This window comes from Schistocerca americana, chromosome 1 (genome assembly GCF_021461395.2).
Source record: "Schistocerca americana isolate TAMUIC-IGC-003095 chromosome 1, iqSchAmer2.1, whole genome shotgun sequence".
Classification (NCBI taxonomy): Eukaryota; Metazoa; Arthropoda; class Insecta; order Orthoptera; family Acrididae; genus Schistocerca; species Schistocerca americana.
Window position 1 is genome coordinate 189,776,630 of NC_060119.1, and position 72,089 is coordinate 189,848,718.

General features: G+C 41.7%; 1 protein-coding gene and 1 long non-coding RNA gene across 2 annotated transcripts; one reads left to right on the forward strand and one right to left on the reverse strand.

The window, feature by feature from the left end:
- Positions 1–1,801: 1,801 nt before the first annotated feature.
- Positions 1,802–6,827, reverse strand: LOC124594542. Its single transcript, XR_006978151.1, has 3 exons — positions 6,697–6,827; positions 6,474–6,569; positions 1,802–2,329 (listed from the first exon to the last, which is right to left on the reverse strand). It is a non-coding gene; the product is annotated as an uncharacterized LOC124594542 (long non-coding RNA).
- An 857-nt stretch (positions 6,828–7,684) lies between these two features.
- LOC124581909 (sesquipedalian-1-like) lies at positions 7,685–42,701 on the forward strand. The gene is made up of 3 exons (XM_047131312.1): positions 7,685–8,112; positions 9,192–9,380; positions 41,463–42,701. The coding sequence occupies exons 1-3, from the start codon at positions 7,908–7,910 to the stop codon at positions 41,849–41,851; spliced, it is 783 nt and encodes a 260-aa protein (XP_046987268.1). The 5' UTR covers positions 7,685–7,907; the 3' UTR covers positions 41,852–42,701.
- The last annotated feature ends 29,388 nt before the right edge of the window (positions 42,702–72,089 follow it).

Below are 72,089 nucleotides of genomic sequence, written 5' to 3' on the forward strand. Positions count from 1 at the left end.
GAAAGCAACTAAACAACTAAGCAAAAGTTCTTAATGACCATCCTCTACTGTTCAGAGCAACTGGAGCAAGGCAAATATTCATTGTACTCGGAATGCTCGATGCTCAGCAAATAGTGCATATTTGGTACAATGTGCTCACTATTATGTGAATATTCACTGAATGTCACAATGAGGACCTCGCTTACTCAATGCTCATTTCTCAGTATTTTGCAAATGCCACACATGTGGTGCTGCCTTTAGGAAACTGAAGGATAGTGTGAATAAAGAGCTCATGCTTATGTTATACAACACCTTGTTTCATACACAGTTTCGTTATGAAACACTTCTTTGGGGAAACTCACCTGTGGCAGGAGAGGTTTCTCTGGCAGGGGAAACCTAGTAGATTTATTTCTGGCCTGAACAACTAAACTTCTTGCAGACAGTACTTTATTGAGCAAAAAATATTTACATCAGGTTACCTTCCATTAGGAATATGGGTGCACTTGGCAACTGTGATATGATTTACAAATAATATAACACAGCAATCAGTCGTCCTTTTTTGCAGGTTTTATTTGGCAAATCTAGATTTTGGATGGTGCCTAGCCATTATCAATGCACTATTTCATAGTATCAATGCATGTCAATTCCCTGTTGTTCGGGCATCTGGGTAATTAATGGCTAAACACTAGCTGAAATCCAGATTTGCCAAGTAAAACCTGCAAAAAAGGATGAGTGATTGCTGTGCTCTATCATTTTTAAATTTGAAAAATACTTACAGTCCTCAGTCTACAAATACTCAGTTATGCATGCCAAACAGAAAGTCAACATATATGAACATATCTTATGTGCAGTTACATGGTACCAGAAACAGGAACTTAGTGAACAATCTTTGCACTCGTTTAAGTAAAGTCCAAAATAATATATTTCAACAATATACCATATGACATAATGGTACTGCATGAAAAGTAAAAACAGTACGAGACATGGTTGAAAGAAAAACAATTCTATAACACAAATGAATTTATATGTCATGAAAAAAAGATGATATTTATTATAAATGTGACTGTGAACAAACAAAGTCATAGATTATACCATAAATCTAATTTGTGGTATGTGTAATACATGTAGCAAAACTAATTATGTATCAATGAAAATAACCAATTTTTGACAAGGTAATGTTATTGGATAGATAAAAAATGTATTCACAAAGTGGCAGCAGGAGCACACACACACATAAAACATTTTTCTTCTCATCCCATCCAGTAATTCACCCTGACAGGGGTTCTGGGCAACTTTTGCGAACTCTAAACCTTTCCCTAAACTTTTCCAGTTCTTTCCCTTCAGCCCTCTTCCTTTCTTTTCAACTCTTCTGCCAGAAGAAGGAGCCACTGGCTCCAAAAGCTTGAATACGTAAAACCTTTCTTTTATATGTGTAGTCTCCTGCTGTCACTTGGTGAGTAGATTTCCATCCTATTACATTAAAACTAATTATGTGGTAAATACAAAATAAGATGTATCTACATAATTATATTTGTATATTGTAACCATCTGCATAATTATTTTATAATCATATGAATATAATAGAAAGAAACATTCCACATGGGAAAAATATATTTAAAAAAGAGATGCTGTGACTTACCAAACGGGAAAGCGCTGGTAGATAGACACAATAAAAAACACACAAACACACACACAAATATCAAGCTTTCGCAACCCACGGTTGCTACATCAGGAAAGATGGAAGGAGAGGGAAAGACGAAAGGATGTGGGTTTTAAGGGAGAGGGTAAGGAGTCATTCCAATCCCGGGAGCGGAAAGACTTATCTTAGGGGGAAAAAGGGACAGGTATACAATCGCGCGCACACACACACATATCCATCCGCACATATACAGACACAAGCAGACATATCACTTACCAAAGGGGAAAGCGCTGGTAGGCACAATAAAAAACACACACACAAATGTCTGCTTGTCTTTTCTTTGTGGGTTCACTTCCTTTCTTTTGCAGACTTCTTTCTTTCCTGAAATTGTACCTTTTGTGTTGCTCCTCTGAAAAGTATTCTGTTATCTATAAAGCCCATGTTTTTCACATCTCTGTCAATTTCAGTTAAGCATGTGGGTTGAATCTGTAGTTGTTTAGTAAGTTGAAAATCTGCTTGGTTAGTTTGTTACTACCTATTTTGTATATATGTCTATAAAACTGTAGTCTTCTTTTCCTTATTGCAACAGTTAGCTTCTCAATTTTCAAATAGAGCTCGATTATAGGTCCCATCATATTCATTAAAATTCTTTTTATGTCTTCCCAACTTTTCAAGATCCCCAAATCCAGTCACTGCTCATGAGTACACATTCTGGGGGTTAACAAATTTTCTGATTCAGATAAATTTGAGAGTGTGAAATTAATAGCATCTGATGTAAAACAATTATGCTTATCAACAAGTTTATACAACCACAAAAAAATGGTTCAAATGGCTCTGAGCACTATGGGACTCAACTGCTGAGGTCATTAGTCCCCTAGAACTTAGAACTAGTTAAACCTAACTAACCTAAGGACATCACAAACATCCATGCCCGAGGCAGGATTCGAACCTGCGACCGTAGCGGTCTTGCGGTTCCAGACTGCAGCGCCTTTAACCGCACGGCCACTTCGGCCGGCTTATACAACCACAACCACAGCCAATAATAATAACAACAGTAATAATATTAGTAATTTTAATAATAAGATGCATAACTTACCTGACAAAAGAAAGAATTGTTTTGTGGATTTTTGTTGCTTTGTTCATAGTTAAGTACAGTTTAGGGTAATAGCAAAATAATGTGTAAGCTGTCGCAACTCTCAGTTTCGTATTGTTGTGTAAATGGGAGTTTTCATGCTTTTCCATATTTTCGGACAAATGTACAAGATCCCTAACGAATGTATTGATTTGCGAATTTACTTCCGGGCTGAAAATCAGACATTCTTATACTGCACCTACACGACAACTTGTAGTAACTGCACACTTCCTTGTTAGATGTTCGCTTGTAGTCACGCTTGATTTCGTCAGTCTGTCAATCAAAGGAACTGTTCTTGGAGGCCCTAGTTCCTTCACGGCTAACTTTTCCTGGTAATTTCCCAGAATAAGATTTTCACTCTGCAGCAGAGTGTGTGCTGATATGAAACATATTACAGCTGTGTGCCAGACCTAGACTCGAATTCGGGACCTTTGCCTTTCATGGGCAAGTGCTTTACTGACTGAGCCACCCTAGCACAACTCACGACCTTCCTCAGAGCATTACTATTCTGTTAGCTTTTAAAATGGATTCATTGAAGTTCATGTTTAGACTGCAAACGAAAGCAGATTACTGCACAGTAAACAATGAACTCCAAATACAAACTGCCATTTGTTGAAATGATTAAACTCAAGGAGTAATGTCTACCAACATTGTCACTTGAGTAGAACACGAATGAGGTGCGGAGATCCATAAGGGCCTAAAGCACACTGCCGTCAATCCCACATTTAAGAGAGTATCAGAGAAAACAGTGATACAGATTTTCGTATGTACAGTGTGGGCCTACAGCACACATAAACTTTACTGACCATATAGATCAACTGATTTCAGAAGCATGAATAAATGCTACAGTCTCGCAATGGATGGTGATGTGCTTTAGGCCCTTACGATTCTCAGCACATCATATGTATCACTGTATGGTAAAATTCATAACTTAACATACTATAAATCATCCAGAACCCCAAAAAATAGGTTTATTTTCAGTACAACTTTAACATATACTGATGTCCAATTTGATTTTACTACATAGTGAGCGAATTAACAAATCTGAAATGTGAAACTTCCTGGCAGATTAAAACTGTGTAACTGACCGAGACTCAAACTCGGGACCTTTGCCTTTCGCGGGCAAGTGCTCTACCAACTGAGCTACCAAAGCACGACTCACGCCCGGTACTCACAGCTTTACTTCTGCTTGCCCGCGAAAGGCAAAGGTCCCGAGTTTGAGTCTCGGTCGGTCACACAGTTTTAATCTGCCAGGAAGTTTCATATCAGCGCACACTCCGCTGCAGAGTGAAAATCTCATTCTGGAAATCTGAAATGTGCTATCATCCAACAGGATTGCTGAGCAAATGGGGGTAAAAGTCTGCTGCAGTGTGCTACCACCTGATGGCCCTGATGTAAACTTCTAGTTGTGTGCACATCATGATCCGTGCACATTGTTTGTCAAATCTGTATGTATTTGGCAAATAAGGTAATTACATCATGCAAGTTGCGCATGCGCAAAAGCTCCTTAAACTGTGTCCTCGCCACCTTGATGCCAAATTTCATGGAGTACGAAAGAGCAGCAGTGTGGTAGAGTTAAGTGCTGTATCTTTCAGACTGCAGCATCTGTGTTATGTTACACAGCATTCAAAGAAAAATAACCAATAAATCCACAAGCTGTCAAAAGTTAGCGTGTTTCCGTGCTCTTACACAGCAACTGCCACTGCCCCAATCTTTTTAGTTCAAATGTGTCTGCTGCATGTAGTGTTTCTGGCCTTACCACCCTTTAATAGTGACTTAGTTTCAAGTTTCAGTACAAAGACTTTTTGTTGTATGTTTTTTGTCATATGTAGTGCCCTTTCCATTTTATGTATCATACCCTTAATTTCTATGTCTGTCTCTTCTTTTGTATTGCTTGTTACCCACTCTCATATACATTTAAGACAGTTTGCTTCAGCTACTGTATTGTTATGAATTTCAAATTTTTTTCTTTTTTGGGGGGGTGGGGGGAGGGAGACACACAACACACATCATTGATATTTGTCGTGAAGTGTGTCTTTTCAAATGATATTTATAGTCCTGTTTTATCTGCTTGGGTTCTGTAGTTTTGTTATTTGTTCTTTGGCACTATTGTATCCAGTGAATCACTCTATAGTTATTCATTTGGGTTGAACACCATTAGTATGGGTAGATTTCCTCCATTCTCTTACTACTTTCTCTAATATGCAGTTGAGAAGTAGAGGTGGTTGGCTATCTCCCTATCTTACTCCTGATTTCATATTAATATGTGCTAGTCCCTTTCCTTTGCTCATCATCATACTCTTTGTTTCTGTTCTATTGATTCTCATCCCATATTTCACACAAGCATCATTTAGACCTTTCAGCATTTTTTGTACTGTCCATTCACTGTCTGCTACTAATATCACGTCATCAGCAAATCGTATACACTCTATCCTCTTTCCAGCAATACACACTCCTCTTTTTCCATCTAGGCCTTTTGCAATAATTTCTTCCATGTACAAGTTAAACAATAAAGGCAAGGGTCAACAACCCTGTCTAATGTCACTTCCAAATTTGCATCCTTTTGACATTTCATTTCTAATTCTTATTCTACTTTCTGTTGTCTATACAGGTTCTGTAGCAGTTGTGTCTCCTTCCAATTTACTCACTTCCTCTTCAAAATATCCACAAGCTTGTTCCATTACACTCTGAACAATGCTTTTTCGAAATCAAAAAACAGCAAAAATCTTTCTCCCTTTCTCAATACATCTTTCCCCTATAATTCTTAAGAGATCTTGTCCCTTGTGTTTCTTAAAGTTCCTTTCATTATTTCTGTTGTTTTTTGTTATTGATTCCAAATTATAATATTGGTTAGTCCTAGACAGAATAAAGTATGCAGATGTGAAGCCACTATTCAAGAGTGGGGATAAAACTGTCTAACTACCACCCAATTTCCCTTCTAACAAGTTTCTCCAAAGTTCTTGAAAACTCATTTATAAGAAAATTGTTGAGCACCTGAACATCCACAAGTGTCTTCGCCAATGTCAATTCGGATTCCAATCAGGCCTGTCAACTGATGATGCTATATTTGCATTTACCAATAATGTTTTAGAAGCACTGAACAATAGATTAGCTTCAGTTGGCATATTTTGTGATTTAACCAAGACCTTCAACTATGTGAACCTTGAAATCCTCCTATCAAAAGCTGTCTAAGTGGCACAATGGGAATGTAACTTCGATCATACCTAACTGATCGAAAGCAGGGGGTATTGCTTAATCATAGAGTTGGCACAATAGCCTCGTCTGGTTGGGGAACAGTAAGTACAGTAGTGCCACAAGGTTCTGTGCTGGGCTCCTTCCTCTTTCTTATTTTTATTAATGACCTTCTACACTGTACAAAAGCTACTGTCAAGTTAACTCTCTTTGCAGATGATACATCTCTTTTAGTAGAAAAAACACCTGACAGTGATATTGCAACATCCGCTGTGTGTTCAATTATCTCTTTAAATGGTTCACCTGCAATGGCCTGATTTTAAATTTAAAAAAAAGTACATTCATTTCCATGGGTCTGATTTAAGTCTACGCTGTGATGATCAAGATACACATCAAGTATATTCTTCCAAATTTTTAGGCCTCCACGCCGACAATAAATTAAATTGGTTGTGCCACACTCTGGACTTGAGAAAAAGACTTAGTTTATCAATTTATGCTCTACGTATTGTAGCAGTAACTGCAAATACTGACTCTGTTAAGGCTGTTTATTTTGGCTATTTTCATTCATTGTCGTCATATGGCATGTTTTGGGGTAATCAACCAATGGCAAATAAAGTATTTGTCACTCTGAAAAGAGAAATACGAATTGAAAATGGAGTGAGTAGGAATTATTCATACAGAAATCTTTTTAAAACACACAAAAGATTAACAGTGATTTCACAAAGTATCCTTACGTCCTAAGTTAAGAACCTACCCACGCACAAAACCAACAGTGACTACCATGATTGTTGCAAAGGACCAAAACACGACTTGCATGTGGATGGAAAAAAAATTATCTTCCGAAACACTCTTTTTACTCTCTTGATGCTTTCTTTGACATAACACTTCTATTTATTGAAAGCCAGATACGGCATATGTACTTGTAATTTTAGCTGTTACCACATTGTTTTATACCTCTGTTTTACTTTGGAAAGTGCCTATGCTTGTAATTGTTAACATATTTTGTTCCTTTACAGATATTGCGATCGATATCTATTAGCGTATAAGTAGGCTACTCTTCTCATGTATAACTGTGACTCGTTTCACATCCACACAACTGTTTTGTATATTGGATATACGGAGCACGAATAAATAAATTAGTAAAAAAAAGTCTATCAATTGACTCATAGGCATTTTTAAAACCTACAAAAGCTATTACATATTTCAAGTTCCTGATTCTACTAATTTCTATTGCATTCTTTACATTTAATACTTGCTCCGCATAACTCGTTCTCGTCCTAAGTCCCCCAACAGTTGTTTAAATAAATCAACTGAATCCCCCTCGATTACGTCAACTATAAAATTTCCTACGTCAAAATTGTCCCGCTCCCATCCGTTAAATGTCTGTGTCAATGTCACAATCTGAAATGCGTTGTGGAATACGGAATCAAACCACCAGAAGTGAATGTTTTGGGGTAGCTAACATGGCGGATCTTCACTTTGGGTCGGCTTCAAGTTTGTGACGTCATAAAAACAACTCTTCTAATTTCTACCTCCAACTGTTAAATCCATGGAGGTAAGAATTCTTATCTCCATGGTTAAATCAACCGAGAAACTTATTCTAACATCCTTGGAATCAACGACGAAGGTTTCTTGGAGGTGGCAACCTTCGAATAATGGTCGAAGGTGGCAACGCGATCTTAACTGAGACACTTCAGCGATTGGCCATCCTGTAAATTTGAAATGCTTTGCTGATCAGTATCTCTGGTGCACAAGTGGTCATTGGTAGGATACTGTCAAATTTGAAAGTTGAACTTCAGTAGTTTGAAGTAACTTCGAGATGAACTGCTTACTGAGTTGTTTAAGTCACTTTCTGTGAAATGGGCAATTCAGTCAGTGCATTAATTCAAGTGGTGTATACATTAATGTATTAATCATCGTGACATACGAAGTCACAAGTAAGACGACACACCTCCTTTTTCCACAATGAAGATAAACGAGAAGAATTTGGCCGCATTTGCTTCCTCTGCAACACCAGTGGATAGGGAAGGCTGGCTTGTGAAAAGGGGTGAAGTAAACAAAGGTTACCAAAAACGCTGGTTCGTTCTTAAAGGAAATTTATTGTTCTACTTCGAAAAACGCGGTGATAAAGAACCAGTTGGCGTGATTATTTTGGAGGGCTGTACCATAGGTATGCTCTTCCTGTTTACACACTAAGAAAAAATAAAGAGGTTGGATTTTGGCCTCCCTCTCCACCCCCCCCCCCCCCCGCCCACACACACCACTCACATTATTACCCAGTGTAAAATAATTAGGTATCTCACGTTCAATGTTTCCAAAAGAACTTCATTTCCAATAAAATAGCTAAAGTACAGTACATTGTGTGTAGTCAAACTAGTACAACAAAGAGAGAGATCTTGCTGTTTCAAGTTTACATTCTGCTTAATCACAGAGTTCTACAAGCTGATAAAAAGTTATTCAATCTCACCATTGTTTATAGACCTGATTGGAATAAAAATGAATTTTTATTTTCCACGAAAGGCTAAATTAGGAAGTTGTACTTACAGGTACTGTGTTATGAATAATCTGTACCAAAGTATGTACATATTGAAAAAATAATCATATATAATTATGAATTACAGTTAAATGTTTGTGTACACTGATTCCCTTATGAAAATAAAAAAAAAAGGTCAAGTGAGAAGGACATCTGGTACCTCACTTTTTTGGATAATTGCACCATGAAAATGGCCTACTCTGCCAAATCAGCCATTGCAGTTGTGACCTCAGCTACATTTATTTATGTATATTATGTTTAAAATTAAAATGTGTTGCATGGAGACCATTCAGATTTGGCATGGCTTGGAAATATGGAGAAGTCCATGTAATAAAGAATTGTGTAATCATATTTTTTTCGAAGTGTCCGAGATGTGCCAAAATTTCCTCCATAATTTGAGAATACTGATTTTTCCTCTACATTACAAAGCATGTATATTGGCTGGAAACCGGCTAACTTTATTACATAATAATTTGCATGAAAATAAATGCTGAGACTGTATAGTTTTGTTACATGATACAATACAAGACAAGAGATAATCTGCTGTTTGCCTTATTTATTGTAGTGTCTTCGGGGGGGGGGGGGGGAATTTTATCAGTGGATCACTGGAAGAGATCCTATAATTAGTTGCCTAGATAACGCACTTAAACAATGTAGTTTTCATGCGAAACAGATAAATTCTTTCGTAGTGTACCTGACTCTCGCGTTATTTTCAGAGTTGGCTGAAGATGAAGATCAGTTTGGTTTCAAAATTGTGTTCCATGGTCCTGGAAATCGTAGTTATGTTCTTGGCGCAGAGTCTCAAGAGAGCATGGAGCAGTGGATGAAAGCACTGGCTTGTGCAAGCTATGATTACATGAAACTCATGGTTGCAGAATTACAAAGGCAACTGGATGAAATGGAAGGTAATAACTTACATGTACCACATGTCAACCTTATATTGGAGTGTGGTAGGTAGTAACTTACACATACCACATGTAATTCTTATGTAGGCGTGAGATTTGGAGCTGTATCTTCTCCATTTCATGTTTTTGGCTTTAAGCTCAATCCATCTCATCAAGATCTCACCACTCATTTTTATTTCTTTTTTTGCCTCAACATCCAGGTTATTGATATGCTAAAACCGCTTCAAATAGTTGTATTTGTTATACAGCATTTGCTCTATTACGTGTTTGACTTCAAGCAATGACCTTTAAAATAATATCAGTTTTGTCATCATGATTTTTGTATTCCTTCTTGTTACATTTATGAGGGGTCTTCAGTAAGTAATGCAGCACAATTTTTTTTCCTGAAAGCATGTTGGTTTTATTCAGGATTCCAGTACACCACATTATTCACCATTCCTTAGGCTATAAAAACCTATTTTTCTACATAATCTCCATTCAATATGATGGTCTTACGCCACCTTGCTGGAAGGGTCTGTATGCCCATATGGTACCATTCTACTGGTTGACTTCAGAGCTAATGTCTTGCTGCATCAATAACTTCCCCATCATCCATGTACTCTTCCCACAGAGTGCATCCTTCATTGGGCCAAACAGATGGAACTCTGAAGTTGCAAGATCCGTGCTGTGGGGTGGATGAGAAACAACAGTCGAGACAAGTTTTGTGAACTCTTCTTAGGTGTGCAGACTTGTGTGAGGCCTTGCATTGTCATTTAGAAGGAGAAGTTTGTTTGCATTTTTATGTGACAAACAAGATGAAGTGTTTTCTTCTATTACTTGATGGTAGCACAATACACTTTAGAGTTGATTGTTGCACCAGGAGAGAAAACATCAAAAGGAATTCTTTCAGGGTCCCAGAAGACCGTAGCCATGACTTTACTGGATGAGGGTGCAGCTTTGGATTTTTTCTTCATAGAGGAACATGGATTGTCATTTTGTTTCTGGTTCAAACTGATGAGCCTGTTTCATTGCCTCTGACATAATTTGACAAAAAATTGTCATTATCAGCCTCATAACATGCAAGCCATTTTTCACAGGTCTTTCATTACTCCTTATCATCTTCTATTTGATAGCGTAGAAACCAGCAGGCACACACCTTCGATTATCCCAACTGGTGGGCAAATGTATCATCACTATCAACAGAGACGCCCAGTTGTGCAGTGAGGTGTGTTATTGTGATTTGTCGAACACTTTGAATGAGGGTGTCTGCATGTTCCAATATTGGAGGAGTAACAGCTGTGTGCAGTCAGCTGGTACGCACCAAGATCAGACTGGTTCGTGCAACCTTTTTGCTGTGATGACAGACATCCCCCCAGGGACTCTCAACTGTTTTGTGAGTATGTGCTTGGCACACATGTGGCCCTGCCTTAGAGTACTCCTTCATTTTCTGTGCTACATGTCTATCCTCCTCCTATTCTTTCTCTCCTCCCTTTGGGACCAGGTCTTGTGTACAATCGGGCAACCAAAACGTGTGAAAGTATGAGAAGACTTAGGTGCATTTCATTTTTGTCTCTCTCTCCTTTCTTGTTCAGACTTCTCGTGTCCTTGCTCCGCTTTGGCATTTTGTCTTTCGTCTTTGCTGTTCATGCCTGAAGGCTTGCTCACACATTTGATGTGTAAAGGGCGACTGGATACTGTGTAAGACCCAGCATCCAGGTCGACAGGTAGAGTTCGCGTGTACCCTCTGGTAAAGCCAAGGCCCGGGGAGTGGTGACTGCCTGATATGTTATCTTCCCAATTGCCAACTGGTCCCTCTGTCTGGAGTTTGGGAGGTGTGGCATGAGGTGTAAACAATGAAATAAGGGAGCCCACAGAAGGAAGGAGCACGGTATCAGAGCTGCTGGCAATCATTAGCGGGATTCACTTGCAGTGAGTGCTCAACTCCATCAATGCAACATTTGTCTAATAAATGTAAATGGAATGAGATCAAAGACAAAACAAATCTTCCAGTTGCGCCCCACTATCTTGTGGTTTCATTCACAGGAGGAGGTCAAAACTTCTCTGCAGAGTACCTGTTAGTCATTCAGAAAGGTGTGGATACAATTGCATATGCTCTAAAAGTCCTGCCCTCGCTTACGCAATGGAATTTGCTTCTAGAGACAGGCAGTGCGCCTTTCAAGACCAAAAACTGCTAACTGCTTATAGTTTTGCACCTCCACAGATACCGCATTCATGTAGAGACTCATTGAACACTGAATCCTTCACGTGGTGTCATAAACTTGGTTGCTTGATGGTATGACTGAGGGAGATATACAACATTATCTCTCTGATCAATGCGTACCCACAGTACATCAGGTTATGAAGAGGGCTGATGCAGATTAGTGCCCATCCGCACCTTTTTGTTAATATTTGATCGAATGGAGCTCTCATCAAAAAACATGGCAGGCTACGAAGTCGTCAACTTCAGACCCTACATGCCAAACACATTGCACTGCTACCAATGTCAGTGTTACAACCATACTCAGAAGTCCTGTGAAAATGCTGCTGAAAGTTTAACTTGTAGCAAGTATGATTGTAATAGCAGCTGTAAGCCTGACCTATGTGATCTGACCCCACGAATATTGCATTGGAGAAGAACCATATTAGAAGATACAAGATATCTATCTTCTACGGGGCAATTGGTTCAGTGGCTACCGAGTGCCAGATTTTGGATGGGTTACAAGGTTCTGAGGCTGGAGGTTCCTGTTCCATTATTTCTTCAGAGGTACCATTATCCTTCATGGGTCAGTCATATGACTCCTGGGTGGAGAAGCAGCTGGTGATCTGCACTGGTGAAATGGAGGTCGGCTGGACAGAGGTGTCACTGTTGTAGAGACACTCTTCGTTAGAGAAGGGGAAGAACATTTGTCTTTTACTTCTTAGAACATTTGCATTTGTCAGATGTGGACCAAGATATTTGCTGACTTTAGGTGCACAAAAATCATCACAGGAGTATTCCTTTCTAAATTTCCATTCTTCTGGTTGCATCACAAGTGAACTCACCATTGTGGGCGAAGGTTTTGTGGTGTGTTGAGCAACTATTGTGTGCGGAGATGAGGACGTCACTTCAGCACTAGGTGATTTCACAACCACAGCACTGAACTGGAGGTTGTAGGTCTGCGTGGCCATATCTTTTGTGGGTCGTGACATAGCAACAACAGTACTGTAACTGCCCGATAATGTATACAAGGCTTTTGGATAGCTAATATTTTGCTAGCAAAATTTCTTTTCTTTCACCCAGAGCTCCTCAACAGCTCACTAACCGAGGTATGCAGGGCATTTGTAAGATGAGGCGGCATGTTTGCCAGTGCAATTGATGCAGTGTGGAGGAGGAGGTGGGAAATTTCCTCATGAACATCCTTGCTACAAGTTAAACTTTCAGCAACATTTTCACAGGACTCCTGAGTATGGTTATAACACTGACATTGGTAGCAACGCAATGTGTTTGGCATGTAGGGTCTGAAGTTGAAGAAAGAAAATCACACCTTCAAGATGGCTTTGACGTCTTACAGTTTACTCCTGTAACTCCAATTCACAGGGAAGTCATGACACTCATTTGGGATGACGTCCATAACTAAACCATTTCATTGAACACACAGCTATAAGCTGTTGCTGTCCGTCTTTCATTTCCCAGTTATACCTTTTCATTTAGTAATATCTACATATCCCGTCATCTGATCTCAACAGGGCAGATGTACTGCAGCATTCTGCTCAGCTCCTTCAATCCTTTTTGCTACTCCGCAACTTCAGCGACCATCATCCCATTTGTGGCTCTCTGAGAACCTGCCCAAGAGCTCTCTCCTGGTAGATATTATCAACCGGCTTATCTCATTTCTCTCAACACTGGTGAACACACATTTCTTTTAAATTCCACACACACTGTCTTACATATGGATCTCTCGTTCTGTAAGGCACAGCTTGCCCACCATCTAGTGTGGTCAGTCCTTTCACTCACCTACTCAAGCGACCACTTGCCTTCCATAATTCTACTGCTAACTCATGTCCCTTCTGTGTGCAAGAGCAGCCTCCTGAAGCTGACTGGAGGCTCTGCTCTTCACTGGCACCTTCAGCAAACATATCCACAGCAGTGATGATCAGGTAGACCACCTTATGAATGTTGTCCTTACCACCACAGAATGTTTCATCCCCTGAATCTCTTCCCTACTGCGACATGTCCCAGTCCCCTGATGGACTGAGGAATGCTGCGACGCAGTTCACGTGTGGAGATGTGCTCTCTGTGTATTTGAATGCAATCCCACAAAGGAGAACTGTACTCATTATAAACAGTTGCGTGCAAAGTGTCGTTGCGTTATCAGCGATAACAAAAAGCTAGTTGGATCTCTTTTACTAATTCTTTTAACTGTTTTACTCCATCTTCTGTTGTTTCGGGTAACCTACATCGGGTTTCTGGAATCAAGGTACATCTCCTGATTCATGGTTTGACTGTAGCAAACGATGTCATTGTGGACCCTGTTGATACTTCCAACACCTTGGGTAGATATTTGGAGAGACCTCGAGCTCCCCTGGTTACCATCCTGTCTTCCTACCTCGTAAATGAGTGGAGGAAGCTTGGGAGATATATTTCCCCTCTCAGAATCATGAATTCTGCAATACCATTGTTACTATTAGGGAGCTTGAACATGCTCTCACCTCATCATGATCCTGTGCTCCAGGCCTTTACAATATTCACATTCAGATGTTGCAGCACCTGTCTCTTGATGGCAAGCACTTTCTCCTTCATACTGTTAATCACATCTGGATGGACGGCTCATTTCCCAGATGTTGGCTTGAAGTAACTCTGTTCCCCGTACTCAAGTCTGCTAAGGACAAACATTCTCTGTCCAGCTGCCACCCAATTTCCCTCACCAGGAGCATCTGCAATGTGATGAAACACATGACCAGTGGTCAGATGGTATTTTGTCTTGAGTCCTGGAATTTGCTAATGAATGCACAATGTGTAGTGCACAGTGCAACTGCTGTGCAGTTGATAATCTCATCACCTTGTCAACCCATGTTATGAACAATTTTGTGTGGAAATGCCAGGCAGCAGCTGTGTTTTTTGATTTTGAAGAAGGCTTAAAATAACTGCTGGAGGACGGGCATCCTTTGTACAGTCACACATGGGGCTTCCAAGGCTGTCTGCCCTATTTTATTCGGGAGTTTTTGGAAGACCGGGTTTTCAAGGTTCATGTGGGTTCAGCTTTATTGAACACTTTTGTTCAGGAGGACTGGGCGCCTCAGGGCTCTGCTCAGGTGCCTTTGCTCATGGAGCATCAACAACGGCTTCCACTTTTTGGGATTACAGAAATGTCCAATTCCACCCGTCTGCCTTGACCCATGACATCATCAATGTGGTGAAAATAGCTATTCAAAGCTTCTCCATTATGGCGGCTATGACATCACTACATGCATGCAGCAACAGACACAAAAATACATATAAATAAGACAATAACATCTCACTCCAAAAAAACAATCACACTAAAGGGACAACTGTGGGGAAATTGGGGGTTTTAGGGTGAGGACAAGATAAATATAATAGTGGGGAAATTGGGGGTTTTAGGGTGAGAACAAGAAAAATATAATAGTAAAAATACACACACACACACACACACACCACGATCCCGAAACACAAAATGATGAACAAAAACAAAAAAATAACAAATTTACAACATTCCGCTGCAGGAATCAGACACTTCCCTTGACCTGTACATGTCAATCACAGGTGACGATATCAAAACACCAATACCTACAACTAGAACTATGAAAATTGGAATCTGGCATTTACCGTGACACATATAGATTAACCACAGATAACAATACCAAAACACCACCTGCAACTATGAAAATGCGAATCGGCCATTTCCAGTGACATAGATCAACCACAACCATTGATACCCAAAAAACAAACACCTATAACTACAAAAAATAAAACCAAAACCATAACCTCAAAAATCCACAAATCAAACATCCCTACATAAATTAAAACACGTTCAATACACGATAAATACACAAAACACCACAACTCGAGACGAATAGACCACAAAAAAAAAAAAAAAAAAAAAAAAAAAAAAAAAAAAAAAAAAAAAAAAAAAAAAATGGCTACCATCAGCAAATTCTGGCACTGCAAACTAGACCACCCAGCCTAACCTCAAGCTGCCCCCTCCCGCCACACACACACACACACACACACACACACACACACACACACACACTAAACGTCTTACCACACTACAAACAACAAACCAATAATACCTAATGGAAACAGCAAACACATAAACAAAACAAAAAAATTGATAACTCATTGAAAAAACTTCCAAACCTTATGTTTCAAGTTACAAACACTGCCACCACCGACTTCACACATCCAAGACCAAGGCTCAAATAAACCCAATACAACTCATTATACTCAGCACATACACACACATACCACCAGAGGGCACCATGAAACACAAGACGACATCTAAAAACACAACCAACTCATAAACACTGTGACTTAATGACGTCACACACCACAACACCCTTATGTCATGGGTCAAAGCAGACTGGTGGAATCTGACACTTCCATTGACCCCACTTTTTCAGCAAAAAAACTGTCTGAATTTATGGTGGATCGGAAGATCCTCCTCCATTAGTACCAGTCCCTTGTCTATTCAAAAATGGACTCTGGATGTCTTGTTCACTTATCTCCACAACTGTCTGTTTTATACCATCTCAACACAATCTACCATCAAGGTGTACGTTTGGCCACTGGAGCTTTCTACACTAGCCCAGTTATGGGTATCTGTGAAGTTGTTGCCAAACTATTGCTGTCATAGCGTTATGATTATCTACTCAGCAGATACATGTCCTCTGTGCCCAACCATCCATCCTATCCATCTTTTTTTTGAGAACTCCCTTGACTGCTAACATGGGGTAAACACAACTTCTTTGTTGCCTCCCAGAGTTGGTTTCTGTATACTGAATCAAAAGCTTAACCTTAAATTACGTATCACATTCCCAATGAGTGAGAGCCCTTCACTGTCCTGGCTTCGTGCAGAGATCCGCATTCATCTTGGACTAATTCACTTCACAAAGCCATTACCCTAGATTCGACATATCCCTGTAAGTTTCTCAAACTTTGCGCGCAGCTTGGAGACAGCACCTTCATCAATATTGATGGGTCTAAGATGGCTCGAGTTACAAACACTGCCACCAACGACTTCACACATCCAAGACCAAGGCTCAAATAAACCCAATACAACACATTATACTCAGCACATACACACACATACCGCCAGAGGGCACCACGAAACACAGGACAACATCTACAAACACAACCAACTCATAAACACCATGCCGTAATGACGTCACACACCACAACACCCTTGGTGTCGGATGCGCTTTTGTCATTGGCAACAAACATTTTAGATACTGGCTTCTAGAACAGTGCTTAATTTTTTTTTTAACTGCAGAGCTTTCCACCCTTTATCAGGTCACCAAGTACATCCAATGACAAAGGCTTTGCAGTTGTGTATTATGCTCTGATTCACTTAGTGACCTCCAGAGCCTCTGTGAGCTTTACACATACTGCTCTCCGGTTCAATGAATCCAAGAATGCCTCCATTTGCTCACTGATGATGGGACCAATGTGATGTTCATGTGGGTCCTGCTCATGTCAGAATGTCGGGGGATGAAACTGCTGCTGCCAAGGCTGCAGTCTGACTACCTAGGTCTCTTAGCTGTTCTGTCCCTTCAGATGATCTCTGTGTTGCTGCATGTATGAACATTGTGTCACTCTGGTATAAACACTGATCTTCACTATCTAGGAGCAAAATCTGGGAAATTAAACACCTCCCAATGGGTTGGACAACTTCCTCTTGCCCCTCTCATTGCAAGGAGATACTTTCAGCTAGGCTGTGTATTGGACACTGTCATTTCAGTCATTGTTATTTATTCCCCCCTGCGGGTTCGGGGATCAGAATAGGCCCGCGGTATTCCTGCCTGTCGTAAGAGGCGACTAAAAGGAGTCTCAAATGTTTCTGCCTTATGTGATGGTCCCCTCTCGGGTTTGACCTCCATCTTTCTAAATTATTCCGAAGAGCGAGCCAATTGGGGAAGGGCGCCTTACATGGTGCACTGTATCCGTCGTGCATTGAGACCTTTAGCCAACTTTTTCGTCGTTGCAATGGTGTCCCGCTCGTTTTCCGTCTCTTGGGCGGGGATACGTCACTGGGTGCGATTACCACGCTGCACTCTGCAGTGTTGCTTTTAATTGCGACAACGACCTTGGACGTTTTTGCACCTAAGATCCAGCACGGTAGCCAGTCCATTGTGGTGGGGCCGCCATGTACCCTATTGGTTGTAGCCCCCTGACAACACAGGGATCGCTCTACCGATGCCTGCGCCGTTAACCCCCCACGTATGCCAAGGAGTAGATGCCCGTCTCCCTGGGGCATCAGGACTCCCGGCAATGGACATCCTGCCAGGTAGCTATTGCTGCGGCTGGGTGGCGCCCGTGGGGAGGGCCCTTGGTCGAAGTAGGTGACATCAGGGCGGATGACCCGCAATGAAGCGTGGTACATCATCTCTCGCTGGCGGCCAGCCGCCAGCAGTCTCTAAGCGTTCTCGGGCTCAATTTAATGCTCAAAAGTACGATCCGAAAACGTTCCCCTCTCTAGCCACGCCGTGGGAGGTGCGTAAGTCTCAGGATGGAGGTAATAGTTATTCGCCCCGATTCTTAGTCTGCACGAGAGCTGATGGGGAGTCTTTTCTATCCACAAAGCCTCAGTTCCTCGTCGAGCATTTAGAGGACAAGTTTGGGGAGGTGGAGGGCTTGTCCAAAATGCGCTCTGGGTCAGTACTGATACAAACGGCATCCTCCGCCCAGTCACGCAGGTTACTTGCTTGTGACAAGTTGGGGGATGTTCACGTTACCATTACACCACATAAGAGTTTAAATATGGTCCAGGGAGTTATTTTCCATAGGGACCTACTTTTGCAGTCTGACGACGAGCTGCGCGCCAACTTAGAGCGTAGAGGTGTTCATTTCGTCCGGCGCGTTCATCGGTGTCCGAAGGACAATCAGGCTGCTACCGGTGCCTTCATCTTGGCCTTCGAGGGTGATACATTACCGGAGAAGGTAAAGATGATGGTGTACCGTTGTGACGTCAAGCCCTACATCCCTCCCCCGATGCGGTGCTTTAAGTGCTGGAAGTTCGGGCATATGTCCTCTCGCTGTACTTCTAGCCTCACATGTCGAGATTGTGGACGCCCATCTCATCCCGATACTCCATGTGCCCCGCCTCCCATCTGTGTCAACTGCGGAGAGCATCATCCCCTTGCTCGCCTGACTGCAAAGTCTTTCAGAAAGAGCGCAAAATCATGGAACATAAGACCCTGGACCGGCTGACCTATACTGAGGCCAAAAGGAAATATGACAGACTCCATCCCGTGAGAATGACATCTTCTTATGCAGCTGCTACAACAACTGTGCTAGCCCCATCAGTTTCGAGACTTCCAGCCAGCTCGATAAGCAGTAAGACTCCTCCTGCCCCCTTGCCCGTGGGGGGGCTCTACCCAACCGGTTGCTCCTGCACCACCTACCTCAGGAGCAACCTCCTCCCACCCGTCGGGGACGTCCGTCCCCGCTTCTCAGCCGGAGAAGCGTCTAACTTCTTCGGCTACTCTCGCCCGTAAGAGTTCCCTTGGGACCCTCCCTTCCCATGGTTCCACCAGCGGGAAGGATGACGGCCGCCAGTGGCATAAGTCCTCACCAGCGGCCGGGCGTAGGGCTTCACGATCCTCCTCTGTCCCGGAGACTGAATCGGTGAAGCCTTCCCAGCCGGTGAAACCCAAGGTTCAGCGAGAGAAGTCCAAGAGAAAGACCTCTAAGGTCAAAGAACTTGCGGTGGCACCAACCCCACCGCACCTTTCGCGCTCTGCGTCTGAGGATGAAGTCGAGATTCTGGCATCCGCTGAGGACCTTGATCTCGCTGGTCCCTCAGACGCCATGGATGCCTCTCGTACGGGTACTGAATCGGTGGCAGTGAGTGAACAAGCGGCGTAAATTGCCTTCTCAGTCCTTTCACGCCTTTCTCAGCCATGGACAGTATCATCCTCCAGTGGAACTGCGGCGGTTTTTTCCACCATCTAGCTGAGCTCCAACAACGTATCAGCCTTCGCCCTTTCTTCTGCATTGCTCTTCAGGAAACTTGGTTTCCAGCAATGCGAACCCCCGCCCTCCGTGGCTATCGGGGTTATTATAAGAACCGGGCAGCATATGAAAGGGTGTCGGGTGGCGTCTGCCTCTATGTCCTTCACACTCTGCACAGCGAGTCTGTCCCTCTCCACACACCTTTAGAGGCTGTCGCTGTTCGGGTGTGGACGCCACAGGCTGTTACCGTCTGCAGTCTTTACCTTCCACCGGATGGTGATGTCTCGCAGCATGTCCTGGCTGCGCTGATAGCCCAATTGCCGCCACCTTTCTTGCTATTGGGGGACTTCAACGCCCATAACCCTCTGTGGGGTGGGTCAGTGGCAACAGGTCGAGGCGCCACCGTTGAGCATTTATTGTCGCAGCTCGATCTCTCGATTTTAAATGATGGTGCCTTCACACACTTCAGTGAGGCGCATGGCACATACTCTGCCATTGACCTTTCAATCTGTAGCCCTAGCCTCTTACCGTCTGTCCAATGGAGTGTGCATGACGACCTGTGTGGTAGTGACCACTTTCCGATCTTTCTGTCACTACCACAGCGTCACTCTTCTGGGCGCCCTAGCAGATGGGCTATGAATAAGGCTGACTGGGACTTGTTCTCCTCCACTGCCGCTCTTGAGCCTCTCTCTAATGACGACATTGATGTGGTGGTTCAATCGGTCACCACCGGCATCGTTACTGCCGCCGAATCTGCCATTCCCCGCTCCTCTGGGTCCCCTCGGCGGCGGACTGTGCCTTGGTGGTCGCCTGAGATCGCTGCAGCGATTACAGATCGCCGGCGGGCGCTACAGCGTCACAAGCGACATCCCTGCATTGAACACCTGATCACCTTCAAACGGCTGCGTGCGCGGGCCCGCAGCCTTATCCGCCAAAGCAAGCAGGAGTGCTGGGAGTGGTACGTGTCCACCATTGGCCTCCATGTCACTCCATCGCAGGTCTGGGCCAAGATTCGACGCATCTACGGCTATCAGCCACCTGTCAGCGTCCCTGCGCTCTCACTGAATGGAGCAGTTTGTACTGACTCCGATGTCATTGCAAACCACTTAGCAGAGCATTTTGCTATGAGTTCCGCTTCTGTGTATTACCCCCAGGCCTTCCGCTCCATTAAAGAGTGGATGGAACGTCGGAGCCTTTGTTTCGCACCAACCAACCAGAATCGTACAATGTTCCATTCAGTGAGTGGGAATTCTGCAGTGCCCTTGCCGCTTGTCCTGATACTGCTCCTGGACCAGATAGCATCCACTGCCAGATGCTGAAACACCTCTCAGTGGACTGCCAGCGACAGCTCCTCGACCTTTACAACCTTATTTGGGTCGAGGGTGAGTTTCCGTCGCAGTGGCGGGCAAGTATCGTTATCCCCATTCTGAAACCAGGCAAGAACCCTTTGGAGGTGGACAGCTACCGCCCCATTAGCCTCACCAACGTTCTTTGCAAGCTTCTCGAACGGATGGTGAGCCGGCGCTTGACTTGGGTACTGGAGTCTCGGGGCCTTCTGGCTCCGTCTCAGGGTGGGTTCCGTAAAGGCCACTCCGCCGCCGACAATCTGGTGAGCCTGGAGTCGGCCATCCGTACTGCCTTTGCCCGCCGTCAGCACCTGGTCGCTGTCTTTTTCGACATGCGGAAGGCATACGATACGACATGGCGTGATCACATCCTTTCTACGCTTCATGGATGGGGTCTTCGGGGCCCTCTGCCGATCTTTATCAGAAATTTTCTGTCGTGTCGTACCTTCCGCGTGCAAGTCGCAGCCTCATATAGTTTCACCCACGTCCAGGAGAACGGTGTGCCACAGGGTTCTGTTTTAAGTGTCTGCTTGTTTTTAATAGCCATTAACGGGCTCGCTGCGGCCGTGGGAAATTCTGTCTCTGCTTCCCTGTATGCTGACGACTTCTGCCTTTATTACAGCTCTACTGGCATTGCAGCTGTTGAACGTCAGCTACAGGGTGCTATCCGCAAGGCGCAGTCTTGGGCTGTAGCTCATGGGTTCCAGTTTTCGGCAGCCAAGACCTGCGTAATGCATTTCTGCCGGGGACGCACTGTCCACCCGGAGCCACGGCTTTATCTTGCCGGTGAACTTCTTTCAGTGGTGGAATCACACAGGTTTTTGGGGGTGGTTTTCGATGCCCGGTTGACTTGGCTGCCTCATATCCGGCAGCTTAAACAGGCGTGTTGGCGGCATCTAAACGCTCGGAGATGCTTGAGCCACACCCGCTGGGGCGCTGACCGATTTACCCTGTTGCGGCTCTACCAGGCGTTAATCCAATCCCGTCTGGATTATGGGAGCCTGGCTTATGGCTCAGCATCCCCCTCTGCGTTGCGGGTGTTGGACCCAATACTACACAGCGGGATCCGACTTGCCACTGGTGCCTTCCGCACCAGCCCTGTGGACAGCATCCTTGTTGAGGCAGGTGTCCCTCCACTGCGGGTACGACGCCAACAATTACTGGCTGCTTATGCTGCCCATGTTTTTAGCTTGCCCGGGCATCCAAATTACCGTGTCCTGTTCCCGCAGTCGGTCGTCCATCTGCCGGACCGTCGGCCCCGGTCGGGTTGTCCGATCGCCGTACGCGTCAAGGAGCTTCTCTGCAGGCTTGGGTTTTTCCCTGTTCCACCTCCTTTCCAGGCGCCTCTGCGTACACCCCCGTGATGTGTTCCTCGCCCTTGCCTTCGGCTCGACTTGGCACAGGGCTCGAAGGACTCGGTCCCTCCAGAGGCCTTCCGCCGCCACTTTTATTCCATCCTGGCCACTTATCAGGGCTCTGGAATTGTTTACACCGACGGTTTGATGGTTGCTGATCGTGTCGGGTATGCGCTAACTCTAGGGGACCATTCCGAACAATGGTCCTTGGCGGCTGGCTGCAGCGTTTACACTGCTGAGCTAGTCGCCATCTTTTGAGCCGTAGAGTATATCCGCTCCTGCTCAGGTGAGTCCTTCGTGATCTGTAGCGATTCCCTGAGCGGTTTACGAGCTCTCAACCAGTGTTTTCCTTGTTCTCGTCTGGTGATGGCTATCCATGAGTCCCTGCATACTCTTGCGCGTTGCGGCCGCTCTGTGGTCTTCGTGTGGACCCCTGGTCATGTCGGTATCCCGGGCAATGAACATGTTGACCGCCTGGCGAAAGAGGCCACGTGTAAACCATCTCTGGATGTTGGCCTCCCAGAGACTGATTTGCGGGCAGTCCTCTGCCGAAAAGTTTTTGCACTTTGGGACGCTGAATGGCGCGATCGGATCACACCCAATAAATTCCGTGCCATTAAGGGGACGACGACTGTGTGGCGGTCATCCATGCGAGCCAACCGCAGGGACTCAGTCGTCCTTTGTCGGCTCCGCATTGGCCACTCCCGGCTAACACACAGTTATTTACTGCGCCGGGAGGACCCTCCTGTATGTCGCTGCGGGGCAGCGTTGACAGTGGCCCACATTCTGTTGGCCTGCCCCCTTTTAGCTGTGGTCGGGCAGACATTTGCGCTACCTGATACGCTCCCTGCCGTTTTGTCTGATGACCCTGTTATGGCTGCCTTAGTTTTACGTTTTATTAGGGCAGGGAGTTTTTATTCTTTAATCTGAGTGTTTCTGTTTTATTTTATTGTTTTGTGTTGATTCTGGCCTTTGGCCTACAGTTTTAAACTAAGTTTTTAATGTGTTTTCGGTGGTTAGCTTTTCCATTTTTTTTGTTCCTATGGTCGGCCAACCAACGTCACACTCCGTGTGATTTTATTTCGTTTTGTCTGGTCCTTGTCTATGTTTCTTTTGTTCTGTGTCGTCTGTCTCCTATTCTGTTGAACATTTTTTATTCTCTGTGGGTATTTTTAGTATTTTGGAAAAAGGGACCGATGACCTCTGCAGTTTGGTCCCTTTAATCCTTAAACCAACCAACCAACCAATTGTTATTTATTAAGTGGAGACTCCATACCACTCTGTGCTTATTGCAATCAGTCATTGATAGTGCACCATTTTCTAACCCAGTGCCTATTTTATAACCTTTTATGTTTTAATGTATATTTGCCATCTGAGTTATCTGATATTTTAACAGATACAGCACGAGGTGTAGATCGCGTTTTATGAGGGTTGTCCATAAAATAAGGTTTCAAGGGCCTGCAGTTGTGAGGGACACTGTTATGCAGTATCTGGCCATCCTGTCATGTAGCTTGGTTCCCACTTTCCCACCCCGGCAAGCTGTCTGTGACACTCAGTCTTGGCTTGGCAGTCAATAAAGATCTAGCTCCCACTTGCTTTTCATGTCGGGTGTGAATTAATGCTACTGTGAAAAGTTGAAGGACCTTCACCGTGCGATCCAAAACAAGAGTCGAGGCATGCTCATGAAGGCAGTGCATTTCCATCCGGACAACACTTGTCTGCACATTGCCCACGTCACAATCAATCTCATCAACAAATTTGGATGGGATACTGTAACACACCTGTCCTACAGCTCAGACATAGCCCCTAGTGACTTCCGTCTCTTCCCTGAAATAAGGAAACACCTGAGTGGATGCATTTCACAAACAGAGAAGAGCTGAAATTAGATGTTTTAAGCTTATGCCTGCATCATAGAACCCTACCACCATTTCATGAAGGTAGCTTAAAACCTACCTTTGTGGAATGGCAGGAGAGTTCTGCAATGCAGGCATACATACAATGGTACACCGCATCCAAAGATGCATTGATCTCGACGGCAATTATGTCAAAAAATAAGTAAAAGTCTAAGCTTTCCACACATGTATTATTCAGTGCCAATAAACATGCTTTTCATTGCGAAAAATAATTGGGAACATTATTTTACAGACAATTCTCATAATTTTTATTCACAGTAGTAATATGGTGAAGGAAATTTAATTTTCAGCCTTTTGAGCAACCTCTTCAGTGTGGAAGTGATTGTTTTTTAGCTGTCCTAAACTGTAGGCTCTGAATATTATTGACTTCAGATTCATTCGGTAATTGGCCATTTTAAATTATGACGTGGGCTCTTATGTCCTCAGCTGTTTTGCACCCCGAAGAAGCAGCAGCAGCAGCAGCATGATGACAGGCACCTCACCCAAAAACTTGCCATGCTTTTGTTCACTGCCAGGTCTCCTCAGACAATCTGCAAGCACCTGCTAATATCTGCGAAGCTCTGGTTTTCTGCCAAAAGAAACTCAATGACACCTCTCTGCTTGGAACACACCTCCGTTTCACATGTCATTTTGAAGGCTATGTATAGTGCTGCTACCTATTGGAACTTCATGAAACTGTAGGGGAAGCAGGAATACTCCATTATGTCCTGAACAAATTCCACATTTTTTCAACCGAAATAAGCCAAAAAAATAATGTGTTGCATTACTTACTGATGTGCCTTGTAGCACCTCAAAATTCTGCATATGACTTGCTAATTTTACATTGAAAGCAATTCTCAGAGACAGTTTCCACTTCTAAGGCACTCATCTATTCCAAGTTTTAACAACTTATAATTGAAAAGAATGGTGGAATGTCCCCGTTGTCTGCTCTGCAAGATACTTATATGTTGTCAGCCAAGAATTATATTGGTGTTTTTCTCAGTCAAACATTTTGTTGTTATTATTATTATTATTATTATTATTATTATTGATGATGATTATTCAAAATAGGCTTGAGTACAAATCAGTGAACAGCTGTTTCTTGACATTCTTTTCTTGTCAGTGGCCACAGCATTCGGTTGGCTTAATGAAGTTAGACATAAAAGAATGCTAGCAAACTAAAAGCTTGAAATTTCTTACTTGCAAATGGACACACAGTGACAGTTACACTTTAGGATGATTTGGGGGTAATTGGAGGGTCAAATGCCACAGTGGTGCACTCGGTCAAGTAAATGCAACGCTGAGGGCACCACCGAACCATAAACCAGACTCCCATAGTCAAGGCGGGATTGAACAAGGGCTCTGTATAGCTGCAGCAGCGTAGGGCTATCTGCACCCCAGTTGGTGTTGTCCAGGCAACGGAGGGCATTGAGGTGCTGCCAGCACTTCCGCTTAAGCTAATGAAGGTGAGGAAGCCAAGTCAATTGGACGTCGAAAACCAGTGCTAAAAATCGATACATCTCCACTACAGTGAGGGGATTGTCAGTAAGGTAAAGTTCTGGTTCCGGATGAACGGTACGACGCCAACTAAAGTGCAGAACACACGACTATGTGGTCGAAAACTCCAAGCCGTGGGCTACATCCCATGACTGCGCCTTGTGGATGGCTCCATGTAGGCGCCGCTCAGCAACACCAGTACTGGTGGAGCAACACGAAATGCAGAAGTCGTCTGCATACAGAGAGGGTCAGACGGACGGCCCTACAGCTGCTGCTAGACCATTAATGGCCACTAAAAATAGAGATACATGCAATACAGAGCCCTGCGGGACCTCATTCTCCTGGATAGGAGGGAAACTATGAGAGGCACCAACTTGGACATGGAAAGTAAAAAGTGACCGGAAATTCTGGATAAAAATCAGGAGCAGGCTTAGAATACCCCACTCCTATAATGTGCCAAGGATATGATGTCGGCAGGTGGTGTCATATGCTTTTCGTAAATCAAAAAAGACGGCAACAAGGTGTTGGCGTCAGAAAAAGGCTGTTTGGATGCCAGACTCGAGGGACACAGGTTATCAGGGTGTACGATTGTGGTTTGCGTCCGGTCTCTTCGGCTCATATATGTATACCCCCGTGGTGTACCTTCAGCTGGATTTGGCACAAGGCCCGAAAGACTCATACACTCCTGAGGCCCTCCGCCAATGCTTTCTTTCCATCCTTGCCGCATTTCACGGCTCTGACATACTCTATACCGACGGCTTGATGGTTGCTGGTCGAGTTGGTTATGCTTTTACTCTTGGGGATCGATCTGAACAATGCTCATTGCTGGATGGCTGCAGTGTTTTCACTGCAGAGCTGGTAGCCATCTCTCGCGCTCTAGAGTATATCCCCGCTCCTGCTCAGGTGAGTCCTTTGTCATCTGTAGTGACTCTCTGAGCAGTTTATCAGCTATTGACCAGTGTTTTCCTCACTCTCGTCTGGTGATGGCTACCCAGGAGTCCATCCATACACTTGCCTGTTGCGGCCGCTCTGTGGTTTTTGTGTGAACCCTAGGTCATGTTGGCATCCTGGGTAATGAACATGTTGACAGACTGGCCAAACAGGCTATCAGTGTTCGGAATATGATCTCCAGTCAGTCTCACGGCAGAAAGTCCTGGGTACCTAGGGTGATGAATGGCACACCCCACCTTCACCCAACAAACTTCGGGTCATCAAGGAGACTATAGGTGTGTGGCACTCCTCCATGCGAGCCTCTCTCAAGGACTCAGTTATTCTCTGCCAGCTTCGCATTGGCCACACCTGGCTGATGCACAGCCATTTATTGCGCCGTGAGAACCCACCTTTGTGTCGCTGTGGATCAGTGTTGACAGTGGTCCACATCTTGTTGGACTGTCCGCTTGTAGCTGCGCTCAGGCAGACGTTTGTGCTGCCTAGTACACTTCCGCACTTTTAACAGATGACGCTGCAATGGCAGGCTTAGTTTTAGGTTTTATTCGGGCAGGGGGCTTTTATCGTTCAATCTGAGGGTTTGTGTCTTTTGTTTGTTGACTCTGGCCTTTGGCTTACAGTTTACGATTGGGGATTTTAGTGTCTCTCTTGGTGGCTGGCTTTTCCATTTTTGTTTCCAAGGTCTTTGTCTTTGTCTTTCTTGTTCTGTGTCATCCCTTGTCCTCTCCGTTGCTTGTTTTTATTCCTTGTGGATGTTTCACGGTCGTGGAAAAAGGGACCGATGACCTTTGAAGTCTGGTCCCTTCAACTCCACAAACCAACCATCCTAAAGGAAGGAAAACTAGATAGGCTAAATCTTTACAGAGAATGCAGAACGAATGCAAAGAGAACAGTTGTGATGAATGCACAAAGGTATCCTGACAGACATTGTCCAACAAGTGACAGTTTAGCTAATGTGCAAATAATTCCTTTCCCTCACTTGGTGTTGTTACTTATGTCAACCTGGTTATCCACATTGTTCTCTGTATTCCTGTGGTTTTGTCCTCCTCACCCTTTTTTTTTTTTCTCCAGCTTGGCATTTTTGTGCCCTCTTTGGATTTTGACCACGACTTCTAAATTTTCTCCCTGTAATTTAAGCGATTTGGGGAAGAATTCCTTCCTAGCGTCATTGGTTGGATTCCTCTCCCCCCTTCCTTCCCCACCATAGCCTCTCTGCCCCACGAGGTCATCAGCACTTGTAGTCAGTCCGTGTGGTAGGGCTGTTATTATTCATATGGCTGAGCCCCCTGACAACACAGGGATCACACTTCTGATAATGAGCTGTTGCCTCCCCATATATGCGTAGGAGTGGTTGTTTGTCATTCTGGAGTAACGGCCACCGTGCCAGACGGCCCTTGCTGTGGCTGGGTGGTGCCCTTGGGATATCCCCTGATCTCAGTGGGTCATATCAGGGCAGATGCTTGGCATGTGCAAAGTATCAGGCTCCAAAAATCTGGCCGTTCTTCTACAGCCATCTCTTCAGTTGGTAAGGGATCACTGAATACTGCTTCTTGCGAGCTTATGGCCTTCCCGTTCGTGGCTACACTCTGGGAAGAGGGCCAAGCTCGCCATCTTGGAGTGAAATATTTTCCCCGCTACCTGGTCTGTACTAGGATGGACAGGAACACATCCACTGCCACAAAGCCATTATTTTATGTGGAAAATATCAAAGACAAGTTGGGTGAAGAGGAGTCTCTCAGCAAGATGTGGTCAGGTTCCCTGTTGATCAAAACTACTACTGCCACCCAGTCAGCAGCTCTTCATGCTTGTGATCATTTTGGCAATATCTTAGTGTCCATTACACCTCACCAGTCTTTGAACGTGGTTCAGGGAGTCATTTTTCATACAGACCTCATCCTTCAAACTGATGAAAAACTTGGGACCAATGACCTCGCTGTTTGGTCCCCTGCCCCAAATTAACCAACCAACTTGATGCAGAACTCCGGGCTAATGTGGAATGATGGTGCATTTCCCATTTTGTTCAGCGTTTGCAGAAAGGTCTTTAGGGCAATCGCACTGATACCGGTGCCTTTATTCTGGCTTTTGAGGGAGATAGCCTCTTAGAAGGTCAAGGTTATGAGTTATTGGTGTGACATGAAGCTGTACATCCACCACCCATGATGTGCTTTTGGTGCTTGAGTTTCAGGCACATGTAATTCTGATGTATGGTGGGCCCTCCATGTGGTGACTGTGGACACCTACTCCATGAGGGGAGCCCTTGTGTTCTGTCACTCCTACGTGTTAATTGTCACTCACCAGATTGCTTATGAGAAAGAAAGTAAAATAAAATGAGAATAGGCCCCTGATAAGAAATTTGACTGACCTCATGCTCTGTCAGTAACTTCTACTTTTGTCTCTGTTATGTCCATTCCCCCTCCTCCCTCTTCCTTAACACAGTACCATCCCCTTCTCCTCTCCTTCTCTCCTGCAGTTTTCACACCCTCCCCTCTGGGTGCTGCTCCCCTACCAGCCGAAGAAGTACCCCCTTCTTTGGTGCCTGCCGGTGGTGAGGCTCCCTCTCAGGATCCCTCCCCCTGGCATCTCTCAGGCTGGAGGCCTGCTATCACAGCTCAGTCACAGGGCAGTCTGTGTGCCCGAGGTTACGTGCCCTCTTTTGGTTCTGGATCTTATAGAAACCTGCTCACCCTCTGTGTCCTGCCCTCTTCAACCTATGAAAGAGGAGGAGGAGAAGGAGAAGAAGTCAGAGGATAAGCGCCCCCCACAGTGCCCCGGAGATCCATCTCCCCCCTTGCAACGTGTGTAGGACCTCTTATTTATGGATGTCATCCTGTCCTTATTTGTGACGGATGATGACCTGACAGCGTGATTGGCTCCAGCCCATTTGCCTTCCATTTGGATACCTAGTCTGTGCTTACTCAGTGGAAGTGTACCACTGTCACCTCCTTATTGCCTTTTACTCAGCAGCTTGTGGCGTTCTCCAGCAATCTCATTTTACTGATACTCGCTCACCACCTCTTGTGGGTTCTATGCTTTCTGTCAGAACCGCATTAACCTCCTGAGGGCTTCTGGTGCTGCCTGCACATTAGTCTTTGCGGATATTGTTAGTACATGGATCCCACTTTGTATCCCATTGGAAACCGTTGCCATCCAGGTTCACTTGGATTCTGTGGTCATAATTTGCAGTCTCTATCTTCCTCCTGACAGGACACACACATCTGCTGCCCTAACTGCTCTCTTTCAACAACTCTCCCTCTCTTTCTCCTTCTTGGCAAATTTAATGCCCATTACCCTCTGTGGGGCAGTGCTTTTTCATCTAGTCAGGGGCTCCTCATTGACCAATCTCTTATTTCTTGCAGACCAAGACCTGTGCCTTCTTAATGATGGTTTCCCCTACTCATTTTTGTGCCACATATGGCACTTTCTGTGCGTTGGACCTTTTGTTCTTTTCTTTCCCACTTCTTCCTTTCTTACACTGGTCATCACACAATGAACTTTTCCATGACTCTCACGTTCCCTTCCCACCTCCTGATTACCAGGTTACGCTGCTGGTCTTTCCATCGGCTGATTGGCTTATAAATATCTCCCTGGTCATGTTTCCACCTTCTTTGTGAGGTTGTATTGATGCAGTCATCAGTGATCTGTCCGATACAGTAGTCCGCACTGCTGGCATTGCCATTCCCCATTTGACAGGCCATGTTCACCATCAGCCAGTTGCATAGTGGAGGACGGCCATTGCCACCATTATCTGTAATCGTTGTCACACAGCCATTGCCACAATTATCTGTGGTCATCATCACACCTTGCAACAATTGGAAACTGTGGTTTGGCAAGCCTTTTCTCAGTGCCGCCATCTTGTCATAGTTTTCTACAGTCTTCGTAAGGCCTGCGACACAGCTTGGCGCCATGTCATCCCTCCGTATGCTCCACAAGTGGGGTCTTCGAGGCCCTCTGCTGATTTTTATTAGCTAGTTTCTGTCCCATCAGTCAGTCGGGGTCCAGATTGGCACTGTTCTCACTTCTCTGTGGACCCAGGAGAATGGCATTCCATAGGGGTCCATATTAAGTGTCCTTTTTCTCATCATTGTTAATGGCTTCTGCCAAGGAATTGTTCACCTCTGCTCTGTATGTGGATGACTTCTATGTTTGTGTTAGTTCCCACTCAGTGGCCTCTGCAGGACCACGGCTCCAGCGTGCCATCCGGTGTGCTTCCACGTGGACACTCTCGCACATTTTCAGTTCCCTCCCCTTAAGTCAAGGATGTTGCATCTCTGTCGCCGTACTACGGTCCATCCCGATCTGGAGCTCTACTTCGACGTCCAATGCCTGTCCTTAGCTTACTTGGTTGCCCCCTATCCATCATCTGAAGGTTGGCTGTTTTCGTAAACTGAATGTTCTTCACATCCTTGTCCACACCTCCTGTGGCTCAGATCCTCCAACCCTTCTCCATCTTTATCGGGCATTAGTTCTGTCTCATACGGACTATGTTTGTCAAGTTTATAGATCAGCTATTCTTTCCACACTGCTCCCCTGGGGGGCCCAGTTCACCATCATGGTATCTGTTTAGCCACCAGTGCCTTTCACACTAGTCCAGTCAATGATGGTCTTCTTGTTGACACTGGGATCCCTCCCCTTTCAACTCGTTGGTTCCGGCTCCTATTTCCTATGCCATCACTATCCTTCAATTGCTTCAATTGGAAACTGCAGTTTGGCAGTTTCACCTGCTTACCCCTCCTATTCCTTCTGTGGCTTTGGGTGTCACCAGCCCTCTGCCCACCCTTGGGTGGGTTTACCGGTTGGGCTCTGCCTTGCTTCTCTCTGCCATGACTTCTATCATCCCTCCTTGTCCTCTTCCTCACATTCTCTCACAACGCCCCCCCTCTCCCCCTCTCCCCCTCCCCTCCTCCCCCCCTCCCCCCTGGCTAGTTCCTTGACCCCAGATGGATGGATTTCTTTAGGGCCAGAAGCCTCCATTGCTCTAGTGGTGTCCCATCGTTTGTTCCAAATACTCTTACGGGAGTTTCAGGATGCCATTATTTTTACACGGATGGCCTAAATCCACCACTCATATGGGATGTGCCTTCTCATCTACTGTTGGTATGGAACACCGTCTCTTGCTTGCCGTGTGTGGGGCTGTACTGTCGAATTGATGGCTATCTATCGGCTCCTCTGCTTCATTAAACGGTCCTCACTCACCAAAGTTTTGTGATGTATGGACTCAACAAGTGGCCTCCAGGTTATCGCCTTGAGTTTTTCCCACCAACCCTTTGTTTCTGCCATCCATGACCTTGTTGCTGATCTTGGTTGTGCTGCTTGGTTGATTGATTTGCTTTGGATTCCTGGTCATCTAGGTATCCTGAGTAATGAACTTGCTTATCCTCTGGAATGGAGGGGGGGCACCTACTCCCTGTTCTCCATGTCCCCTCTGGGCGCAGATTTGCGGCTTTACATTAAATTCCTTTATGCTCAATTGTAGGCCAACTGTTGAGAGGCTACTTCCCTGTCTAATAAACTTTGCACAATTGAGGAGACTCCCACCACAAGGCATTCTTGCACCTGCCTCTCCCGGTGGGAATCTACCATCCTCGTACTGGCCGTACTATTTTGACCTGTGTGTTTTTATTCGACAGTGAGCATGCAAACACGCTATCATTTGTCACTTCACCAGAGGAGTGGCACAAGTGGTGTGGAATTCTGGTGCTCGGTTTTGATGCAACATGAGGACAATAAGTTTTTACCTTCAAAGAATTCTACTTCCCAATGAAGCTACTTTTGCAAGTCATGGAAAGCTAAATGTAAGAAACACAGGGTGAAAAGAAATAACAGGCCAATTGTTTATTACAGACAAACTATAAAAGATAAACACATTGCGCATGTTACTGGGTAGAGGAAGGTTCAAAGTTCTGATAGAGCTGTGCTGTTATTTGTTTGTAGCAACATGGTGACCACATCACAAGAGAAACTGTTTTGTGTGTTGGAATTTGCACGAAGTCAGTCGTTCAAGTGCAGCATGCATTCTGCCATCGATTCAGCAAGAAGCTGCCTCTGCACAAGCAGATTTATGACGCATAGAAAAATCCGTGGAATTTGGTGGCATATGCAAAGGGAAGAGCACTGGTCAGCCACACGTCTGATGAAAATCTTGAGTGTATCTGAGATGCATTCACACAGAGCCTTCAGAAGTCCACAAGACAGACATGCCATGAACTTAAACTCCCTGAAATGTGTGATGTGTTCTTAAACAACACCTGCATATGAAGTCTCACAAGAAGTTGCAGTTACTGCAGCAGTTGCATCCCAGCAACATGACAGAAGATATGAATTTTGCATTTCAGTTCTCCAAGATATGGCAGAGAACACTTTTTCCGAATGACTCATGTATCAGGTAAAGTAAACCACCATAACGTAAGAATTTGGGGGTCACAAAACCCTGGCATTGCTGTCGAACATGAGAGACTAACTGAAACAGAAGATGTTTTGTGCTGTGGACCTATCTTTTTTGCAGAGGTATGTGATACCTGGAGATGCTGCAAAATTGGTTGTTTCCTCAATTTCACAAAGATTTGATTTCATTCATATTCATGATGGCACCTAGCCTCTGTTTCACCTTGGAGGGCAGCATTATGTTAAGAAGTCCATCTCACAATATTGGATTGGAAGAGGTGGGCAACAAGATCTTGTTAGTTGTTTTTGGCCTCCCAGATTACCAGACCTTACACCTTGTGATTTTTTCTGTGACAGTACATAAAAGACACAGTTTTTGTGCCACATATGGCAGCTGCCCTTCAAGATCTGTGCAACTGAATTGCTGAAGCTGCTGTTTCAATAAAAAGGGACCTGTTGATTCATACGTGACATTAAATGCATTATTGTCTTGGTATTTCTCAAGCAATACATGTTGCTCATGTTGAGTGTACGCTATAGTGTCTGTGTGAACGTAAAACTTCAAAACTTCCTCTATCCAGTAACATGCAAATTTGTTTCTATCCTTCGCAATTTGTCTGTAAGAAACAACTTAAATCTTTTCTTTTTTCTTTAGTTGCCCTGCACATATTATTGGGCAACTGATAACCCACACAGGCTGAGGCAGACAAAACTTCGGAGGCAGTGGTGTGTGATTGTTTGGTGCTGGGTTATAGGAGATTACATAATTGGTCCTTGGATCATTGAAAAAACTTCATCTACGTCTTCATTGATACTTTGCAAATCATGTTTAATTACCTGGCACAGGGTCCATCGAACTACCTTCACAATTCCCTGTTATTCCAATCTCATATAGCGCGCGGAAAGAACGAACACCTGTACCTTCCTGTACAAGCTCTGATTTCCCTTATTTCATCATAGTGATTATTTCTTCCTATGCAGGTCGGTCTCAATATTTTCACATTGGGAGGAGAAAGTTGGTGACTGGAACTTCGTGAGAAGATTCCTCCGCAATGAAAAACACCTTTCTTTTAATGATGTCCATCCCAAATCCTGTATCATTTCTGCGACACTCTCTCACCTATTTTGTGATAATACAAAACATGCTGCCCTTCTTTTTCAATGTACTCCATCAATCCTATGTGATAAGGATCCCACACCGTGGAGCAGTATTCTAAAAGAGGACGGAAAAGAGTAGTGTAGGCAGTCTCCTTAGTAGATCTGTTACATTTTCTAAGTATCCTACCAATAAAATGCAGCCTTTGGTTAGCCTTCCCCACAACATTTTTTGTGTGTTCCTTCCAATAGAAGTGGTTTGTAATTGTAATTCCTAGGTATTTACTTGAATTTGCGGCCTTTAGATTTGACTGATTTATTGTGTAACCAAAGTTGAACGGATTCCTTTTAGCACTTTTTGTTATTTGGGGTCAATTGCCAATTTTCGTACCATAGAGATATTTATTCTAAATCATTTTACAATTTGTTTTGATCTTCTAATGACTAGTTGATAAATGGCCGCGTCATTTGCAAACAACCTAAGACGGTTGCTCAAATTGTCTCCCATGTAGTTTACATAGATAAGGAACAGCAAAGGGCCTATAACACTACCTTGGGGAATGCCAGAAATCACTTCTGTTTTGATGACTTCCTGTCAGCTACTATGAACTCTGACCTCACTGACAGGAAATCACGAATACAGTCTCATAACTGAGATGATATTCCATAAGCACATAATTTCACTACAAGCCACCTGTGTAGTACGTGTCAAAAGCCTTCCGAAAGTCCAGAAAAACAGAGTCTGTTTGAAATCACTTGTCAATGGCACTCAACACTTCGTGTGAGTAAAGAGCTAGTTGTGTTTCGCAAGAACGATGTTTTCTAAATCTGTGTTGAGTGTGTCAGTAGACCATTTTCTCAGAGGTAATTCATAATGTTCGAACACAGTATATGTTTCAAAATTGTGCTGCATTTCAACGTTAATGATTGGGCCTGTAATTTAGTGGATTACACATACTACCTTTCTTGAATATTAGTGTGACCTGTGCAACTTTCCAGTCTATGGGTACGGATCTTTCGTCGAGCGAATGGTTGTATGTGATTGTTAAGTGTGGAGCTATTGCATCAGCATACTCTGAGTGGAACCTAACTGGTATACCATCTGGATCGGAAGACTTAAGTGATTTAAGTTGCTTCATTACTCTGAGCATATCTATTTCTACATTACTCCTGTTTGTAAATGTTCTTGATTCGCATTCTGGAATATTTACTTCGTCTTCTTTTGTGAAGGCATTTCGGAAGGCTGTGTTTAGTAACTCTGCTTTGGCAGCACAGTCTTTGATAGTATCTCCATTGCTGTAATGCAGAGAAGGCATTGACTGTGTCTTGCCGCTAGCATACGTCACCTACAACTAGAATCTCTTTGGATTTTCTGCCAGGTTTTGAGACAAAGTTTCATTGTGGAAACTATTATAAGCACCTTGCATTGAAGTCCGCACCAATTTTCGAGCTTCTGTAAAAGATTGCCAATCTTGGAGATTTTGCATCTGTTTACATTTGACATGTTGTTGATACTATTTCTTTGAATTCAAGCCACATCTGGTCTACACTTACAGTGTTAATTTGGAAAGAGTGGAGATTGTCTCTTAGGAAGGCATCAAGTGAATTTTTATCTGTTTTTTTGAATAGGTATATTTTTCATTTAATTTTGTAGGGTTTGGGGATTGCAGTATTCAATCTCGCTACAACAACCCTGTGTTCACTAATCCCAGTATTCGTTTTGATGATCTTTATTAACTCAGGATTATTTGTTGCTAAGAGGTCAAGTGTGTTTTCACAACCATTTACTATTCGCATGGACTCATGAACTAACTGCTCGAAATAATTTTCAGAGAATACATTTAGCACAATTCTGGATGATGTTTTACGTGTACCTCTGATATTAAACATGTATTTTAGCCAACATATCGAGGGTGAGTTGAAGTCACCACCAACTATAATTGTAGGAGTTAGGTACATGCTTGAAATCAAACTCAAGTTTTCTTTGAACCTTTCAGCAATTGTATTGAAGTTCTACCAGCCTCTTAGAGGAAGTACCACTTAAAATGCATTGATATGTGGTACCAGTACAATGAGTTCCCAGCTCACAATTTGCTTGTGGCTAGGACAGTGCCTCTACAGCTCTTTCCTGGTTACAGGATAGAACATAAAAGCATTATCAGTTAGTGTGTACTTTCTCTTGGTTGGATACCAATGGTTGTGTGCAACGATATCGAAGGAATATCTGCAGTCTATCCAGAAGTCCATGCTTCAATGCCTCCAAATATCTATTGCAATAGATGGTAGGCATTTCAAATGCTTGATGACATAAATAAATTCTCAGGAAAAGTTTATGACCACATTCATTTGTGATTTCCTTTTTGTTGCCATTGTTGATGTAATTTTGCAATGTAAGTATGTATCTTCACATTAAACTGATGGCATGAAGTTAATGTTTAACAATCTTCATACCTTAATTTTCTGTTTTACAGGTCCATTCAGTTTTTAATGTGCACCTCTCTTGCAAGTCACTGGCAGTAACAAAGAAAGTCATTCATTAACTGGTGAATCATCCTAAGATGCTATACCCTTTGCCATCCAGGTGGTGTGTCTCTCCAATCTCATGTGATCAGATTTCGGAGGGTGGAATGTTACTGAAATTCTCTCTTTTTAGAAGTAGTATAGTTACAGTAAAAGTTATGAAAAAGTGCAGTTGATGCTAATGTGTTTGGCTATGAAAGAGGACTACATGTCATTTGGTTCAGATTTTTTTTCACAATTCATTTGGAAGAAAACTGAATGATAATATCTTAAATGTTACAGGAAATATTTGAGGTGGAAAGGTTAGCTCTGTTACTCTACGTATCAAATTTCTCAGCCAACTCCCAGAGAATAAATCAAACAATGAAAAATTCAGGATGGAATAATCACAGTATTATGAAAAGGATAGTTACTACTCACCATATAGTGGACGTGCACACACGTGACCACAGGCTCTGGCTGCCAAGACCAGAGTGGTCGATCTGTCTACTCTGATGAATGCCTGTTTGGCTGAAAGCTTTGTTTGACATTCTTTTTGTTATGCCTATTTGTGACTCACATCTCCACTATATGGTGAATAGAAACTATTCCTTTTGTGATATTCTCAGAGAATAAAGGAGGTTAAAAATTAAGTTTGTTGTGTGGGGGCTTATGCACATGGATGGGTTTGTGACTTGACCATTAACATTCTAGCCAAGCAGACTGTACCAGCTATCAACAACAAATCTGAAATGGTGCAGATGTGCACAAGTAGAACTGACAAATCGCAGGAGGTTGACCTCTGGGAAGACATAAAGGAAAAAAAACCATTCATTAACAAGAGAAAAAAAATAGAAATATTGATTTTCTGAATGTAGGGAAACAGTTAGAAGAAACAGGATTCCCACAATTTACAACTCACATAGCCGAAGTTTGCATACCTGTGTTCAGTTGTAATGCTAACTGAAACACTGACAGGGGTGAGAGAGCACTTGAATTTTATAGTGTGTAAATTAGTAAGTTAAGGTTGTCAGAGTTTGTTACTGTCACTGTGAGCTGTGGTGCACGCAACATGGTGGTGTGGTTTGTGTTGGTGGCCAGCAAGCTATAGGTTGCCAATTCAAACCCAGCCACCAGCAATTATTTTTTATTTAATATTTATCATTTCTGGGAGGTTCCTGAAATCTCTTACATTTGTGTAATCTAGAATATTTGTTTGTATAAATAGTAGCACTCTTCATCAAAAAGTTTAATTGTGCTCTGGCAGTACATCGGTGTTTGTAAAAAGCTTGCTTTCAGTGCTGTGTGTTGTATTTCATTGATGACGCTTTTTTCGGATTTGGGCTTGAATGTGGTTATGATGTGATGCCTTATAGTTCTTAAATAAATAGCACAACGTTTATTCATGTCAAATTTTTGAACGAATGCAGTTTCTTGACTGTTACGTTAAAGCATTGTACTGATTAAAACAAATTAGTATTATTATATGAAAACATTTTATATACAGGATGGACATAAGTGTCCAGGAACACTTTCAATTATTTATTGCACAAGAACTAAACATTCCACAGACGTCGTACATATTGCATTTTGAAGAGAAACGCTGAAAGTTTTTTTTTACATACATTCTATATGCAAACCGTGAGTGATCCAGCAGATGTCAATACGGTAATCGAATTCTTGCCACACCCACCCCAGCATGGTATTGTTGACTATGGCAGTCACTTCCCGTATTCTCTCCTGGAGCTCTGCTACCTCACATGGTAGAGGAGGTAAATATGCCAGATCTTTAATGTGTCGCGACAAACAAAAGTCACACAGAGTGAGAGCTGGTGATCGGGGAGGCCATTTCATGAAACAGCTGTCCCCTACTGTAGCACAGCCTATCCATCGATGCGACAGCTCTGTATTCAGGTACCTACAAAAATGGAGTGGAGCCCCATCCTGCTGAAAGATGAACGGAGAGTCTGATTGCATTTGAGGCATCAGCCATTGCTGCAACATGTCCAATTAGTAATATCCAGTGACAGTGCACTCAACGAAGAAGAATGGCCCGTACAGTTTTCGATGTGACAAGGCACAAAAAAATTTACTTTTGGGGAATCACGCTCAAATTCAATGCATTCGTGTGGGTGCTTTGTACCCCAGATTCAACAATTATACCTGTTCACTTTGTCATTAGTGTGAAAGTGGCTTCGTTGCTAGAAGTTAAGTCATCAACAATGCCATCCCATCCTCATTCAATTGTTGCAACTGCGAACAAAACTCAAAATGCTTGTCTTTGTCGTCATCATTGAGCTTCTGCACTAGCTCCAATTTGAATGGTTTCATAGACAGCTTCTGTCGGAGGACTTTCCACACTGTCATTGGAGCCATTTCGCATTTACGGGATGCATGATGCACCAATTTCTTTGGACTTCTTATGAATGTCTCTCGTATGCTCTCCACAGTCACTTCACTCGCACTGGGACGTCCACTTTTCTTTGCCGGGCATAAGCAAACCATCATAACAAACTTGTTGTGCCAGTGGTAAATGGCCTTCGTTGTTGGTGGCTTCTTACCATACTTGGTTCTAAACATCCGTTGAACAGCTGTAACACACTTGTTTCTGTCGAACTCCAACACAAAAAGCTCGCTCCGCACCTGAACTCACCATGTTTGCAACTAGCATTGACTATCAGCAAATTACCAAACTACGCTGTGGTGGTATACGTGAAAAAAACTTTCAGGGTTTCTTTTCAGAATGACATATGTATCTCTGTACAATGCTTGGTTCTTGTGCAATAAATAATTGATAGTGTTCCCGGCCTTTATGCACATCCTGTATTTTATTATTGCTGTTATAATTAAAGTTATAGGCATGTTAATGGTATGTGTGATCATGTGCTTGAGGAGGGGGCACAAAACAGTTACTAACTGTGACACCCCCTCATCCTCCAGATCCAAACCCTGGACCTGCTGCTAGACTGCCAGGGTGTAAGCTAATTTACGTGACTGAGGAGACAGCCCTACTATGTTAAACATGAGCTAAGACAACAGACACTACGCTTAGAACCAGTTGAGGCACTGGGAACTGTGAGTGCCTAAAGAACACCGTCATCAGTTTTGAGGTAGTTGCATGTATGCATGCTCCTGGTATCTATTGAACAAGCTTATCTATACTGCAGACCCACATTGTATATTTGAACATTCACAAAAAGTGTTTCACTAATTTGTCTGATATTCACTTCCGTATGGGCCCACAGCTCAATTCTGTTGCTGTGCACTGCTCAGTTGTTCCCTATTGTCCCCAAAATAATTTATTATGTACATCAGATATGTAATAGTACTTTGTACTCGGAAGTAGATTGGCAATACTATAACATACTGTTCACTGGAGTCTTGAGAGGTCACTATTTTCTGCAGGCTACATTGAGGGAAAGCACAATGTCTCATTCCCCTACACTTTGTAGATTTTTGGCAAAATCTAATGGCCAAATATGTATATGGAAGTAAAATATCAATCTTGAAACACATATACTACATTTCATGCCTGGAGTGTGGACAGTTTTATCTGAGCCTCAAGTCACAAAAGTTGCATAATGAAAATGATGATAGTGAGTACCATGAAGTTTTGGAATGGTCCATGATTTTGTCCTTCATGTTCTGATACTAGTTTCACATTAATTACAGACTTTACTACTGCAAAAAATGTGCTGTTGTCGGCAGGCTATAGATGAAAATTTTCTGAATTAACATTAATACTAATAATCATTCTGAATATTTATTAAAATTTCATAATATAAAGTGAGTAAATGGGTAAATTATTTTTCTTAAGAAATATGGTATGTTGAAACTTTAAAAAATAAGTGAAACCTACGAGACTTATAGTTTGCTTATAAGTTTGGTAAGTGTGGTCATTTATTTGAACAATGTAGGAAAAAAGACGACTTGCTACTTACCATAAAGAAGATACGTTAAGTTGCAGACAAACACAATTAAAAGACACTTACTTAAAGCTTTTGGCCACACCTTCATCAGCAAAAGAGAAACACACACCATTCATAGACAAAAGAAAGCACAGCTTATGCACTCATGACTGCCAGCTCCAGCAAGGCCCAGGATCCTGGAGCTGGCCAGCATGTGTGCGTGAGGTGTGCTTGCTTTTGTGTATGCACAGTGTGTGTTTCTCTCTTGCTGATGAAGGCTGCAGCCAAAAGCTTTATGTAAGTGTCTTTTAATTGCGCTGTCTGCAACTTGGCGCGTCTTCACAGTAAGAAGCAATCTGTCATTTTCTACCTGGAATTTCCATTGTTTCTTTTATTTGGAGTTGGTCATTAAAAAAATGTGCACAGATTATATTAATTCCCACAGCATCATTACTTCGTAAAAAGTAATATTCCTGTAGGGTCAAGAATTTTGTAAATATAACTTACGTTGATTGCATAAATAATTTTGCTCTCATACTGACAGTTACTGGATGTCACTCCAATCTGCAGTTTTTGGCCAAGTATGCATGATGCATCGAGGGAAAGCCTGATATAGCGTATTGCACAGAGCTGTATTATTGTGCATTGTTTGCTGTATTGTGGAGCATTCGCTAAAGTGGTTTGAGAAACTGTAGTAGTGTGTTCAATTTGAAAGAGAGGTTTTTGGTATTTGATGTCTAATTACTGGACAAACAGAGATATGTTTTGTTAGTTTTGAAACTTATAAAGTGATTCCTTATAGATAGAACACGACAGTGAAAAAGTTATGTTAATGCATGAAACGACTGTGCAAGATACGGAGGTATAGAGGAGATCAAAGTCAGCCTCGTTGTTCACTACCCAAACTAAGTATTCAGCACCCAGATGCTATTCATTCAATCTGGAAATGGAGCTAGAAATATTTTAAATATATTTTTGTTGGTTACTAATGATTATATTACTTCTTTCCAGAGTGTGAAGTCTTAAGTAAAAATGCAAGTAAGAAAACTACACCTGAGAGCCGTGAACACAAGCCATCGGATTCTCCTTTACCACCACCACGACAGCGACACAATCCCTTCAACAGAATACAACCAGCTACAAGTTTGGATGGCCAGAACGGCTCTGGTTTTCCGCACCATTTCCGTTCTCATAGTATCCGGTCAGCACCAGGCAGATCTGATGGTACCTACAGATCCTATGAGAATGTTCCCCGAACTAAAGTGACTTTCAGAGATTTACATACTGCTTATGGTCGCAGAGTTCTGACTGATTTCAATGCATGGCGACACTCAAAGAGATTAGAGCAGGAGAAGAAGCAGGTGGCAGAGTCATCACAAGACTTACTCATTACACTGTAAGTCATTCATAAACCACAAAATCACTGTGGAGATATTAATCATATTGTTGATATTGCTATAATAATAGATATTCTGTGCTTATTACATTCAAAATGCATTGCTGCAGTACGTGGTGTGTACTTTATCTTATTTATTATTAAGGTCTCGAAAACTTGAGCAGTAAATAAACATAAACAAGTCATACTTATCAGTTGATGAATTAGGACCAAGTGAACAGATTAAAAAAATATATCTTCTGTTAAAGATAATGAACATTTGGTAACTAAAAACTGAGTTTGAAGTGAAAAAATCCACCATTCACGGGATGAAAATAGTATCACTTGATTCTTTGTCTTCAGAAGCTAATGTTATTTTGCATGTCTCATGACCACAAGAATATTATAGCTCTCTAGGAGTATATTATTTTCCCTTCATTACTGCTGTATTATTTACTGCTAATTTAGAAATGTAGGGGCAAAAGATGTATAATTGATGAGTAATGTCTATTTTGATTCTTGTAGCGTTTATAATGTGCACATGTGTAACACTGTTATTGTACAACATCTCAGTGACCTGATTATTTAACATGTATTTTCTTCATATTATTTATAAGGCTATGTAAGGTATAGTTGATTATAATAGAGAAGCATTAAATACATATATTTTCTTAGTGGTTTTGATGTACAGTGGCAATGACTGTTATGCAAGCTATCTTATAAAAGTCTTCCAATAGAAATTGCCTCTTGTTATTGTACATAAAAGTAAACATCCTGTGTTTTGTTTCTGTAATATTTATGCTGTGTAGAATTATTATTACATTATACAATCTGTAACTGAAAGGACATAACGTAAAATAAACTCATTGATACAATGTCCTTATATTTATCGTGCATCACACTACACTTTTAATGCACAGTGGAACGTTGCTTGGACAACCATAAGAGAAAGAAAATTGCCCTAGAAATTTTCACGTTTTTTATTATCGCATATACGAAAAGATCCGCGAAATATCTGTTATTAATGCTGTGCTTTGCTTTTCTTTATCATCATTACCTTTTAGCGGAATAAAATGTATATATGGAAGCTTTATTGTTCTGTATCTGGCCTACAATTTAAGGAACGATTTTTCATAACTGCAACTCATGCTAAGAATCAATATATCTTCCCTACTTCATAGTGATTAAAAGTTGAAATTACTTTGTTATGAACACTGATGTTACAGTTCGTGTGATCGTTCAAAAACACAAGTTCGCAGTGGATTTTATTTCTCGTTAAAATGCTATTTCATACCACGACTAGCCCAAGAACATGAGACTCTCATTAAAAAATACGTTGTCACTATAAAGTTTGCCAGATCAGAACGGAGCACAGCAAGATTCCTATCAGATTCTGAAGGTACATTAAATTATTTGCACTGTAAATTATATCCTATCAGCAGCCCGCGTCAATCTGCAACACATCATAAAATCTGCTGATCTTCACTGCCAGTCTGGGAGCTAAAAGAAATAATATTATTTTACTATTATTTTACCGCTTCCTTGCGGTATGCTCGACTATATTGTAAGTCGTTTAAATACGCCGCGGCAGCGGCTCTTCGTTCTCCACGCAGCTCAGCACCACAGATAATATTTATATAACTGAAAAATGTCTCAACAGGATGGGATAATATGCAAGCAAGCTTAACAATAAATAATACAAGTTTCATTTAAACAACTCTATTAAAACCTTTAAATATCTCAGTGATTACAGACCTTTGTGAATTCACACGTAATGGCGTACATTGCTTAGTCTCGACAAAAGAAAGCTACATTGGCGTTCTCTACGACAACAACAGGAGATCTTACTCGCACAACTTCCAAATTAAGACGACAAAGACATTCATATTCAACACGTATTATATACTAGTTCCTTTTTTAATCTCTGTTTAACATTTATCTTCTGTGTCGGTTTTATTACTCGCCGACACAGACGTTTTCAGAAATAAATAATAAAAAAAAAATACATAATTTTATACAATGACACAATATGATACATCTAATTCTCTAATTACTACATAATATATTGTTTTTGTTTCTCTAGACGTTACAAAATGAAACGTAAAATCATTGAAAAACGTAAATGCAGTGTGTGTGTTAGGATTTAGCACGCACATACAATTGATCTACATCAACTATTTGTATTATCCTCAAGAGAAAGGAAAAGATTAAGGAGATAGATGCTTCAAAGAGAGTGATAAGAGTATCTAACAATGGTTTCGTATTCTGGACAGTGTCGAAAGGCTGTCTTTATATCGATGCGTGAAAAGCAATTGCAAGGCTACACTATTAACAAGAATGTCATTTGTGATAAGGTGAGAATGTTTTTTGCCAACCTCGTTAAGATGATGCCACAATCGTCAGCGGCCAAAGGAGTGTTTATATGAAGCCATGGGTGGTTCGAGAAGTTTAAGAGAACAACTGGCATCCACAGCGTTATGTGGCAAGGCAAAGCAGCCAGCTCTGATGCAAAGGCAGCAGAGAACTTCAGCAGCAGCTTCAAGATGCTCATAGATCTGCCACAAAAGGTTTTTAATCGTTACGAGACGGGTCTGTTCTAGAAAAAGATGCTGAAGTGTACCTTTATAACAGTAGAGGAGAATGCATTGCCCAGTCAAAAGCCAATGAAAGACTGTCTCATGCTGCTATTTTGTGCCAATGCAAGTGCCTATTTGAAAATTACTCCACTAGTCTTCAAGAAGTCAAGTCCAGAAGAGCATATTAAATGTGATGTGGAGGTCCAACACCAAGGCTTGAGTGACACGTGATCTTGTTTGTTATGAAACATTTGGTCCTTCGGTGATAGAATATTTGCTTGAGATGGATCTGCCACTCCATGTCTCGTGTGTCATTGACAATGCTCCTGCTCATTCTCCAGGCCTACAAAACCAGCTCCTTGAATAAATTCAATTTGTCAAATCCAATTTCTGCCTCCCAACATCACTCCATTACTCCAGCATGTGGGCCAGCAGATTATTTCTAACTTTAAGAAACTCTACACTAAAGCACTCTTTGAGCATTGCTTTGAGTTGACTGAAGGTACCAATCTCACTCTCAGTTAGTTTTGGAAATATCGCTTCAACATCATTGCCTGCATCAAGATGACTGAAGAGGTGTGTAAGGGGTTGCCAAGAGAAATCCCTATTCTGCTTGGAAGAAGCTTTGGCTGGAGTGCATTGTCGAATGTAACTCCGAAGAATTTGAGTCAGCACCTGTGGAGCCTGTAGTCAATGAGATTGTGCCTTTGGCCAAGAGCATGGGATTAGAAGTGGATAACAACAATATTGATGAGCTCGTGGAACATCACAGATAAGAAATGACCACTGAAGAGCGTATGGAGTTGCAATGTGTTTCACAGCAGGAAGTTGGGGAGAGCAGTTCAGAGGAGGAGGATGAGGAAGAGGAAGAGGCAGTACAGCAGAGCAGCAATCCTCTGGTGCAACAAGAGAAATACTGAAAGCATGGGAATCGGTTGCATTGTACATTGAAAAACATCACCACAATAAATCAGTAGCTATTTGCGCTACAAATTTGACGATAATGCTGTGTCGCATTTTCACCAAGTGTTGAAGCATTGGCAGAAACAAATGACTGTAGCCAACTTCCTTGTAAAAAAGAAATAGTTATGTTTTGTGAATAATAAAGTACATTGAACTGTATGTATAATTTTCTTTGAATAAATGGTATGAGTAAGATAAAACTTTTTGTATTTTACATTAATTTATATAGAATAAATTGCTTCACTTAATGAGTGTTTTGCACTACGAGAAACATTCTGGAACGAATTATGCTCACTATGAGAGGTTCCACTGTATAGAAACATTACAGAAAGACAGCCACAAGAATATTTAAGATGATGATGTATTGTTGTTATTCTTTCTGCTTTAAATGTAAGGGAATTAAAGCAGAAGAGGGGACGTTTAGTTTGCTCTAACAACTATGGATAGTGATTGCTGCATATGTAATAAAATGTTGATGCTTACTGTATCATTTGAAAATTTAACCACTCTATAGAAACTGAATATTTATGTGCCAATAAAAATAATATGTCATGACCTTTTTCTTGGGCAGCAATTTAAACAACGTTCTCATGGTCTAATATAGTGTTAACCTAGGGCTATACTAAATAAAGTTCTGACCTTTTAGTTGACACAAGGAGTGTATTTGGAAGCTGATAGAATTCAAGTAAAAAAAAGTCATTGTTTTCAATCTGATCAATTGGTTGATGCAATTAGGAAAGATTAGTATGAAATTCAGTACTTTCATTTCATGTTTAAATGTACATACAGGATTTCATGTACCTTGGTATATTTCACTCACTATTTTAGCCAAAAAATATTTCTGTATTTTAGATATTTCTATTCAGAAGGAATAATTTCAGTGGTGTGTTATATTAAATAAAAAGCAGTCTGAGAAATTAATGAACTAATAAGATTCCCTAGTAATGGCAACAGGAAGTAGCAACTATTACACATTTATTCCATTGCTGGAGCTAAACAGCTTACTTTGTTTTGTTATGATGAATTGATTTTGTAACTATAAGTTTTGACTTCTACTTTCTTTTATTTATTTTGTAAATATTCTGTTATGTGTAAATATGAGTGTAAATGTAAAGATGATCCAGTGATATCAAAACACATCATGTCTTTAAAAAATGTACACAGAAATCGAATAATAATTGAGAAATTTTTTATAGTTGCTGTTTCTTGTGACAAACATGTTGGCTGAAATACTAAACATCTTCTTGCAAGTGGATATAAATGTGTACTAATAGTGACTTAGGCTTTCAAAGTGTTTTAGGACCTCACTGACCAACATAACTACAATCTGTACCAGAATCTTGACTTTCACATGCAATGTTCTTTACTGACAGCTATGCAGGTCTGACTCATTCGTTTAATCTCCTAGGAAGTTTCCAAACAGTGCTCACTCCACAGCAGAGTAAAAGATGCTGTAACACTGCTCTATTTCTCCACAATATACGTTTTCCCAGGAGTTCTACGAGTAGTACAAGGTATGCAAGAGAGCTCCTGTTAAATTTGGAGAGTGAGAGTTGTACTGCCAGAAGTGAAAGCAGACAGTGTGGCATGTTTTGATAAATTAGTTGGGAAGATAATTGCCTGCAAAGGGCAAGGTTTCAGTTTTCAAGTTGATCAGGCTCAAAGTTTCAATCTGCCAAAATGTTTCAAAATAGCACACACTTGGCTGCAGAGTGAAAGATTTGTTCTGGACATGCACAACCATTAGTTTTGTAACAAAAAAATTCACACCACAACACCTTTGCTGGAATTTACTGATTCCTTCAAGAAATAGGTAGTCTTCAATCTGGAGAGGTTTGCTTGCTGTGTATAGTGATCTGTGATGGACAGTAATGGAGTTACAACAATTGTCTCTTGAAGGACAAGCACAGCTAGGTCTTAGCTGTGGTGAATGTTGGATAGATCTGGTCACTCATTGACAAGACATGAACTGAAATTTAGAGTTGCAAAGAAAAAGCAGAAATGTGTAACAAAGTTTCCTAATGTTCCTTTACAAATGAAAACCCAGGAATATTGCCCTAATTCATCTCACACCCTGAAAAGATGAGTGAAATAGATGTTAGTGTCATGACATTGAGAAATAGCTGAAATCTTTAAAATTGAACAAAGCCCCAGAGCCCAATGGAATTCCTATCAGTTTCTGTAACCAGTTTGTGGCTGAATCAGCCCCTATGTTAACTATAATGTATCATAGATCCATGGTACAAAAATCTATGCCCAGTAGCTTGAAGAAAGCACAGCCACACCTGCCTAAAAGAGAGATAGTAGAGGTGACCTGCAGAACTACTATCCAATATCCTTGACATCTGTTTTATGTAGAATCTTGGAACATATTCTAAGCTGAAGCATAATGAGGTATCTTGAACAGAATGAACTCCTCCGTGCCAACCAGCTTGGATTTTGAAAACATAGATTGTGTGAAACCCAACTTGCCCTTTTCTCAAGTGACATCCTGAAAGCCATGGATCAAGGCAGCCAGGTAGATGTAGTATTTCTCAATTTCCGATAAGCATATGTTTCTGCACAGCACCTATGCTTATTATCAAAAGTACAATCATACAGGGTTTCAGATATGTGTGACTGGATTGAGGATTTCTTGGTAGGGAGGAGGTAACTTGGGTTGTATCCCAGGGAAGTGTGTTAGGCCCCTTGCAGTCAGTATTAATAATAACCTCAGATATTTCACAGATATGATGTAGTTATCTTCAACCAATCATAGCCTGAATGAAGCTGTAAAAATATGCAATCCAACCTTGATAAAATACCAAAATGGTGCAATGATGGGAAACTTGCTTTAAATATTAAAAAATGTAAAATTGTGCACTTCACAAAATGGAAAAAAGTACTATCTTATGAATATAATATGAGTGAGTTACAGTTGGAATCTGTAAACCCATACAAATATTTGTGTGTAAAGCAGGTAGCACACTTTGGTTTATTGGTAGAATATTTGGGAAATGCACTCAGCCTAAAAAGGTGATTGCTTAAAAATCATTAACGCAACCCACAATAGAAGATTGTTCAAGTGTGTGGGAACTGCACCAAATAGAACTTGCAGGGAATACTGAATATATACAGAGAAGGATTGTTTGACCCTTGAGAGTGTGTCACTGAGATGCTGAAAGAACTGAATGGGCAGACTCGTGAAGGTAGATGGAAACTATCCTGAGAACGTCTTCTGACGTAGTTTCAAGAATTGGCTTTAAATGACATCTCTAAGAATGTACTACTGCCCCTACATACGACTTCCATAGTGATTGAGAGGATAAGATTAGGTTAATTACAGTATGCACAGAGGCATTTAAACAGATATCTTTCCTATTCCATACTTGAATGGAACAGGAAAATGCTCTAATAACTGATACAATGGTATGTGCAATCTGCCATGCATTTCACAGTGGTTCACAGAGTATAGATGTAGTCGGGTTGAATAAGACACATTCTGTGTCCAGTGTGCTTGCCTGCTTTAATGACATTTTTTTTTCTTTGTATTGTTTCAAGTGGTTAGTGTACATTACTGTCGGTGTGGTCCAGATAGAAATTGGGCATACTCCACAATCAATTGCGCAACACTGTCAGAAGTCTGGCATGAATGAATGTGTGACACACACATTGTAGTGTGGGCTGAGATAGATGAATAGGCATGGTTGCCAGTGGCAGTCTGAAGTATTTAACTAATTGGTGCCAGAGCACAAAAATGGCTAGCAAGTCCTCAGATTGTTTGACATATCTCTGTGGCAAATTACAAATAGGGGACAGATATTATTAGCAAGCTTATTCATTAAACTTGTTGACATGTAAAATGCCCTGGTACTGAAAGGTAAATTCACCAAAGGGTAAAAGTCCCAAAAAGCACTGAAAACATAGTAATAGTTGAAACTTAAACACAGATGACTTGTTGCAGTGTGCTCTAATAAATATGGACTAATGAGGTGAATTACCTACGAAAGAATCTGTGATGCTGTGTATAAGAAAAACTTTGAACAGAAAACAAAATTACAATTAAAAGATACGGCATTGTGCTGGTTATACCCACAGTATTCAGATTTGTCCACACATGTAAACACGATTCTAACTATAGTGAAACATGTATTGAATCACCAACACTGAACGTCAGACCACTTGGTGTTACAGGCATTATGATCTGGAGCACACATCAGAGTTCAGTGGAGCAAAAAAGTGTATATTACAATCTGTTAAAGTACAGGTACCGAGGAAAATATCAATTTGGAGATATCAGTGAATTTTAGTACTTCAGGATTTTATGAGCATAAATTAAACTAAGTACACCAAATATACTCTCCTATTGGGCCCCATCAGATACTAATGTATGTTCTTAAACTGAAGGAAGCCATCTTGGACCAGAAATCACTCAATACGCATCAAGAATTACTCCCATGCTGTGAAGAACTAGGTGATTCTTTCATTACGTGCATGACACTGTCAATTGACACATCCAAATGTAGGATACACAGGAATAATGATCCAAGTTCAGTTTGAGAAATTCTGAGAAAAAATTTAAACTTTGAGAATTGTTGTCAGGTGTTAATTATAAATAATGTGTAGATTTTATTCCCTAATTATTGTCTATTTTAATGGTATAATAACCACTTAGAATAGAGCAGTAAACAATGAAAAATGTATCAGTACAACAATAAACAAAATCTGCAAGGTAAAAATGGTCGAAGTCATTCATAAATGAATTTAAAAGCTTATAAGTTACTTTTCTGAATATTACTACCACTATATCATTTTTATACTGACAAATAAGATATAATCAATAAAACAATCTTTTTACCTTCACGTAATAGTAGGTGTATTTGTAATAATGCAGTATAACTGAAAAAAATTAATAGAATGATACACAGAATTAATTTTGCGAGTTAAAATAAATAATATAAAACAGTAACGTTAATTAATACTGGTATATAAAACGACAAAAAAAGTTTTTAATATTATGAAACGTTATCTTACTAATCTTAATCATTGGTTTCACCAACTGATAACGAAGTGAAACATTGTTGAGCTTCTCCGCCACAAAATTACTTCAAAATTTGTAAATAATCATATTTTACTCTAGGAATGCCAAGTAGTTTTAAGTGTTCAAATGGTTCAAATGGCTCTGAGCACTATGGGACTTAACATCTATGGTCATCAGTCCCCTAGAACTTAGAACTACTTAAACCTAACTAACCTAAGGACAGCACACAACACCCAGCCATCACGAGGCAGAGAAAATCCCTGACCCCGCCGGGAATCGAACCCGGGAACCCGGGCGTGGGAAGCGAGAACGCTACCGCACGACCACGAGATGCGGGCAGTTTTAAGTGTCTGTGTGGAGGTAGGGGCTTCTTTAAGCTGAGGAGCATCAGTGATCTTGTAGGTTTCATATGGACCAAAGTATGACAGTAGCAGGTGAGCTAGTTTTTCATTCAACAACTTGAGGAATCGTGAGATAGTTCTTTGAGCAAAAGGGCATGTCTTCTTGTAACCTTCACTCAGAAATTGTCCTCACTGAAGAAAAAAAATGTCTTGCTTACAGTCCCCTACCACAGGGGGTACTGGGAGTCTTCTTGAGTTTTCAATTACTTGGTCCAGTCACTTGACATTTCACATATTGTCTTTGTATTTACTATGCATGTACTTTTGTCACATTCAAGATAGTAATGACTCTTGACTGGAAAAGTTATATGGATGCAATCAAACCTTCCTATAGCATACAGAAACAAAACATGCTGTCTTTCTTGTCCTGTCCTGAGCAAGAATCACAGAATGCACTAAATTCACGTACAATGCTGGGTTTGACTTCAATACAGTAATGCCATAGCATAGAGCGGACTTCATCTGAACCTCTGTTTGAAATGATCATAGGTATAGAACCAGACTTCTCTATTGTAAGGCAATGTATGTGAAATGAATAAAATGACAACTGCCATTGCAGTAAGCCTCATTTGTTGTAATATTGAGAAGTGGGAGATTTTTATTGTAATCCATCATAATTGCAACTCTGTTTACGATTTTTGTACACTTTCACCACTCAGTCCACTTTATTTCATTAAACTTGTCAACCTTTCTCTTGTGTCATTCATTTCAAACAGATAAATGTTTTCTCTTCTTAATCAGGTCCTCTAGAGAAATCTCATTGTGGCTGCTAGCTATCCATGAATCAAGCTGAGTAACATTGGCTTGAAATTATCACATATGCTGTGGATATCATCCTTGGGTAGCAAAACCTTGTTATATTGTGTCATAAAAATTAAACAATATTGTTCATAGGCTGTTGGGTTGTCTGGGAATTTGGGTGTATCTGATGTAACTTCTCCACATTAAGGTCTTCAAATAAAGACTTTCGTACTGTCATGCAAACTGTAATTGGCAGTACAAGTTCATGAACTTTGACTATTGTTTCACGCTTAAGTTTGTGTGACCTGTTACCATGTTTATCCCTGGTCTCGACAAATGCTTTCCCTGTAGTGACAAGAGAACATTTCAAAGTGATGAGGCATTGAAGTGCATTTTGTTTATCATAAGATAGTACACCATTAAACTCTTTAGTAAATGCCTTTCTTTCTGTGCTAATTGTATTTACAAAACATTTCAGGCTTGACCACAAACAGTCATCACCAGTATTATGGCTCATGGCTCAAATGTATTTTGGAGCATCTGAAACTGGCCCATGAACCTGCCTTCTCCTTGAACTGTTTCCAGATTTTGCAGATGAATTTTCATTGCAACTAGAACTTGAAATTGTGCAAATTTCCGACTGCTGTCTCAATACAGTTACAGCACAATTAACAATGCACTAACAATGTTATTCCAAGCCTTCATTTACAACAATCAGAAACAATAATGAATAATTAACACCTGACTGTGTGTCTGATTGACTATCAAAAGGGATAATTTGACTTTGATCATTCATCCAAAGCACACAACTACTTTGGACCTGTATTTTATAAGGACATCGGTCATTTCTCTGGAATTAAAATTTGACCATCTGAAACTACTTCATTTCTACTACAAGATGGCAATGAAAGCTATAATTCTGTTTGGGATAGCCTTTGATTGTTATTTCTGTGTATCCTTCAAATGCATAAGATCATTTAAACAATTTTGCTTTATATTTTAAGTGTGCTAAACTGGTCAGATGCAGAGGAAACAACACCAACCTTCCTCGACTTTGAATGATAGTTCAAGACTGCAGGTAAGTAGCATGAGCACTGAAGCCCACTGGCTCTCAAAATAGCAGCAGCCTTTGAAAAATGAAACTGTAGCTTCAGTTGAAAGCCAGAGTTTGCCTGCCAAGGACATAAACCGGTGTGTGAATGAAACTGTCTACTTCAACCCCCACAAATAGTCTGTTCTAAGACACTGAATATAACTTGCAGGTACAATATCTAAAGGGAGGCAGCTATCATTAAGATGCCAGTGAATATGTTTATCCAAATCCGATTCCATTGGAACCACTGTGCACAGTGACTGCAGACTGTGTTTCAAAATGGGAAAAGGGATTCAGCAAAGCAAATCCAATCTGTAGCTTTTTACTACAGATACAGATTTCAACAATTGAACAGCCATCTTTACTCCATTCAGGTCAAGTCATATAGCATGTTGTCAAAAGCTTGACGAGTCTGTATGACCGTATTTGAATACACTTAAGATAGCTATTCAGTAGCTTAAAACTAGATGTTGTTGTTGTTGTGGTCTTCAGTCCTGAGACTGGTTTGATGCAGCTCTCCATGTTACTCTATCCTGTGCAAGCTGCTTCATCTCCCAGTAACTACTGCAACCTAAATCCTTCTGAATCTGCTTAGTGTATTCATCTCTTGGTCTCCCTCTACGATTTTTACCCTCCTCGCTGCCCTCCAATACTAAATTGGTGATCCCTTGATGCCTCAGAACATGTCCTACCAACCGATCCCTTCTGCTAGTCAAGTTGTGCCACAAATTTCTCTTCTCCCCAATCCTATTCAATACCTCCTCATTAGTTATGTGATCTACCCATCTAATCTTCAGCATTCTTCTGTAGCACCACATTTCAAAAGCTTCTATTCTCTTCTTGTCCAAACTATTTATCGTCCATGTTTCACTTCCATACATGGCTACACTCCATACAAATACTTTCAGAAACGACTTCCTGATATTTAAATCTATACTCGATGTTAACAAATTTCTCTTCTTCAGAAAAGCTTTCCTAGCCATTGCCAGTCTACATTTTATATCCTCTCTACTTCGAACATCATCAGTTATTTTGCTCCCCAAATAGCAAAACTCCTTTACTACTTTAAGTGTCTCATTTCCTAATCTAATTCCCTCAGCATCACCCGACTTAATTCGACTACATTCCATTATCCTCGTTTTATCTTTGTTGATGTTCATCTTATATCCTCCTTTCAAGACACTATCCATTCCGTTCAACTGCTCTTCCAAGTCCTTTGCTGTCTCTGACAGAATTACAATGTCATCGGCAAACCTCAAAGTTTTTATTTCTTCTCCATGGATCTTAATATCTACTCCGAATTTTTCTTTTGTTTCCTTCACTGCTTGCTCGGGAGAGGCTACAACCCTGTCTCACTCCCTTCCCAACCACTGCTTCCCTTTCATGCCCCTCGACTCTTATAACTGCCATCTGGTTTCTGTAAAAATTGAAAATAGCCTTTCACTCCCTGTATTTTACCCCTAAAAATGCTAGAAACGTAGGTTTGCCTTTCCTTAACCTTTCTTCTAAGATAAGTCGTAAGGTCAGTATTGCCTCACGTGTTCCAACATTTCTACAGAATCCAAACTGATCTTCCCCGAGGTCGGCTTCTACCAGTTTTTCCATTCGTCTGTAAAGAATTCGCGTTAGTATTTTGCAGCTGTGACTTATTAACTGATAATTCGGTAGTTTTCACAACTGTCAGCACCTGCTTTCTTTGGGATTGGAATTATTATATTCTTCTTGAAGTCTGAGGGTATTTCACTCGTCTCATACATCTTGCTCACCAGATGGTAGAGTTGTAGGACTGGCTCACCCAAGGCCGTCAGTAGTTCTAATGGAATGTTGTCTACTCCCGGGGCTTTGTTTCGACTCAGGTCTTTCAGTGCTCTGTCAAACTCTTCATGCAGTATCATATCTCGCATTTCATCTTCATCTACATCCTCTTCCATTTCCGTAATATTGACCTTTAAGTACATCGCCCTTGTATAGACCCTCTATATACTCCTTCCACCTTTCTGCTTTCCCTTCTTTGCTTAGAACTGGGTTTCCATCTGAGCTCTTGATATTCATACAAGTGGTTCTCTTTTCTCCAAAGGTCTCTTTTATTTTCCTGTAGGCATTATCTATCTTCCCCCTAGTGAGATAAGCCTCTACATCCTTACATTTGTCCTCTAGCCATCCCTGCTCAGCCGTTTTGCACTTCCTTTCGATCTCATTTTTGAGACGTCTGTATTCCTTTTTGCCTGCTTCATCTACTGCATTTTTATATTTTCTCCTTTCATCAATTAAGTTCAATATTTCTTCTGTTACCCAAGGGTTTCTACTAGCCCTCGTCTTTTTACCTACTTGAACCTCTGCTGCCTTCACTACTTCATCCCTCAGAGCTACCCATTCTTCTTCTACTGTACTTGTTTCCCCCATTCCTGTCAATTGTTCCCTTATGCTCTCCCTGAAACTCTGTACAACCTCTGCTTCTTTCAGTTTATCCAGGTCCCATCTCCTCAAATTCCCACCTTTTTGCAGTTTCTTCAGTTTTAATCTACAGTTCATAACCAATAGATTGTGGTCAGAGTCCACATCTGCCCCTGGAAATGTCTTACAATTTAAAACCTGGTTCCTAAATCTGTGTCTTACCATTATATAATCTGTCTGAAACCTGTCAGTATCTCCAGGGTTCTTCCATGTATACAACCTTCTTTCATGATTCTTGAACCTAGTGTTAGCTATGATTAAGTTATGCTCTGTGCAAGATTCTACCAGACGGCTTCCTCTTTCATTTCTTAGCCCCAATCCATATTCACCTACTATGTTTCCTTCTCTCCCTTTTCCTACTGATGAATTCCAGTCACCCATGACCATTAAATTTTCGCTACCCTTCACTACCTGAATAATTTCTTTTATCTCATCATATATTTCTTCAATTTCTTCATCATCTGCAGTGCTAGTTGGCATATAAACTTGTACTACTGTAGTAGGCCTGGGCTTCATGTCTATCTTGGCCTCAATAAAGCGTTCACTATGCTGTTTGTAGTAGCTTACCCGCACTCCTATTTTTTTTTATTCATTATTAAACCTACTCCTGCATTACCCCCATTTGATTTTGTGTTTATAACCCTATATTCACCTGACCAAAAGTCTTGTTCCTCCTGCCACCGAACTTCACTAATTCCCAATATATCTAACTTTAACCTATCCATTTCCCTTTTTAAATTTTCTAATCTACCTGCCCGGTTAAGGGATATGACGTTCCACGCTCCGATCCGTAGACCGTAGAACGCCAGTTTTCCTTTTCCTGATAACGACATTCTCTTGAGTAGTCCCCGCCCGGAGATCCGAATGGGGGACTATTTTACCTCCGGAATATTTTACCCAAGAGGACGCCATCATCATTTATCCATACAGTGAAGCTGCATGACCTCGGGAAAAATTACGGCCTTAGTTTCCCCTTGCTTTCAGCCGTTCGCAGTACCAGCACAGCAAGGCCGTTTTGGTTAGTGTTGCAAGGCCAGGTCAGTCAGTCATCCAGACTGTTGTCCCTGCAACTACTGAAAAGGCTGCTGCCCCTCTTCAGGAACCACACGTTTGTCTGGCATCTCAACAGATATCCCTCCGTTGTGGTTGCACCTACGGTACGGCCATCTGTATCGCTGAGGCACGCAAGCCTCCCCACCAACGGCAAGGTCCATGGTTCATGGGGAAGAACATAATTAAGTACGATTTAGGGTAATAATGAAATAAAGTGGGAGTTTTCATGCTTTTCCACTTTTTCGGACAAATGTACAAGATCGCTAAGAGATGTATTAGTTCACGAATTTACTTCTGGGCTGAAATTCATATATTCTTATGCTGCATCTACACAACAACTTGTGTTAATTGTACACTTCCTTGTTAAATGTTTGCTTATTTGATTTCGTCACTCTCTCAGTCAAAGGAACTGTTCTTGGAGGCCCTAGTTCGGAAGATTAAAGCTGTGTTCTGGACCAAGACTCGAATTTGGGACCTTTGCCTTTCGCGGGCAAGTGCTCTACCAAGCACAACTCACAACCCGTCCTCTGAGCATTACTTTTCTGTTAGATTATAAAATAGATCCAACAATTCATATTTACACTTCATACAAAAGCTGATTCCTGCACAGTAAACAGCCAATTCCAAATACAAACTGCCATTTGTGGAAATGAGTTTGATTAAACTCATGTAGTAATGTCTATCAACATTGTCACTTGACTAGAACACAAATGATATGTGGAGATCCGTAAGAGCCTAAAGCACACCGCCATCGATCCAACATTTAAGTGGGTATCAGAGAAAGCAGTGATACAGCTTTTTGTGAATTTTTGTTTATACAATTTGGGCCTACAGTGCAGATAAAACGTGCTCACCATAAAGGTCAACAGATTTCAGAAGCATGAATAAATGCTACACTCTCTCAACTGACAGTGATGTGCCGTAGACCCTTATGATTCTCAGTGCCTCAAGTGCATTACTGTATGATAAAATTCGTGACTTATACATACAATAACTCACTCAGAAACCCAAAAAATAAATTTATTGTCAGTACAACTTTAACATATAGTGATGTCCAATCTAATTTTACTACACAGTGAGTGAATTAGCATATCTGAAGAGTGTGCTACCATCTATCAGGATTTATGCCGAGCAAACCGAGATAAAAGTCTGCCGCAGTGTACTACCACTGGGCGGCACTGAGGTAAACTTCTAGTTGAGCAGCAAGAGCTAGCTGTGCACATTATGAGCTGTGCACATCATGATCTGTGCATGTTGTTTATCAAATCCGTATGTATTTGGCTCATGCACAACTGAAGGTGTGCTTGCGACCCTGATGCCAAATTTCACGGAGTCTAAAAGAGCAGTACAGTCAAGTGCTGTATCTTTCAGTCTGTAGCATTTATGTTATGTTTAACAGTATTCAAAGAAAAATAACCAATAAATCCGCAAGGTGTTGAAAGTTAGGGTGTTCATGTTGTCTTGTGCTATTACACAGCAGTTGCCACTGTGCATAGGCTAATATTAGTACTGCAGTTGAGGAAAAAAAGATGAATTAATTGTTTGGGAACCAATTTATAATTTATCAACCTCATTTATGACGAAGAACTTTTTAAAGAAGCCTCGAGTTGGAAGACATTGGCTGTATATCACTGACATCCTGTGTGGCCGACTGCCATTCTCTCGCCCACTCATCCCATCCAGCATTGGTGACTAAATCAGATGCACTCACCTTCAGCAATGCAACTTGCATAGCACATCATCACTGTAATGTGTCAATGTTGTAAGAACAAGAGTGAAGCAAGCTGTTTGGTGAGTTGTGTCTGTGTAGCTTTCAGTCATTTCTTCTGTGAAAACTGGGGTGGTGGTGGTGTGTGCAGTTTGGTCGTGATGAGCAGTTTGACAGTCTGTTTATTGATTTTGTTATAAGGCTTTTGACACTGTAACAATGAACAATTGATTTAGACTAGTTATAAGTTATTGTCTTTACCACTGAATGTCTGTTGTGACCAGAAATACGGAGGCTAACCTCCCCAAATGGTTTAGAAGATTCAGCAAAAAATTTAAACCTACACTATGTGCTGTACAGACTATGTTGAAGACAACTTCAACTGATTTAAATGATTTCACATTAAAAGCAGAAATAAAATAAACTAATGTTAATCTCGATCAGTGTAAAATGCAAATAAATAACCAAATGTTGCAATCACAAATAACAATATATGGTGTAAGAGAGGAGTCAAATGCTGAGGTACTTAAACAATATGATTTAGTTTGCAGTAAGGATCGATAATTTAGGGAAGTAAATAATGCAATTAAACCACTTAAAAATCTACCTGAACAAAAAAATGATGAAGCAAAGAATCTGAATCTCAGACACACTAGTCAGTTCTCAAGTTTCAGAGCACAGTAAGGAGGCTGATGTGATTGCTTTTATAACACATAGTGTTGCAGCTTTGGATGGACATGTTTGTGACTTAAACATAGGACGGCAGATGAGGAGAGGAGGGGGGACAGAGAGAGAGAGACAGAGAGAGTGTGTGTGTGTGTGTGTGTGTGTGTGTGTGTGTGTGTGTGTGTGAATATAAAATGTTTTCCCTTTGAGTCGTTTATTGAATATTGTATGAAAAATAAGTGTCAATAAATTTTATATTCATCGATATGATGGTCAACTGTGGTCCTGAAAAGGACCAAGATGATGTTTCTAGTGTGAAAGGATCAGCCGCCAGAGAAACCTGACACCCAGGGTACGCCCAATTGCAAGTCTTATCTTGTCGGAAATCATTGCAATCTTCGTGGCAGCAGCGTATGATACTGTCCATCATCGGTTACTCCATGCAAAACTATACAATATGATCAACAACCCCCACCTCGTTAGACTACTCAGCACCCTCCTCCAAAACCGCAGGTTTTTTTGTTGAATTTCGAGGACAACGCAGTCGCTGGAGAGTGCAGAAAAATGGTCTATCTCAGGGAAGCATCTTGGCTCCACTTCTCTTCAACATCTATACCAACGACCAGCCATTGACCCCAGGCACAAGGAGATTCTTATATGCAGATGACCTAGCCCTTGCTACGCAGAGCTCATGCTTTGGAAGAGTGGAAAGAAACCTGACAACAGCACTTAGAACACTATCAAGCTACTACAATCGGAACCAACTCAGACCAAATCCTTTGAAGACACAAGTGTGTGCCTTTCATTTAAGGAACAGGGAAGCTAATCGTGAGCTACATATTGCATGGTCAGGCATCCAACTCCAGCATCATCACACACCTAAATACTTGGGAGTCACTCTCGATGGAACTCTGACATTCAAAACTCTCTGCAAGAACACCAAAATGAAAATCTCCGCTTGAAACAACCTAATTCCAAACTAGCGGGGACACAGTGGGGATCACATCCACAAACTATTCACTGTTCTGCAATGGCACTGTGCTTTTCTACTGCTGAATATGCTTCTCCAGTCTGGTACAGGTCATCTCATGCCAGACAAGTAGACATTGCTCTCAACGAAACCTGCAGGTTGATCACAGGTTCCTTAAGACCAACCCCAACTGATAAGCTCTACTGCCTGGCTGGAATAGCACCAGCATGGATACACAGAACAGTGGCTGCCAACAAGGAGAGACTGAAAGTGGAACAGGACAGTGCCCATCCACTGCACAGACATAATCCACCACAGCAACAGCTGAGATCGTGAAAGAGCATCCTGAGAACATCCGAGAAGCTCACTATTTCACCAGAGAAGGCAAGGCTGGAGTTATGGAAGAAGTCAACGCCTCACCTGCAGACGCCAGAAGCTGGAGAACTACCACCTGGACACTACGAGAGCTGACTGGTGTAGGAATCTTTAAACAGATTACGATCAGGAGTTGGACAATCCAGAGACAACCTGAAGAGATGGGGCTTCACAACAGAAGATACGTCCTGTGATTGTGGACAAGAACAAACCACAAGCCACATGCTCCAGTGCCTTTTGTGCCCTACATCCTGCACGGAGATTGATCTCCTGCAAGCCACTCCAAGCGCCTTGGAGGTTGCAAAGTACTGGGCACATGTAATATAAATACAATTTGTGTATATATATATGTACATATTTATTGATGTGTATGGCTGCTGTAAATTTGTATGTTTCTGATTCGAGAATAATAATAAATTTTATAGAAAACTCCTCATTTGAACGAAAAAAATGGAACTTTTATTATCGGATCAACAACTCCCCCTCCCTTTGGTTTCTATGTGACAAAAATTTTTTGTTTCCCACATCTACAACAAAGCAAGTCTATGCTTCTTGTTGGCTGGCATTCTGACGTTCTCAACAATTAGTTAATTTTCAGAGTAGGTGATTGTTGATGACATGCAGCTGCTATTTATCTTGCGTACCTCCACAAAGTTTGTTCAGTTCACTGCTTTTCACCCTGAGACTGAGGAATGTTTAAAAGAATATATGAATCATCTTCAGAAGAAGTTCTAAATGAAATTTAAGATGAGGATCCTAATGCAGGGAATGAAAGTGAAAATGAGGTCAATGTTATGGAGTATTATTCAAATCACGAAAGTGATGTGACTGTTAGAGACTGTGAAGATGATGAAGATAGTGTAGCTTCAGGTACTGACCATTAGAACTGACAGTGGCCAACTCTGGAGGAAGGTATGGAATCACACAGCACAGAATACCTGAGCAATCTCTTGCAAATATTGTGAAGGAGCCGGCAAGACTAACTCCAACCATGAAGGAGATCTTCACTCTGCAGCAGAGTGAGCACTGATATGAAACTTCCTGGCAGATTAAAACTGTGTGCCAGACCGAGACTCGAACTCGGGACCTTTACCTTTCGCGGGCAAGTGCTCTACCAACTGAGCTACCCAAGCATGACTCATTTCCCATTCTCACAGCTTCAATCTCGAGTTCGAGTCTTGGTCTGGCACACAGTTTTAATCTGCCAAGAAGCTTCATATCAGCGCACACTCTACTGCAGAGTGAAAATCTCTTTCTGGAAACACCAACAGGCAGTGGATAAGCCAGTTCTCTGCAATATGCTTTATTCCAAGAGTGCTAGTTCTGCAAGGTTCGCAGAAGAGCTTCTGTGAAGTTTGGAAGGTAGGAGATGAGGTACTGGCAGAATTGAAGCTGTGAGGATGGGTCGTGAGTTGTGCTTGGGTAGCTCAAGTGGTAGAGTACTTGCCTGCGAAAGCCAAAGGTCTCAAGTTCGAGTCTCAGTCCGGCGCACACTTTTAATCTGCCAGGAAGTTTTCAACTCCAACCATGTTTACCATTCTCTTGGAGAAGCCGTAATGTTACTTTTCACACCTAACATCATGGATGTTATGAAACATTCAAATGAAAAGGTCATGAGAAATGTCACTTCTACTAAGGAGAAGAATTGTTTGCCTTTATAGAAATCCTGATGCTTATGGGTGAAAAAGGGCACTTCTGTCGATGTACTTAATTTCTGGTCAAACCTAATGGGTCATCCTGTTTACAAGGATATTATGCAAAGAGAAAGTTTCAAGGAACTTTTTCCATGGTCCAGTCACAATAAAGTGGCCACCACCTATGTTCAATATCAATGTGCAATAACCACAGGCAGACAGCAGGTGACAGCTCTAGTAGTGGAGGGTATATAAACTGTCAGGGGGATGCAGAGAGCAGTGCAGCCATTGTTATGGTGCAGAAATGGAGTGATTTATCTGATGTCCTATAGGACATGATCATTGGCTTTCGGGCCAAGTGTGGAAGCATTTCAAAATGGCTAAGTCTGTAAACTGTTCATGTGCAAACATGGTTAAAGTATACCGTGCATGGCAAAATGGCACTATCCAAAACTGGCACAGAGGCAACTATGGTGCACCACAGTCCAAAGATGACAGCTGCAGAGATGTGTGTGGGTGAATAGATGTGCAATTGGTGAGCAGCTGACCACTAACAGTATCTCGTCAATGACTGTTGAGTGAACATTGTTGTGTATGGGCCTCTGCAGCAGGTACCTGGTTCATACACCCATCCTGACTGCTGTTCATCAGCGTTGAAGACTGGAATTTGCACACCAGCACTGCAACAGGACATCCACTGTCTCGCAACAGGTGGCTTTTTGAGATGAATCACATTTTATGCTCTTATCGTACCAACGGCCACTGTCATGTACAGCGTGAAACATTTGAAAGCAGCAACAGTTGTTGGAAGGATCAAGGATGGAGGTGGGAGCATTACAGTTTGCGGACACTTTTGTGGCATTTCCTGGGCGATCTCGTGATTCTGGAAGGCACAGTGGATCAACTCAAGAAGGCCTTTATCCTCAAGGACCATGTCCATCCCTACATCCAGTTTGTTTTTTCTTGACATGATGGCATCTATCAGCAGGACACTGCAACTTGCCACACAGCTTGCAGTGAATATGCATGGTTTTGAAGAGCACGAGGATGAGTTTGCTGTACCGCCCTGGCCACCAAACTCCTCAGATTTAAACCCAATCAAGAATTCGTGGGACCAACTCGATTGGGCTGTTCGTGCTATGGATCCTCAATCGAGAAACCTAGCACAGCTGGCTATGGCTCTGGAGTTGGCATGGCTCCACATCCCTGTTGGTACTGTCCAGAACCCCATTCACTCTCTTTCTGCACGTCACACAACGGTCTGTGCCGCAAAAGTGGTTATTCAGACTTTTGACAGATGGTCATATTAATGTGACTGGACTGTGTGGAATCATTAGGTTTGATGCCTAAACTATTCACCAGCTAAGAAAGAAAATAGACAAGTTCTCAGCAGTCCAAGAAGTTTTCAACAAAGTGAACAATAGGTTTTCACTACCGTATAAACCAGGAATGCACCTCACCATTGATGAGATGCTCGACTTATTTAGAGGATGCTGCTCATCAAGGTATTTATGAAGGAGAAACTGGGCAAGTATGAATCCTTATACACATGGTGTCAGATGCAGTACAGGTAAACTATAGTGTTTGTCCAAGGAAGAATGAGGTTCAGCAGCCATCGTTAAACTCGTGTCTGTATCTGTGAAAATTACTGGTCAAAATATTACTACAGACCAATACTACACAATGGTGGATTTGTCAGAGGAGTTATACCAAAGTTACTAAAGTGGGAACTCTCGAGACAAGACGTATTCTACACATAATGGAGAACACATCAGTTTGAGAGCTATATTTGTCAGTGTCCTTGTTCACAGACCCAACAACAGGTTGGCCACCAGTTGCTTTGGTATCCTACACAGTCATAAGAAAACCAAATAAAAAACTTGCTGAGGTTATCAACAATACACCAAGATAAAGGCACTGAAGGCATGGAGAAGAATGAAACCCACTAAAGACATATTATTATAAGTCCACTGAAGGTGGAATTGATACCATTGATAAAGTAGTTTGTATGTACATCTGCAAGGGGTGGGGGGTCAAAGACATGGCCTCTGTCAGTTTTTTACTCTCTCATCAATGTCTGTGCTTTCAATGCAACCACAATATTCATTCAGCAACATCCAAGAAGGAATGAGAAGAAACAACGAATGGAATCTTTTTCTTCTGCAAACTGGGCTGGAGCAAGTGAAACTGCAAGTAGCAGAAAGATGTACTAATTAAAGAACAAATTGTTCAATTGATGGAAAGCATTCTACTAAAAGATAATCATAGAAGTGACAACGATATGGATCCGCCTCCAGCAGGGGGAGGTCAGCACCATGTTTGTGTAAAAGAAGCTGTATAAAGGAGCAGAAGTACAACAATCTAAGTAAACCAAAACGATATTGTGGACAGTGTCGTGATCATGTATGTAACACACATTCAGAAAGAATTGCGAAGCGTGTCTCCTGCCTTGAAGTTGAGAACTCAGAGTAGTTCATGTAATATATTAATGCATTTGTAATTTGTGTTGTAATATGCCAATTTTTTATTGATTCAACCTAATATTTATAACTAATAACAACATTTATTTTACTGCCTTAGTTAAAGTACATAAACATTTTTGAATATCACTAGATGATTTTAATATCAGTGGATTCACTTTCAGCATCCATGTTACCACAAAAAAAAAAGACTTGGGCATTCTAAGGTTAATAGAAAAAAAATAAAATAAAATAAAGTCAACTGCCATTACACCTGAATCCACAGATAAGATAGAACCAAAATGGAGTTAACTAATAACACATCTTTTTCCCCAGAAATGGTGGTTGATAAGTCAATCTGGAAAAATTATTTCATGTTGATATATTGCAGATGAAAAAGGTAGAGACACCAGAGAGGCAATTCTGACATTGCGGTTGATAATGGAAGCAAGACTAAAGAAAAATCAAGACACATTCATAAGATATGTCAACCTGAAAAAAGCATTCAACAATGTCAAATGGTGCAAGATGTTCGAAATTCTGAGGAAAATAGAGCTAAGATATATGGATATGCATGTAATATGCAACATGTACAAGAGCTAAGAGGAAATAACAACAGAAGAAGACCAAGAACGAAGTGCTCGGATTAAAATAGGTGTAAGACAGGGATGTAGTCTTTCACCCCTACTGTAAAATCTTTACATTGAAGAAGCAATGATGGAAGTAAAAGGGGAGGTTCAGGTCTGGAATTAAGATTCAAGATGAAAGGATATAAATGATATGATTTGCTGATGACTTTGCTATCCTCGGTGAAAGTGAAGAAGAATTACACGATCTGTTAAATGGAATGAACAGTCTAACGAGTACAGAATAAGGACTGAGAGTAAATCAAGGAAAGATGAAAGTAATAAGAAGTAGCAGAAATGAAAACAGCAAGAAACTTAACATCAGGATTGACGGTCACAAAGTAGATGAAATTACGGAATTCTACTACCTAGGCAGCAAAATAACCAATGACGGATTGCGCAAGGAGGACACCAAAAGGAGACTAGCACTGGCAAAAAAGGTATTCCTTGCTAAGAGAATTCTACTAGTATCAAACATGGGCCTTAATGTGAGGAAGAAATTTCTTAGAATGTATGTTTGGAGCACAGCATTGTATGGTAGTGAAACATGGACTGTGGGAAAATCGGAACAGAAGAGAATCGAAGAATATGAGATGTGAAGATACAGACAAATGTTGAAAATGAGGTGAACTGGTAAGGTAAGGAATGAAGAGGTTCTGTGCAGAATCATAGAGGAGAGGAATAAGTGGAAAACACTGGCAAGAAGAAGGGACAGGATGTTAGGGCATCTGTTAAGACATCATGGAATAACTTCCAGGGTACTGGAGGAAGCTGTAGAGGTAAGAACTGTGGAGGAAGACAGAGATCGAAGTACACCCAGCAAATAATTGAGGACATATGTTGCAAGTGCTACCCTGAGATGAAGTGGTTGGCACAGGAGAAGAATTTGTGGCAGGTGCATCAAACCAGTCAGAAGACTGATGACTGAAAAATAAATAAAAATAATACTACAGAATACAATTGCAGTTGAACTGGGGGACATGCATCTGCTAAAATTTAGTCAACAATTTTGTAAAGAATATGTGGATTTAAGTTGTTAATTGACTTTTGGTGGCAATTTAAACAACATGTATGGTAATTTTGGTGTTAATTTATATGACCTGCCTCATATTTTCACGAAATTTAGTACAGACAACTTAATGTTAACATCTAGTAAAGTGATTAATTATGAAAAGAAAAAACAAAATTTATGACTGACATCAAAGATACACCTTCTGATCTCAAAATTATTAATAACTACATCTCTCGAGTAAAAGAATTTAAATATTTAGGTGAATGGATTGCAGAAAATTGTAATGAAAAGAAATCTGTCAGATCAAGAGCCCAGAAAATGAAGATGGCATTTCAGTAAACAACAAACATTTACAACAAAAAGAGTCTCTCGTGGAAATGCAAAATATGACGCTACACAACAGTAGTTAAACCCGAAGCTTTCTACACATCAGTGAGCCTTGAGCAGCCACTGGTGAAGTATCAGTGCAGCAGCAGTGCAGTAGCGAGTCACATATTTAGCTTTCATATTTGTTTTGTAGTTTGATTCTTAATTTCTTACCGAGTGTTTGTGCGCTTGCATATTTAATTACATAAAATCCTTGCATATTCTTGTATTTGAGAGGAGTAATATTGCTTATTGATAGACGTAGAGTATAAATTTGTGGAGTCGTTAGATATTAGCAGTAGGATGGATAGGGTGAGTGCGTGCTGTGTGCAGGCACAGGAGGAACTAGCCGTGGTTCGCGAGCAGCTGAGTGTGCTATTGGCCACCATCAGCCACCTTCAGGCTGCTGCCTCGAGAGGCAGCGATGGCGGAGGGTCTGGCACGTTGCTTGAGACACCTAGGTGTCGCTTGCTGCGTCCGCTGAATCAGCCGCCAAGGCACCTTCTAGTGTACCGGTGCGTTGGGACCGCCCTCACCTCAGGGTGAGTGGCAGACTGCAATGCGTTCACGTCACGCGAGGCGGAGGGCCAATGTGGAGGCTGGCCGGCTGGCCTCGCCCGTTCATCCTGTCAGTGGGCAGGTGGTTGCTCCTTCAGCAGGGCCCGAGCAGGCACACGGGGGCAAAGGGTTGCTGGTTATTGGAAGCTCCAACATTAGGCGGGTGATGGAGCCCCTTAGGGAAATAGCGTACAGGGCTGGAAAGAAATCCAATGTGCACTCGGTTTGTCTGCCAAGGAGGCCTCATCCGAGATGTGGAGGCGGTCTTGCCTGCGGCTATCGAGCGTACATGGTGCAGTCATCTGCAAGTAGTTGCTCACGTCAGCACCAATGATGCCTGTCGCTTGGGTTCTGAGGCGATCCTCAGTTTGTACAGGCGGCTGGTGGATTTGGTGAAGACCGCTGGCCTCGCACGTGGGGTGCAAGCAGAGCTCTCTATTTGCAGCATCGTAACCAGAGTGGATCAGGGTCCTTTGGTTTGGAGCCGAGTGGAGGGTCTCAACCAGAGGCTTCGTCGACTCTGTGATGGTCTTGGCTGCAGATTTCTAGACTTGCGCTATTGGGTGGGGAATTGTAGGATGCCCCTAGATAGGTCAGGGGTGCACTACACAAAGGAAGTGGCTACTCGGGTAGCAGAGTACTTGTGGCGTGCACATGGGGGTTTTTTAGGCTAGGCAGTAGTGTGAGATGTCCTGATGAACACTCACCAGTCGACGTGCAGACAGGGAAATCAGGACACGCTCAGTGTAAAGAAACTTCAGCTATCAAGATATTAGCACTAAATTTTCAGAGTCTTTGGAATAAAGTTCCTGAATTTACTGCCCTCCAGGAAGCATGTGGCACAAATTGTTCTTGGGACTGAGACCTGGCTGGACCCTGAGATAGGAAGTTCTGAAATATTTAGTGAGGGTTTGAACGTGTATCGGAAAGACAGATTAGACACCGTAGGAGGTGGTGTCTTCATTACAATTGACAAAAATATTGTGTCTACCGAGGTTGAAGTAGAGTGTGATTGTGAAGTTATCTGGACACGTTTAACAGGGCTAGGGGAAATAAAGTTAATTGTGGGGTGTTATTACCGGCCACCAGGTTCCACCGTGACAGTTCTAGAATCATTCAAAGGGAGTCTACATTCTGTATTGCAGAAGTACCCGGATCATGCTGTATTAGTTGGAGGCGACTGGGATGTCTATGGATTCATTACAGGTAGTACAGACAAGCCGTCGTGTGAATTACTTTTGAACACATTATCCGAAAACTGTCTTGAGCAACTAAATCGACAGCCAATGCGTAATGGAAATATTTTAGATCTGGTAGCCACGAACAGACCAGAGCTCATTGATGGTGTCAGTGTTGAGACAGGGATTAGTGATCATGATGTTGTCATTACGACTTTGGTTACGAAAGTTAAAAAGTCAGTCAAGAAGGCTAGGAGAGTATTCTTACTAGAAAGAGCAGATAAGCAGTTGTTAGCATCCCACTTAGTAAATGAATCGACTTCATTTACTTCTGGCACGATGGACATGGAAGAATTGTGGGCAAATTTTAAACAGATTGTAAATCACACATTGGACAAGTATGTGCCAAAAAAGTGGGATACGGATGGAAAAGACCCACGGTGGTTTAACAGCGCAATTCGGAGAATGCTCAGGAAGCAAAGGTATTTGCACTCGTGGTACAAGAAAGATCGGGAGAATGAGGACAGGCAAAAGTTAGTAGAGATCCGTGCTGCTGTAAAAAGAGCGATGCGCAAAGCATTCAACCACTACCACCGTCATACCTTAGCAAAAGATCTTGCTGAAAACCCAAGGAAATTTTGGTCTTACGTAAAATTGGTAAGTGGGTCGAAGGCTTCCATCCAGTCACTCACTGATCAGTCTGGTCTGGCAACGAAAGACAGCAAAATGAAAGCTGAAATTTTAAATTTAGCATTTGAGAAATCTTTCACGCAAGAGGATCGTACAAACATACCGCCGTTTGAGTCTCGTACAGATTCCCATATGGAGGACATAGTGATAGACATCCCTGGGGTTGTGAAGCAGCTGAATGGGTTGAAAATAAATAAATCGCCAGGTCCTAATGGGATTCCAATTCAGTTTTACAGAGAGTACTCTACTGCATTGGCTCCTTACTTAGCTTGCATTTATCGCGAATCTCTTGCTCAATGTAAAGTCCCAAGTGACTGGAAAAAAGTGCAGGTGACGCCTGTATATAAGATGGGTAGAAGGATGGACCCTCAAAATTACAGACCAATATCCTTAACATCGGTTTGTTGCAGGATTCTCGAGCATATTCTCAGTTTGAATATAATGAATTTCCTTGAGACAGAGAAGTTGCTATCCATGCATCAGCACGGCTTTAGAAAGCATCGCTCCTGCGAAATGCAAGTCACCCTTTTTTCACACGATATCTTGCGAACCGTGGATGAAGGGTATCAGACGGATGCCATATTCCTTGACTTCCAGAAAGCATTTGACTGGGTGCCCCACTGCAGACTCCTATCTAAGGTACGAGCATATGGGATTGGTTCCCAAGTATGTGAGTGGCTCAAAGACTTCTTAAGTAATAGAACTCAGTACGTTGTCCTCGATGGTGAGTGTACATCGGAGGTGAGGGTATCATCTGGAGTGCCCCAGGGAAGTGTGGTAGGTCCGCTGTTGTTTTCTATCTACATAAATGACCTTTTGGAAAGAGTGGATAGCAATGTGTGGCTGCTTGCTGATGATGCTGTGGTGTACGGGAAGGTGTCGTTGTTGAGTGACTGTAGGAGGATACAAGATGACTTGGACAGGATTTGTGATTGGTGTACAGAATGGCAGCTAACTCTAAATATAGATAAATGTAAATTAATGCAGATGAATAGGAAAAAGAATCCTGTAATGTTTGAATACTCCATTAGTAGTGTAGCGCTTGACACAGTAACATCGATTAAATATTTGGGGGTAACATTGCAGAGCGATATGAAGTGGGACAAGCATGTAATGGCAGTTGTGGGGAAGGTGGAGAGTCGTCTTCGGTTCATTGGTAGAATTTTGGGAAGATGTGGTTCATCTGTAAAGGAGACTGCTTATAAAACACTAATACGACTTATTCTTGAGTACTGCTCGAGCATTTGGGATCCCTATCAGGTCGAATTGAGGGAGGACATAGGAGCAATTCAGAGGCGGGCTGCTAGATTTGTTACTGGTAGGTTTGATCATCATGCAAGTGTTACGGAAATGCTTCAGGAACTCGGGTGGGAGTCTCTAGAATAAAGGAGGCGTTCTTTTCTTGAATCACTACTGAGGAAATTTAGAGAACCAGCATTTGAGGCTGACTGCAGTACAGTTTTACTGCCGCCAACTTACATTTCGCGGAAAGACCACAAAGATAAGATAAGAGAGATTAGGGCTCGTACAGAGGCATATAGGCAGTCGTTTTTCCCTCATTCTGTTTGGGAGTGGAACAGGGAGAGAAGATGCTAGTTGTGGTACGAGGTACCCTCTGCCATGCACCGTATGGTGGATTGCGGAGTATGTGTAGATATAGATGTAGACACTAAATCTTCAACACAGAACACTAAAAGGGGAGTTAGAAGTGAAAGAGCATAAAATAATGAGGAAAACCCTAGGACCAAGAACTATGGTGTGCATTATCCAAAACCCAATGCAGAAATATATAAATATATCTCCAAAATAACAGACACAATGCGCATGAGAAGAATCCAATTCATGGGGCATTTAGAAAGAATGGACTCAAACAGGTTAACGCACAAAATCCATACATTTTCAGATAACAAAACTACAAGACCAAACTGGTACAAACAGGTGGAAAAGGACCTGAGAGAATTATGGTCTCCAAATCTACAAGACAGAAATGAAATCAGAAAAATCACAAACACATGGGGTTTTGAGGAAGGAGAGGGAAAAACTAACTGACATATGTGGTTTGCGCAACAAAAACTAGCCCATTCATTGCATATGAAGGAATACTGGGCGAAAAAGATGCCCAACAAATGTTGATTACGTGTGGTGCTAAGTGATCCATCTGCGAAGAAGAAGAAAAGGACAGTGCCAAATATAGCTATATATTTACCTAATACTCTATACTATATCAGGTATTGACTTTAAGTATTTTTGTGTAACACAAAAAAGAAATGAAAACACATGTTTGAAGTAGCGTGTCAATTACTTTGAGCCTGTAGTAAGCAAATAGATGATTGTGAGTCGATTGATGTATCCAGAAATGCATCCTACAGTACATTTTCAGTACCACAGGCACAGACAAATGGAAATTAATTGTCACTCTTCATCAAATCAATTCACATTCTTTGTAGATTGAGCAGATTGACACCTACTAGGTTTTGAGTCATCTGCTATATTCTTTCACATTTCAAGTTCTGTTTAGCAGTCTCTAACACTTTTACTATTTCCTTTAATACTACAATTACTTCAACTATCCTACACATTATGGAAAAAAAGTTACAACCATCGGGTCAGTTACGACTCAGTAAGGTCAGAGCAGCTAGAGACAGTGGCCATGTGCGTGAGTTGTGTTCGTGTGAATATGTGTGTGTTTTCTGCATCAGAAGAAATCCTTTTCACCAAAAGCTAAAATGTACAGCAGTCTTTTTGTAGTGCCTGTCTGTGACTCCATGTCTCCCCTATATAGTGACTGGCAGTCTATCCTTTTCATAATATTGTTGTTATTCCATTGTGAATTATCCATTGTGTTACATAATTCAAAGTCTTAAAGAGCAATATCTTCAGACAAGCAGTGTGTTACTTAGTATTCTTGAGTCACAACATGTTGGGTATGTAGAAGAATAGTAGTCAGGTTTCTGGTCTTTGTAGGAAATGAAATTTTTTTTTGCCCCCAAAGTTGAATTGCCAGTGAACCATGGAGCCAACTGCCATGTCAGTTAGTGACACCTAAGTATTCATGAACTGTTCTTAGTGTTCTAGATCCTAGAATATTTAGGGTGCTCTTGAACTCTGAAAAAGAAAATGCAACTCTCATGCAGTAATTTTTTTCTCATTGTATCATTTTTGTTACAAAATATTCTGAGCAGGAATAACTGTGGGTGTCCCCTTGAAATGGGAACTCTCTCCAAAACATATGACCAAAGACCATGTCATTCTTCTACATTCAAGTTGACTTCCCCCCCCCCCCCCCCCCCCCCAAACACACACACCAACCATTGTTAGCTGCATCTTGAAATGTGGACTTTTTTCTCCCACCTTTTATTATTGACAATGGAACATAGAAAATCACATTAGCTCAATATTTGTGCTAACAATGAAAGCTCTTTCATATTCTAATGTTCTTTTGACTACTGAGATTTTTGTTGTCATGTAAGTAAAATCCTTTACCATATTTATGGTTTGTCACTAGTTCCTGAAAGGCTTAAGTATGCGGTTGTAAAAGCACTGTATAAGAAAGGAGACGAGGCAGACACTGATTACTGTTGGCCAATATCAGTGCCCACAAGTTCTCAAAGGTTTTAGAGAAACTAATGAATGCCAGGATTGTTAAGCACCTTAGTGACGAAAATGTCTTCAGTGAAAGTCAGTTTGGATTTCAGAAAAGGTTATCAACAGAAGATGCAG

Coding starts and splice junctions, on each gene's coding strand:
- LOC124581909 (XM_047131312.1), top strand. CDS start 7,908: ATGAAGATAAACGAGAAGAATTTGGCCGCATTTGCTTCCTCTGCAACA. Junction 8,113..9,191: donor TTTGGAGGGCTGTACCATAG/GTATGCTCTTCC, acceptor CGTTATTTTCAG/AGTTGGCTGAAGATGAAGAT. Junction 9,381..41,462: donor GCAACTGGATGAAATGGAAG/GTAATAACTTAC, acceptor ACTTCTTTCCAG/AGTGTGAAGTCTTAAGTAAA.